Source organism: Rhyacophila brunnea, unplaced genomic scaffold (assembly GCF_057557595.1).
Source record: "Rhyacophila brunnea isolate RB1 unplaced genomic scaffold, BYU_Rbru_1.0 scaffold_13, whole genome shotgun sequence".
Lineage (NCBI taxonomy): Eukaryota > Metazoa > Arthropoda > Insecta > Trichoptera > Rhyacophilidae > Rhyacophila > Rhyacophila brunnea.
The window spans coordinates 24,303,376-24,375,464 of record NW_028232785.1 but is presented as its reverse complement, the minus strand read 5'-3'; the positions used below and the strand labels follow the sequence as shown (position 1 = coordinate 24,375,464).

The window sequence follows — 72,089 nt, the reverse complement described above, 5'->3', positions numbered from 1 at the left end:
TAAATGGTAATACAGAAAGGGGTGTGTACATAATAAAAGTAGTCTATGGTTAAGGATTCCTTAACTCTATAATCTATAGTTACCAGATGGTTTTCGGTGACTTACCAATTTTACTGTAAGTACGAATTGAGCATCGGGCTCTTAGCCAATAACTTACCCAATATGGTGTTTTCTATTCGAAACTTTAATAACTTACTACATCCTTACATATAGTCACCAAGAATATTGCCACATTTTATTGTATCATAGTCTGTTTTGTGCATTTGTTGTCGGATGTTACATATTTGTGTATATAATACGTAGATAGGTACTATTATGCCTTTTTAAGGTTATTTTAATGTAATTTCGTTATTTGTTATCTGAGGGTGCTGAAAAGCGACGGCGTCGAAAAAAAACATTTTAAAGTCAGCTTTTTATTAAGTATTTTAATTACATTGAAATGAATGTAATTCTCGTGGCAGCAGGGCATTTCCTTTATTGAAGCGAATCGAAATGATTCGCGTAGCATCGTTGCACTACTTTCTGTTAAACTATTTGCTGGATGGTTTGCACTCGGGTCGATTTCCTTCATTGAAGCACCTTGTGATATACGACATTTTTCGTTTTGTTGTCAGGCGCGAAAACGAACAAAGCAGCTGGTTTGCCGACTCATGAACATGCTACGGACAATTGACCGTGAGAGAAACATTCATTTTATAGATTCAGGCCACAAACACTCAAGGATTGGCCATGTAATTTGTTGATCGTCATGCCGAATGCAAGACGAATTGGAAATTGAATTCGCTTAAATTCGAATGTCATATCAGTTGGGATCATCGAAATTCTCGGAATGATAACTTCCTCACCTTTGAACATTCCTTTGATTATCGTCGCGTGAATCACATTGCCCATGAGTTTTCTCACCACCAAACGCGTTCCGTTACATAGTTTTGGTTGGTTCAGAATTCAAAGCATGATGACTACCGAGCCAACTTTCAGTTGTAAATTGTGCGGTGGCAAGCCAGGCAGATCCAATGAGTTTAAAAATTTAGTTAGATAGTTGGTTGCAGTGGCGCACCCAGGGGGGGGGGGGCAGGGGGCCCTGGCACCCCCCAAAAATGAAAATTATCAGAATGATTTTAAACATTGACATTAGAAGCCAATAAACTATAACCTTTGGGCTTAGACAAATAAAAACACGGCATAAAAAATGATTTGTAATAATTCTCCAGAACCCTTTTTAGAAAAATTTCTTAGATTTTAATTTTTAACACAAAAATTTCGAAACACTAATGGCAGGTTTTTTTAGAAACCCAATCCCTAATGGAACTGTCAAAAAATTCTCGGTGTCTACCCGCATTCCGGAGTGGTGTAGGTCATGGCTGGGGAGGGCTGACAGGGCTCTAGCCTTGGGGGCCCGGGGTGTGGGGGGCCCGGCGTATCGGGTTGACCAGATAAATGAGATAAACACACAATCATAAATAACCTTTAATAGTAAAAAAGTCGCCTGCGGCGCTATTATACTTCATAACCATGAACATTTTCAATTACCTACTTATATAATTGTGCAATATATTTTTTGATTATAATGTGTCGATACTCGACAGCTCCATTATTAAAGTAGATGTATTGAAAATCGCCAATAATTCACTGCCCGGCGTGTCGGGTTGACCAGATAAGTGAGACAAGCACACATTATAAATTAGCTTTGATAGTAAAAAAAAGTCGCCTGCGGCGCTATTGTACTATTATTATACTTCATGAATATGGACATTTTAAATTATATAATTGTGCATTATTAAAGTAGATGTATTGAAAATCGCCAATAATTCACTGTATAAGTACCCTTAATTTGAACTAAAACACAATTTGGAAAACGTTCATGTAGTGTTTCACACTGTCTTTAATCTTAGCGGTAGGTAGGGGGCCCACCAAATATCTTAGCCCGAGGGCCCGTTTCAGGATATGGGGACCATGGTATAGGCATACCGAGTGCAATAGACAAAAGACAGATAAACGAGAAATTAGGCCGTGAAGAAGAAAAAGAGCCTATGGGACTAATTTACATTCTCGTCCTTGGGCCCCCCCCAACATTAAATCCTGGGTGCGCCACTGGTTGGTTGCTTCGTCTTTGTTTGTTACATAGTCGATAGATTTGAAGGAATGCACTTGACCAACGTTTTGATTTTGAATTGTGAAATTTAAGTGATCCACATCTTTGTTCTTTGCCTCAAGAATGCTCGTTCACTCAACTAATTGTGATTTTTGTGGTTAGCAGTGATGTTCGGGAACACTTTGTTGATGAGTTCGTCCTTAGTTGAGACGAAATTGCAAAAATTCAGCGGAAACGAAATCAATTCGTTTGATTCATCAACAGGAACACGGCCGTTACCGATAGTCAGCAATTGCTTGGAGAAATCTTCGGCAGATGGATCGTTAAGCAATGCAACTCGCATGTTTGTCGTCAGCTGAAGTTTCTTCACATAGCGCCACAGAGTCGATGATTTGAGGCAAGCGTTTATTTCATCGGCAGCGGTCGATCTTGGAATGACTGGTAGTGTTTGTTAGAAATCGCCAGATAGTAGAATCATTGTGCCTCCAAAACTTCTTGAGTCATTGCGCAGATTTTTCATAGTTCGATTGAGTGCTTTCAATGCGCGTTTGTGCGCCATTGTGCATTCATCTCAGGTGATGATTTTACTTGCTACCAAAACTGTGGCCATTGCTGAGTGTTTCGCAATGTTGCATGTTGCATTTAAACGTTTGAAGGTTTAAAGGCAATTTCAACGTTGAATGAGACGTTCGGCATCCTTCTAGCAACGTGACCGCTATCCCAGAAGAAGTAACTGCTACAGCATTTTTGGATCTCGCACAAACAGTAGCCATAATCAATGACATGAGGAATGTCTTCTCAGTTCCACCGGGCGCGTCGAGGAAAAATAAGCCACCATTTCCATCATCAATTGCCTTCATTAACGTATCGTACACTTCTTTCTGTTGTGGGTTCAACAGTGGTACATTCGTTCGAACTGATTGGTTCAATGCATTTCGATCATATTCACGTACACGTTCCAATTTTCAATTGAAAGCGTCGTTCATTCCACGATGTGGCGTTGGCATTCCTAACTTGACTAACAAACTGCCGCACATGAGGTAACACAATATGTCTTCGATCAAAAGCTAAGCCTGGTTATAAATCTCCTCATTCACCTCGAGATCGCGATTCCCTGAAATGACACGAATTCAATGTCAAATTAATGTCTTCTGACATGTTATCCTTGTACTTTTTCCACAGCTCAGGTGGATTCGATGGGAAGCATGTCGAAATAATGATAGCAAATAATGTGCTTATCTGACTTGGAGATGCAGAAACAATTGCTTCAGCGGTTGTCATAGCCCAAATGAGTATCGTTTTCAAGCAAATTGAGCTGTTGACATGAAGCACGAAATGTTGGGCACACTACACCATTGACAGTTAGACATTTCGACTATCATTCTATCTTTTGTTTGTTTGTTTCTTGTTTATTGTTTCTGTCATGTATCAGAGATCGCCATCTGTATGTATACTTTTTTTGTGATTTTCTTACTTTTCGAATGCGCGAGGTTCATCGTTCAAATTCATCGATTTCAGACAAAAGCCGTTCCATACAAAATGTATGGAAAAATGAATTTTCTTCATAAATTATTTTAGCCGTGATTTATCCGATGTTTTAATAGTTATTCTGCTATTCGAAGCGAAGGCAAATCCAACAAATCAACGATCATAAAAACCGGTCCAGCCGTTCTTGAGTTATAAATGGTGAAACTAACCCGATATATATAGATATACTTATATAGATATAACTTGTAATTAATGATAATATTGAATTATTAAATATGATTTTTCTAGGTTTCTACCAAGGGATATTTCACGAGGAATCACGATACAGATGAGAGTCAACAATCTTCAGATGATGGAATCCAAGAAAGAATGATACAGTATTCAGAAGTGACGATAGACGTGAAAAAAATTAAACAAGATGCTCCGAAGGAAATTCGACTTATTTTGACAAGGGTAATCCATTTCTCGAGTAATTTTGTTTGCTGCATGTGTAACGTAGTTTTTGGATGCGAAAGTGCTCTCAATACTCACAAAATTGCTCACATGGAGGTGATTGATGATCAAAATCAAATGATAGTATTTTCTCAACATAGTAATAAGAAAGCGAATAAAGATACAGATACTGGTGAAAAACCTTATAAATGCAATGTATGTTCATATAGATGCTCGCAACTTATTGATCTTAACAAACATAAAATGAGACATACTGGTGAAAAACCTTATAAATGCAATGTATGTTCATATAGATGCTCGCGACTTGATTATCTTAAGAAACATGAAATGACACATACTGATGAAAAACCTTATACATGCAATATGTGTTCATATAGATGCTCACAACTTGGTAATCTCAAAAGACATAAAATGAGACATACTGGTGAAAAACCTTATAAATGCAAGGTATGTTCATATAGATGCTCGCAACTTATTGATCTTAACAAACATAAACTGAGACATACTGGTGAAAAACCTTATAAATGCAATGTATGTTCATATAGATGCTCGCGACTTGATCATCTTAAGAAACATGAAATGACACATACTGGTGAAAAACCTTATACTTGCAGTGTATGTTCATATAGATGCTCACAAGCTAGTTGTCTTAGAGTACATAAAATGACACATACTGGTGAAAAACCGATTACATGCAGTGTATGTTCATATGTTTGCACGACATCTAGTAATCTTAGAGTACATAAAATGACACATACTGGTGAAAAACCCCATAAATGCAATGTGTGTTCATATAGATGCTCGCTTCTTGGTAATCTTAAAACACATAAAATGACACATATTGGTGAAAAACCTTATAAATGCAATAAATGTTCATATATTTGCTCGACATCTAGTATTCTTAAAGAACATAAAATGACACATTGACGTTACCCCAGTCCCGGAATAACCACAAAGGCACTTTATCCTCAACCGGTCCTGCCCTTAGGCCAGATTGAGTACCTTTGCTTGAGCTAGCTCAGCCCTATATGGGAGGAGGTAGTCACCTAAAGTTCTGTTCGACACTATTAAACACACCACAACAATATTATTTAAGTTTAATTGTTCAAAAAAACCGCCACCTAGTAACAGGTTGACGTCTGGATCGTTAATTATTTCGTTAACCTCCAATTTAAATTTATTTTCGTAAATATATACGCAAATGTTAAAGACAGCTGTCTATCTGTCACTTGTCCCTTGTGTCAGATGGTTTTCCGTAGAAAACATCGCGTTTTATTTTTAGAAATAAAAACTTCTTAACAATGCAGTTTTAATTATTTATTTAAATTATTTTCAATAAATAAATTTATTATATTTTAATGTTTGTTAACAATTCAACAATTTATTTTAGCTTTAAATAATTACTTAATTATTTTATAAACCTATTCAACTTTATTATTATATAAAGATAACTAATTATAACTATTTTTATATTTATTTAACGTAAAGTTGCACACTTATATACTAATGAGTCGCCGCCTATAAACTTTAGGAAACCATGTTCCATTTATAAAAAAAATCGCGGGACTGATGACGCTATGCTGTGACGATTCGTTTGTTTACGAATATCGACTGACAGCGCGAATTACTACGTCATCCGTGATGACGTCACGCTTAATAGCACGGCGTAGGTTTTCGAAAGATCGCGGATTATTTTTCGAAACTTCGTGAATTTACTCCGTGCGCCGGCACAACTTAACGCTACTATAGGAAAATCGACGACTGACTTGTATGGAAAAACACGTTCCTTTATATCCTCCAGAAGGGAATTTCCCGAAATTTGACGTCACAGGTGCAAATTTTCCCCACTCTAATTTTATGTTTTCTTTGAATAACTAAAGAATCATTCATAGTTTAGATTAAGAAATTACGTTTACGTGTAAAGGTTCAAATACTTGTCATTGAAATATGGATTTTATTAACTTAAAGAAAGGTCTTACATGACTTTTCGGGGCGTGTTCACACGCGAAAAGTGGACCAATGGGGCAGTTTTTATACCTCATCCATGAGACCAAGAGCCAGACTCTTAAGAAGAGTAAGAGAAATAAGAAAGAACCCGGGTCGCAAAAAACGACTTAAATGGAATAGTAAAGAGCTTGAATCCATTAGAATTTTAATTCAAATTCCATCAAGTTTTGGTTAGGAGACGATTTGAGTGTTTTATACAGATTCGATACAATAGAAAATGCTGCATACACTATTTGGATATTTTTGATAATCACGCTTATTGGTAAATTATAAATAATTGAATTTAATTTTTAGACAATTAAGCAGTTTTAATAATTAGCAAGATTGATTTTCATATAAACAATTTTGTGCATATCATGATGTTTTGTAAATTATAAATAATTATTTAATATAATTATTTTGCTAAATTAGCTTTCTGTTAAAAATTGATTTATTCACATAAATCGCTTGTTTTGCTGTTTCACAATATCAGTGGCGCACCCAGGGGGGGGGGGGGGCAAGGGGCCCTGGCACCCCCCAAAAATGAAAATTATCAGAATGATTTTAAACATTGAAATTGAAAGCCAAACTATACCTTTGGGCTTAGACAAATAAAAAAATGATTTGTAATAATTCTCCAGCACCCTTTATAGAAAAATTTCTTAGATTTTAATTTCTAACACAAAAATTTCGAAACACTAATGTCAGGTTTTTTTAGAAACCCAATCCCTAATGGAACTGTCAAAAAATTCTCGGTGTCCACCCGAATTCCGGAGTGGTGTAGGTCATGGCTGGGGAGGGCTGACAGGGCTCTAGTCTGGGGGCCCGGGCTGTGAGGGCCCCGGCGTGTCGGGTTGACCAGATAAGTGAGATAAACACACACCATAAATTAGTTTTAATAGTAAAAAAAGTCACCGAGTGCAATAGACAAAAGTCCGATAAACGAGAAATTAGGCTGTGAAGAAGAAAAAGAACCTATAGGACTAATTTACATTCTCTTCCTTGGGCCCCCTCCCAATATTAAATCCTGGGTGCGCCACTGCACAATATTATGTTACAAGGTACTTGTAATTATAAATTGACTCGTGCAGATGGTAGGGTAATGACCCCTACAAAGTACCTTCGGTCGAAAGTATTAATAAGAAAATTTATCTATTTGAAACGGTGCGTATTGCAAACGCGAATGATAAAAATCACTGCTCAGATATATTAGTGCAAACGGAATGAGGTAAAATCGAATTCAGCTGTTTATTTTATACCAAAACTTTGCGCGCCGATTCTAATCAGCTGAGAGCGTACGACTAAAATTTATTTAATTACATTTATAAGATACTTTAACTTAGGGATATGACTTTAGATCCAAACTAGATTTCTACGACAAGTATTTATTTTTAAGGTTTAAAAGTTACCTGTTTAGGGTAACTTTTTACAATTTGAAAATGATCTGTCGGACTTAATTGACAGATCTAAGAAATAATTTTATCTGTAAATTAGCAAAATAATTGTGTCCTTGGACTTGCATTGTTTTTTTTCTACATTTCTATTTCCGAAATTTTTTCATTTATCTTTTACAAAAGTAGGTAGGTACTTAAAATTGGTACGCACCTTATTACAATTGAGAACATTAATTTATTATTTAAATTAAACGTGTGCAATCAATACTCACAAAATGTAATCATTAGATTTTAATTACGACGTTATCTAATATCATAATTTATTTATTTAAGATATTTAATATTAGTCGACGGAAAATAGATCGCGCCTAAATTACGTAAATATATATAATTCAAAATTGGATTAATTATAAATGGACATTTGTTTACAATGTTTAGCAAATGATATCACATAAGTCGTTAACAATTTATTATTTATTTTTAACCTTAATTCTATACATTTTATCTTATAAGACCGTTCGGTCTTCCTGAAAGAAAACTCATCCATAGTTCACTCTGAGTGGCTATAAGTCGCTCAGACTGTACTGTGGGACTCATTACATAATTTTTATAGCTTTGTTTAGAGGTAGGCCGCGTAATTTCAAACAAAAATCGACATTTATGGTCGGACCGAAAAGTTGTGACGTCACAAATTTATTGCAAGAAATGCCAGCAGAAGGCGTGCATTTTGTGGCCATGTCAACATACTAGTGTATAACCTTTTAATTATAACGTATGTTCGTATAGACGCTCGCTACCTTATTATCCATTATTTTATATTGATGTTGTGTCGTTTATGAAGACGTACCCTTTATGATGTCTGTCAAATATCATGTTAATAGTATTGGCCAATGGTATTTATGTGACAAATAATTATTATTTTTGGCATAGCGTCTGTGCATATTGACACTAGGGCAGGGATCGCCAGTTTGTCAAGTGAGAATAGCCAAATTATCAAGTAAACAAAATAATAAATGTACGAGAGAGCCGCATATATGTAATATACATATTTTGTATATGGATTTTTAGGGTTTTTGATTAAAAAATAAAACTAAAAAGGGGTCTATGCGTCGCTTTTGATAGCTTTACTACCTATATCTGACAAATAGCTACTTATTTTTAATTGAATACATGATTGTAAATTTTCTTGTATTCTGCTTCTAAGTTTATTTTTTATTTGGTTCATAGATGAAAATACTTAGTCGCATATATAATATGTAGTGTCATGTTATTTTATAACATAACACACTATTTTTACGAAGGCAACACTACGCAAAAGATCGACCGGATCACGCCTGCGCACGGGATAGTTTGTACGGAGTTCGTGATACTATTTCCGGCGCTAAACGAGAGAGCGGGCTTTGTACATGAAGGTGAAGCAGGAGTCGATCTCTCAGTCTTGATCGTTCGAAGGAAGCAGACGTCTTGGCCAGTTCCGAGCCTCGGACCCAGGGGCACAGGGCTTTCGATTTCCTGACGTTTTGGAGACGAGGACGATGGCCATCCGAATGACGTCCCCCCCACGCCAGGAGATCGGAGGAACTCCACGGTCCCCACACGTTTGAAGACGCACTCCTCGATTCCGTCCTGGAAGGAATCGAGGGCAGCGAAGAGGCTGAAGAGCCTTTTGTGTAATTGGTATTTATTGTTCTTTTATGTTACGGTTCACCGAACTAGCTTTTGGCTTTTTGTTCTAATTTGTTTAAATATTATATCGCGTTAGGCGCTCGAATTCATTTGATAAATAATTATACTATTTTATACAATGTCGCCCACAAGTTAAACTTATAAATTAATTATACACCTGTTTAAATTTCTTTACTTGCTTTTCATTTAATTATCCTTATCACTATTGTCTCTATGCATCATCATAGAGTGGCGCTCAATCCGAGATTTTATTATTAATTCAATATTTATTATGTCTTTTATTATTATTTAGGAATACACGAATGAGTGAGTTAACCGGACAGGTAACTGGGGTCTAGAGAGGTAAAAGTCAAACCATCCACGACCCTGCTTATTTCCCCGAGTCTCATGCTATCCCTATCCCTATCCCTATCCTTTATCCAACTCCTATCCCATTCCATGCATTCCTACCCACCTCCTATTCCTCATACCCACATAAAATCATTCTATATGACAGTAGAGCCAAAGATTGTGAGGATACCAAAAGATATTTTTTGACGTGACATATGTTTGAGGCAAAGCTATTCCATGTAGGTATTAAATATTATTGATTCTATTTTAGGCAGTTGTATTATAGCTGTCCACTTGTGCTGAGAAATAAAATTGGATTTCTCTCTTTCGAGTTCTTTCAAGCGGCTGGTCAGATCTGTACATTTGTTACTCCGCAGTGTCTTGCTTTTTAAATCTATTAACTGCGTTATGTTAATGTTATGTTATATTAACCAAAATATGAGTGAAGTAAAGAGTAATAGAGAATATGCCGTACGAGTCTAAGTTTATTCGGCGGCTCTATCTCATACAGTTATAAGGCTGCTTGAGATGAGGTGAAATTGGAGTTTATGTCTGAAGGGCCGCAAACGTCTATGCAAAGAGCCGCTTTGGAAGGGAATCCAATCATGTGAACCCGGACAATTTTTAATACCTATGAATTCCGGGATTAGTAAACTTTTACTGAAACTTTTGGGATTGATTTTTATCAATCACAATCAATCGGTATGTGTACAAAATCATTATGTTAGTGACGTGTATGTACCTGCACAGGTCACAGGTAAAATCGCCGTTTGCTCGCTGATAATAAATAAACATTTTTGCTGCTATACGTAATTGTAACAATATTGGAAGAATAATAAATCCAGTTAGACGCCACTGACATCCTGGAATCCGAGCAGCGTCTAACCGCCATTGCCACGGATTTGCGGGCACGCACTTGTTTCAGTGCCGAATTTTATGAATGAACTATGCTTTAATTTTCTCATTGGATTTTAAAACAAACATATCCACAATTAATGAATAGCAATTGTCAGAATCTCGGAATGTTTGTGGATTTTATTATAAGTATGTATCAAAGAGATTGAATACTGACTGAAGGATTCCAATCTCTTTGGTATGTATGGTATTTTTTGTCAACCCATCAATATTATATTTTTTTATTTTAATCAAACATGTATTTTTCATGGTTTTCTTTTCTTAAATAACCTTTCCCTTACCATGGTAAAAAAATTACGCCCGTTCCCATGCCGTCCACTCAGTGTCCCGATAGAAATTTGGCATTTTAAGGCATTTTAAAATCTAATTGATTGCTTCAAAAGGTAAAGTATGTTTTTAAATACTGTTTAGTCATCGTTTAACATTTTATTCTGTGTATATTACATGCAATTATCTTATAATCGTGTATAATATCGGACATCGATAAAAGTACGTCATATCTAAGCCACGGCGTGTCTCGGTCTGTTTTAAATGGAACAACCAACATACGCTGCCATTTCACGGAGAGTGGGGGTGGCTAATTCATCCGAAGCGAATGAGGGATGTTATTAGGTAGGATAACATCTGTGTGGACTTGCGTTATCACGTTCACCACATAAAATAATAGTTATAATTTTGCAATATCGATTCCCTATATAATTTTAAAACACTGTGATCTTATTGTATCATGTTATTAAGTATTTTTAAAAATCGTATTCACATTAAAATAATATACTTACATAAGAACAATTAATCAAGAAAAATACTCCGATTGATCGTATAGTTTCCACTAAATATATTTTAATATCATGTTTCTTATGCTGAAATAATACACATTAATAAATATAAATCACTACGCTACTTGAACTTATACGCACGTATTAAGTCTATACCTCTAAGACTATAGATATATCTTACCTACTTTTAGATAATTTTCCCAAGTATAACCTTGTATATAAAAAAAATACTTATAATTTTGCAATATCGATTCTCTGATTATAATCTATAATATAAAAATCAATATTTGTTAGTTTGTTTGTTCGTATTTTATGCGCTGCCATACCGTTCATCCGATTGCGATAAGACTTTGTCATCTTATTGCTTGCACTTGCGCGCAGATTATAGACTATATCTTATACATAAAAATGAAAGTCTGTCTGTCTGTCTGATCTATGCGTTCCTATACCATTCATCCGATTGCGATGAAATTTTGGTGAATTGATGTGTGCACTACGGGTGCGAGTCATGGACGCTAAATGTGAAAGCAGCTGAAATGGTGGATTGCTTTGAGAGAAAGATCCTTAGGCGGATATACGGACCCATGAATGATGATGGGGAGTGGAGAATTAGGTACAACACGGAACTATACCGCTTATACCAAGATTCAAAACTCTCCAACTTCATAAAACTCCAGAGGCTAAGCTGGGCAGGCCATGTCCAGCGCATGCCTGAGTCGCGGATACCGAAGAAGATCCTCGAAGGAAACCCAGGAGGGAAAAGGCCAGTGGGAAAGCCACGCACACGATGGGGTTACAAAAGATGCCAACCAGATACTAAAAATCAGGAACTGGAAAAGACGTGCGGAGGACCGTTCCGGCTGGAGGACAGCGGTGGAGGAGGCCAGGGCTCGACTTGAGCTGTAGCACCATCGAAGAAGAAGAAGATGTATGCACACCCGCAAAGGTTTCTGAATTAGAAAAACTATCTTCTACTTCTTCATTATATCTTCTTTTACTCATATGGTTCCTATACCATTCATCGGATTGCGATGAAACCTTCGCCAGTTGTTGTGGCAACACCCGCAAAGGTTTCTGAATTAGTACAACCATCTTCTTCTTCTTCGCCGTCTTCATTCTATATTCTTTTATTCGTATGATTCCTATACCATTCGTCCGATTGCAATGAAACTTTCGTCAGTTGTTGTGCCCACACCTGCGAAGGTTTCTGAATTAGTACAACAATTTTCTTCAACCTTTTCTTCTATTCTATCTTCTTCTATTCGTATGCGTTCTTATACCATTCATCCGTTTGCGATGAAATTTTGATCAGTTGTTGTGCGCATGCCCGCGAAGTTTACTGAATTAGAAAAACCATCTTCTTCGTTATATCTTCTTTTATTCGCATGGTTCCTATACCATTTATCGGATTGCGATGAAACCATCGTCAGTTGTTGTGGTAACACCTGCAAAGGTTTCTGAATTAGTACAACCATTTTCTTCCTCTTCTATTCGTATGCGTTCTTATACCATTCATCCGATTGCAATGAAATTTTGATCAGTTGTTGTGCGCATGCCCGCGAAGGTTTCTGAATTAGAAAAACTAGCTCTTCTTCTTCATTATATCTTCTTTTATTCATATGGTTCCTATACCATTCATCGGATTGCGATGAAACCTTCGTCAGTTGTTGTGCTAACACATGCAAAGGTTTCTGAATTAGTACAACCATCTTCTTCTTCTTCGCCGTCTTCATTCTATATTCTTTTATTCGTATGATTCCTATATCATTCGTCCGATTGCAATAAAACGTTCGTCAATTGTTGTGCCCACACCTACGAAGGTTTTTGAATTAGTACAACAATATTTTTCCTCTTCTTCTATTTGTATGCGTTCCTATTCCATTCATACGATTTCAATAAAAATTTCGTCGGTAATTGTGCCAACACCCGCGAAGGTTTCTAAATTAGTACAATTATCTTCTTCTTCTTCTTCTATTCGTATGCGTTTTTATAACATTCATCAGATTGCGATGAAATTTTTCTCAGTTGTTGTTCGCACACCTGGGATGGTTAGTATTAAATAAAATACAAAGTTTGTTGTTTGTTTGTTCCATCCAATTTTGAATTTTTTACTACATATTAATACTATTAATAACGTTTGCATATTTTGGATTCGATTTTAATTTACTGTTCTTTTGTTTGACCTTTTCTCCTATTAGAATTACTTTCATATTGTCATATTGTAATTACACAGATATTTTATTACTAAAAAGATAATTTCATTATTATTTTTTAAATATCAAGGTAAATGTATCCACTAAGCAACCCTGTGCGAAGCCGGGTATCTCACCTATAATATAATTTGAGAACACTGATCTTATTGTATCATGTAATTAAGTATTCCTAAAAATCGGATTTCAAAACACGTTAAATATTTATATAAGAATAATTAAAAACAAAAATAATCCAATCTTATAGTTTCCACTAAAATTATTTAATGTTATGTTTATTATGCTGAAATAATTACACATTATAAAAATTAAATCACTACGCTATGTGTATCTATACGCACGTAGTAAGTCTATAATATACCCACCTTTCGAGAATTTCATAACAAGAGGTTTTCTAGTCTATGTTAAAATAAATATATTGTATCTCCATAAAAATGTACTTTCATACATATTATATATTGCCAAACTGGTAGGTGCGCAGTGTTGCGAATGGAGGCACGAAAAGTTTTACACAAATAAAGCCACGTCATGATTACAGTTTGCAAATAAAGTTTATAAAACTGCCGCTAGTTATAAACTACATAAAAACAGTCCTTAAAAACGTTGTTTGTAAACCTGTCTGAAGATAATATGTAGACACATTTTTAATACCTCACTTCTATACTATTGTTGAGTGTAACTGGCAAACTCGTGAAAAAATGATATACAAGGATCAAATCATAATATTGAAATTTGAGGCAAATTTGTTTACGAATGATAACTGTTGTTAAACTTGTCTATTTAGTTAAAATTTAAAAAAAAGTGAATAAATCAATGCAAGGACCACTAATGCATTGACTGATTTAAAAAGACAAAGTGAAGGCATACATAAAAAAATGGAGCTTTGGAAATCAAAATAAAAAAAAAAAATCGTCATGTTTCCACTTTTAAATGATTTTGCGCCAGATATATTGAAGCAAACAAAAATCTATTTACTGAGCGCTTTGATAGTTTGCTAAGATTATTTATTTCACAAATTTACTCTAATAGTAAAAAAAAATCATTTGATTTCAAAACTATGATATTTTAAATATGTAGGTAGTTGTACGTTTGATGTGATACCTATATCATGATTGATATATGTAATGATAACTCCCGTGTATGTGTATAATTTAGGAAACACTACATTATAGTACCACATTGCCCTTAACCTCAGATATAGGTAGGTGGGCCCGACAAATATCCTGGCCTAGGGGCTCGCTTTTCGCAAAATCTTTTTTACACATCAATCGCATGAAAAACAAATTAATTTAAAAATGAATAAATATAATATAAGTAGTAAAACCTTGTTTATTATTTATATATTTAAGTTTTATTCATTTTTGTATTAGTGCCTACATTTTTGACTATTTAAAAAGGTGTCTGAATTATTTAATGAAATAGAGGGGGGAGGCGCCAAGTTTCGATTTTTTTAAAAAAGGAGGCGTAATAACATTACGTTTAGAAATCACTGATGTATTTGATAGGAACCGTAATTTAATACTTGTGTATTTTTGTAGATACTAAACATTATACTTACCTACATATAATAAAACAATCATTAGATTTACTTAGGTAGAAGATAACGGTGTGAAAGACCCCTTACTTCAAAAATTGTACTGAATTCCACACCACCGTGGAGGTACAGTTAAATTGCGGGTTTTTTTAAATCTGTGGTTTTTCCATTACGCCTATTTCATTGTACTACGTTTTAACTTAATTTTCTAAGCATAACATATTATACAAACTACAAATGAATATATTTACATAATATTATCTAATTAAAATTTAAATGGTGACTCATAACTTTATATTATAATATAAAACAACCGAAATAATAAAACTACCTACTATTATATTTCTTAGTAAAATACTCACTTTCTGAAATGCAAAATATTAAGAATAACATTACCTACATAATATATACAAAATACATAAACACATTTTATACATGTGATAGAGGTATTTTTTGCAATTTACATTAAATTTAGTCAATACCATTATGTACGGACTATGTCCAAAATGGTATACCAACATAAATGAATTGATTTCACAGACATAGGGTGCAGAGAAATAATATTATATTATATTTATACCTACATCAGATTGAATATGATAACATTTTTATAATAAAATAATATTATTTGGTACCTATGACATTAAAAGCAAAATTAATAATTAGTAGGTAATCTTAAATGTATTAGTCCTACCTAACTAAAATTCACAGATTTCAGGGGCATAATAACATGGAGTTAATGTTATAGTATAATAACTACATGTAAATGCAACAGTTTCAATATAATTAATTATTTAGACATGTACCTACTCACTAATATTATTTTGTATAAAATAAAAAAGATAAAAATAAATATCAGTAAGCAATTATTCATTAGACGTAACCAACTGAAAGAAATCATAGTGTTTCGTACCACGAGAAAGTCGTGTATACTATTGAAAATACTTAAAATACTTTCTGCGACTATTGTATACCTACATACTTCATAAACAAAAGAATATCTAGTTGTATTTGAAATGCATGTCCTGACTAAATATTCTTTTCGGGCATAAGTTATTATTAGTAATTTATAACTACAATATAATTTATTATAGAGGTAGAATATGCAAGTACTCATAGGCACAAAGGCAAACCGACCGCTTGCTGTGCGTTTTTGTGCAGGTCACTCGAGGTAGGTATATTTTCAAATGCACATGTTCCACAAACTGATGTAAACTTTACAGACCTTGTAAATAAGGGTTTGTATTCTTCTAAATCTGGGTAAAAAGGTTTTTATGACCTGCCCGAGATACCGGGAATTTCCGGTAAGTGTTTGGGAATAAACGCCATATGAAGCAAAGTTAACATGATAAAATGAACACTAATAACATTACATTAAGGGTTATTTTAGCATATTATCCTCAGATGCAGTGAACATTTTAATCTTCAAGGTACGTTATATTATGGGATGTTTTATACGAGCGCATCAGTCATATAATTAAATTGAACAAACACATAAATTGTTCTTGCTGTTCTAACAAATAACATTTTATAATAGTGTCTCACTTTGCAAAATTATTATGTGGGTTTCTCTAACGTATATCTTTTTACATAGCCCTATCACTGTCTTATCAAAATATCGATCAGACTTTGGAAATTGATTAATTTTATATAGAAAACATTCAATTAAACTACTTGTGCATTTTTATTTTTACGCATAAGCATTTTATCTACAAATAGCTAAAAGTAGTTTTTTCTGTATATAATAATAAATGGGGTATCCATGATTTAAGGGCCTAAATAAAGTGCGAGTCCTTCATGGCAACGGGAGTGTTAAACAAATGAAAGTGTTTTACATACTTTAACATTATTATTTATATTACCCGAATATTTTCTCCTTTAAACCTATCTATTTCCACGATTGAACGAACACAATATTAATATTAAATGTCTTAAAACAGTATAAATTACGCTAGACATATTTTACCAATTTTATCAATGCTAATGTGTTGCTCACAATCCAAGTAAACCTAGTACTTTCTGGTTCGTTTTGAGTAAACTAAGGTTAAACATAATATTTGGGGATTTCTAATTATGTGAGGGTATGATTGCCTGAATGCATGTACTCCATTAGCATGTAAGTCAGACGATGTACAGTATTCGGGCTTTTTTTCGCGTGGAGTACCCCAAACTGCGGACTATTTAGTCCGCAGGCCAGGTTCGTTGGATTTCAAACATATTTGATAGGTAATTTACTCTCCGAGTTCCCAGATTTTGTCCGTCAATCACAACGTCAATTCGGTTTGACAAAAATACACAATCATATGAACAGAAAAAAAACATGTAGGTAATTGTTCTAAACAGTTTTATTGATTCATTTCTTAATAAACATAAAAGAAAATGGGAGTTTTCACAATTATTTTTTTTATTTGAATTTATCAAATTCTGAAAAGAAAACGTAAAATGTGTGTTGTTTTTACCTTAATATAATTACGTATGCCAGCAAAAAAGGTTATTTAGTATCTGTGAGCATCCAGCGATTCACCCTGTGACATGCGCAGGTACGTACAAGTCACTAACATAATAATTTTGTACACTTAGGTACCGAATGATTGTTTTTAATGATAAAATCAAACCCGAAAGTTTCGGAATAACGTTTCTTAATCCCGGGATTCAAAGGTGTCGAAAATTGTCCGGGATTCCGTGATTAGATTCGCTAGTGTCAATACGCCTAGACGCTATGCCACAAATACTAATTTTGTCACATAAATGCCAATGGCCAATTTTACCAACATGATGTGTGATAGACTGCATTATGTGTTAGTGTTCATAAACCTCAAAACAAAATACATAGGTTGTTTTGATAGCAATTTTTTTAAAATAAATAATATTCCTGTCCAAATCGTGTCAATTTTACAACAAATAAAATTGCTGCTACGGCAATTGTTGCGAAATTATTAATACTAGAATGATTACAAAACGAAGACGTATGCATGTTTGGGTGTGTAAATGGAGAACAAGACGAATGGTTGCTAAGGTAAATTAATTTTAGTAGAAAACCGAGGATAATGATAATAAAGGTAACGATGTATTCAAAATAACATCGCAAAATAACACAATCGCGTGAATCGATTCAATAAGCAATAATATTTCTTACATTGAAATTAAAATTAATTATCTGATTATAAAATTGTTTTATTTAAAGTTAAATTTTCATATGTGATATTCTTTTGTATAGTCCCACAACATAATGGATAATAAGGTAACGAGCTTCTTTATGGAAATACGTTATATATAGAAGGGTACACACCAGTACACAGACTCTATATAAACAAACATTGCATACACAGAGTTTTTCACCTGTATGTGTTATTATATGTTTTTTAAGATCACCAAGTTGCAAGCATCAATATGAACACACATTGCATTCATATGGTTATTCACCAGTATTTGTCATTTTATGTTATTTAAGACTACAAGATGACGAGTATATTTATAAACACACATTGCATTTATAAAGTTTTTTACAACTTTTTGTAGTTTTATGTTGTTTAAAATCGCTTAGTCGCAAACATCTATAAGTAACATACATTGCATTTATAAGGTGAATCACGAGTGTGTCATTTTATGTGCTTTAAGATAGCGGAGACGCGAGCATCTATGGGAGCGTACATTGCATTTATAAGGTGAATCACGAGTGTGTCATTTTATGTGCTTTAAGATAGCGGAGACGCGAGCATCTATGGGAGCGTACATTGCATTTATAAGGTGAATCACGAGTGTGTCATTTTATGTGCTTTAAGATAGCGGAGACGCGAGCATCTATGGGAGCGTACATTGCATTTATAAGGATTCATACCAGTATGCCTTATTTCGTATTTTTTAAGATCACTAAAATGACGAGCATTTATATGAACAATCACTGCATTTTTTAATGATTTTCAGCAATATGTTTCATTTTATGTGCTTTAAGATAACGGAGTCGCGAGCATCCATATGAACATACAATGCATTAATAAGGTTTTTCACCAGTATGTGTCATTTTATGTTGTTTAAGACTACTAGCTCATGAGCATCTATATGAGCACATATAGTATTCATATGGTTTTTCACCGGTATGTGTCATTTTATGTTTTTTCAGACTTCTGGATGTCGAGCATCAAATTATCATATACTGCATTTGTAAGGTTTTTCACTAGTATGTCTCATTTTATGTTGTTTAAGATAACTAGATCTCGAGCATCTAAATGAACATACATTGCATTTGTAGGGTTTTTCACCAGTATGTGTCAGTATATGTTTTTTTAAATTACTAGATATCGAGCATCTATATGAACATACATTGCATTTGTGAGGTTTTTCACCAGTGTGTGTCATTATATGGGTTTTAAGAATACTAGCTGTCGAGCATTTATATACACATACATTGCATTTAAAAAGTTTTCCACCAGTATGTATCGTTCCATGTAATTTAAGATCGCTTCGTCGCAAACATCTATAGGAACATATATTGCATTGATAAGGTTTTTCACCAGTATGTGTCATTTTATGTGTCTTCAGATTAGAAGCTTTTGAGCATCTATATGAACACACATTGCATTTATAAGGTTTTTCACCAGTATGTTTCATTTTATGTGTCTTAAGAGAACCAAGCTCCGAGCATCTATATGAACAAATATTGCATTCATAAGGTTTTTCACCAGTATGTGTCATTTTATGTGTCTTCAGACTACCAGCTTGTGAGCATCTATGTGAACACACATTGCATTTATAAGGTTTTTCAGCAGTATGTGTCATTTTATGTCTCTTAAGATCAGCAAGTTGAGAGCATCTATATGAACAAATATTGCATTTATAAGGTTTTTCACCGGTATGTCTTATTTCATGTTTTTTAAGATTACCAAAGGTCGAGCAACTATATGAACACATACTGCATTGATAAAGTTTTTCAGCAGTATGTGTCTTTTTATGTGCTTTGAGATTACTATTTTGCGAGAATACATTGCTTTGGTTTTGATCAGGAATGACGTCCATGTGAACCATTTTGTGAGTTTTAAGAGCCTTACCGCATCCAAAAACTTCGTTACAAGTGCAGCAAATAAAATAACGTGAGAAATGGATTACACTTCTCAGAATAAGTCGAAGTTCTTTCGGAGCATCTCCTTCTATGATTTCTTGTTTAATGTTGTTTGCAACTCTCGTCCCTTCTGAATACTGTCTCGTTCTATGTTCGATTCCATCATCTGACGATTGCTGCCTCTGATCTGTATCGTGATGCCTCGTGACAAATCCCTTGGTAGACACCTAGAAAAATCATAATAATTCAATATTATCAATTGTTATGAGTTATTATATTATTTTTTTTTCGTCTTTGCTTTTTAGCATTTTCAGACATTAAAAAAAATTATTAGACAGTAAAATGACGTTAATAAATTATAAAAGTACTTATCTAGGTATTATATATTAAACCCTGACGGCTTAAATTTAAAAAAAACCAGGAACATGCGTTGCCTACTGATTCTCTGAATGCTGCTTGTCCAAATTCCAAAGAAAAAGAGGCCACCCATTCCAGTACTATCCGCGCCCACTGTCCCTGTGCGATGTCTCATGGCTGGCGAAACGTTACGAATTCGCCTGGGTATGTCGTAACGCGCCTGGCGAAACGTAACGAATCCGCGCGGTTGGTCAAGCTTAAAGCATGTTCCATGCTAAAATTAATCATGTTACCGAATGATCGAAGAGTGCGTCAAACCAATGCACCTATATGTAATATCCTTAAGCAAATGCATTAAACAGTCTATGATACAATTGTGGTAGTCAATTTTCAATGTTCCGAATGGAAAACTCCATATTGGGTAACGTAATTGACTGATGTGAATAATATAGGTTTACATCCGTGCTTTATTTCGAATATTTCCTAATAAAATAATTTATGATAACCATAATTACGGAGATAAGGCGAAGTAGTTTTTCACCAATTTAGAGAACAATAATTATTTCGTGATTTTCATGTAGTTACTAACTAAAGTTCCGTTTTAGTGTATCGTTGGAGAGAGCACAGTGCCTGCCATGCTGAATGGCGAAACTAGAATTTGGAATATAATTATAAAATATCACCATAATTAATGTGCACATATGTTAATAACATTTCCCTTGCCCACTGATGCAGCACATCGCGCTTTCGCCTATAAATGATTGGTCGTTTAACGACGAAGAGTTAGTTCTTCTTTCTCTCGTATAGTCAAAGACAGATTAGGGTGAGGGTGCAATCACTGATCCACGCTAAAAATTCATGCTGCATGCAAGTGGACTTATTTTTAAATTATTAATAATTTATTACAGAACACATAGGAGACTTCCTATTTTATGGCAGGCGAAATATTGCTAGTGTCATGACTACTACCTGTTGCGATTTGCATGAAATGCCATTTACCTTTCTGTTAGGATTTTACAACTGTTTTTTTTCTCTGCATAAATAGAACATACGAAATGGTTAACTGTCAAACCGAGCTGTCATACCGGGCATATTTTTTTATATTTAATGATCAATATTCAAAGCGGCAAATCATGAATAGAATGACGATCGAGAACCGATTCCAATTTATCAAAATAATGTTTGACATACATTTGTACAAATACATTTGTAGAAGGTGTGTTAATGATTGTGTATTATTTATCAAGTAGCTTATTTATTCAAATCAAACCATTCCCTTTGTGAACACGACAGACGCGTCAGTATGAGCACTCTAAAGAACAATTACAGTTCATATATTTATAGACAACAACGGGAGGGGCGGAAAAAGTAGGACCAGTCGTTTTGAATGTATCAGCTTTCTACTTGAGTCGGCAATGTCTAAACGGATTTGTTAATAAACAAAATTGGCGCATATAGAGTCCAATCTAGGTGAGACCCTAGAGACTCAATTACATCAAAATAAATGCACTGGCTTTTGCGGTTTAAATGCTGGTAGCATCATCAAACCTTATTTATTAAAAAATGAAGCCGGCGCTCGCGTTACGGTCAATGGAGATTGTTAGGCACTGGACAATGATCAATGATATTTGTTGCTGTTGCAAATATCATTGATCATTGTCCATCAAGGTGACATCGATGCGGACTAGATGTGGTATCTACAGGATGAAACTACGTATTTATAACTGCATGCGAAGATGTTATACATAATTAAAATTTCAAGTAATTTATTGTTACTAAGTAGTTGATCAGCAATCTCGTCCGTGTGAATCATTTTGTATCTTTTTAGAGTCTTTCCGCATCCAAAACTGCGTTCCAAATGCTGAAAATCAAAGTACGCTAGAAATGTATTACCATCGGAGTATTTAGTTTTGAGATTTCCTCTTTAATGTCTTGTTCATCTATCGTCACTTCTGAATACTGCATCATTCGACCTTGGATTCCATGAGGCGAGGATTGTTGACTCTTATCTGTATCTAGATGACTTGTGAAAAGTGCCTTAGTAGAAACCTACAAAACCAAAATTATAGAAATTTAATGTTATTAATTCTAATTTATGATTAATACCATTTTTTATTCAAACAAATAACTCGCGAAATTGAAGAACGTAAAATTCTTTTTACTGAACATGCATAATTTCAATACACTAACAGGAATGAAATTGCTTTAGAGAGTATTGTAAGAACCATTAGTAAATATCCTCGCAATTAGATAAGATTCCTATAATTCGCAGGTTCAAATTCTGCTGGGTGTCGTATTTAAAGATTTTTTCTATTGGTTATATATTTCTCAGAAGTGTTTTAAAATTCTGTATGTTTTGTACTAATCCATGCAAGTTAATATCTTAAACAATATCAAGTAAAAAGACCTACTTAGATAATACATACACGTGAAATATATAATGTTACCGTATAATATAGTAGGTAAAAAAATGCACATTTCAATTTACCCTAGAAAGGAAAAAAGGCGTAACCGTCAGTTTTTTAAAATAGGTTTTATTGCATAATAACTTTGTACACGACTAAATACACATTGTGTCCAAACAAATAAAAAAAGAACGAAGTGACGTGGAAAATCTACTTAACTATCATTTCTGCTGGGTTTTTAAATTAACTCAATATTTAATATCAGATTAGGCATATAAAAACTAAATTATTAACTATCATGCATTTCAAGGTTATGTTTATTTCGCATTTTAACTTTGGCCTAAAACCATAACAAACACGTTTTTGTGCCACCTGAAACATTTGATTTTTGTGGGTTACGCCCTTTTTCCTTCCCAAGTCGATATTAGAAAATGCAAAATCAAATGTATAAAACTTTGATCGACTTATGCTACAATACTTGGTACCAATATAATTATGTACAAAAGTATTATAGTTTTTATTGCAAAATCTTAGATTGGATAAAGTAATAGACACGTGAATAGGATTGGTTCACTCTGCAACTGTATAACTTATATTAATATTGATAAAATAATTTAAAATCACCAGAATAATGTAACTCTGGCTGAGCGGCTCATGTATCGGTCTATAATGTCATGGGTCCCAGGTTTAAATCCTGAGTCAAATACACATATAAATTTTCAATTTGTTTGTTGTGTTTTCAATCAGAATTTGGATCTAATACGTTGAGCCAGTGAAATCATCCTATATTATTTGTTTAAAAATGAGGCTGGGACCTAGCGTTCTGATCAAATGAGATCTTAAGATGCCGGACCATGGTCAATGATTTATTGGTGTTGAAAATTTAGACGACATTGATCCGAACGAGATGTGGTTTTAACAGTATGGCACTACGTGTCATAAAACGACTGCAGCCATCGAACTTCTATCAAAATCTAAAATTAATTAATGTTTCATTTACGTGGTTATTTGTTAATTTTAGCGTAATTAGTTGAGGTAGGTACAGGTGGTAAAACACATTGGCTGGAATCCTATAGATTCGATTTTTTTCCAATACGTATGTTTCTGACGTGTTTTCAAATTAAAACGATAAGTATATATAATTATATACTTTTAAATTACCTAATTGACATAAGCGGTGACGTATTTCACAAGAGATGTTGATGTTACTTATATACGTAGGTATGGGCCAATGCTGTCATAATATATTATTATACATTATTGTAATGTGAAATAATGATGTAAATCAGCTATACACACACGTGAACGCTCATAGAAAAAAAGGCAGGGGGGGGGGGTCCATTTCAAAAAAATACCCATAATAACTTATTACGTATTGATTTTTTTAAACTGTAAGTAGCATTCGGCAGTTATAGCTACTTGCCAAGATGTTCTACAAAGGTAATTAAAACTAGATATACCCAATTGGGCATAGATAATGTACCAGAAAGTGTGAAGAGGGAATGGTGGATTGATTAAGAGCAGTACTCGGGGTTAAACCGTCAGTCAGAGGCACCATTTAAAATGCGGATTTTGCAAGTTGCATAGTGCTGTCACATTTTTAACATGGTGTGCAGGCGTAGCATACAAACAGTACGTATGTGACATGCAGTCCACATGGTGTGGTTAATTGCTACCATCGGAGAATGCTGTCATTATATTCCAAATTGAATTAATATATAGTCCTTCTTCACTCATTAAAATTACGTATTTTTTTTTGAAATGGCCCCCCCAATACTATTTTTATGTGTTGCAAGCATGCACCATGGTAAATTTATCATACATCATCAAATGCATAATTTAACAAATGACTGATTATTGGTATGTGAGATAGTTCCCAAGTAATAATCAGTGATGTTCCAATACTGGCTCTACCGTTATTTTTACTAAATCGACTCTAATTATGAGTCAACCAATAAAACCTCCATAGCAGTAATCCACTAACTTATTGTTTTATTAGTCGGTTATTTTTATTATTAGAGTAAAATTAGATAGGTACTCCCAGCGCTATCTTTAGATTAATAAAGCCTGAGAATGTCTTTTTGCACAAGCAACGAGTGGTCCACTGTTTAGCTGTCAAATTCACGCTTGACATATTAATTCGCCCTTTGAACTCTCAGATGAACTCCAAGGTCTCCAAGACACGTTAAAATAATCTGAAAGAAATCTGAAACTACTCTGACAAGTGAACACGATAAACGCGTCAGCATGAGCACTCTATAGAACAAAGACAGGTCATCCATAAACAACAACGGGAGGGGCAGAAAAGTTGGATTAGTATGCGTTATATTGGGATTTGCGAATGTCTCAAAACATTTAGTCACCCACGGATCATTGACGACTGTAAACTGAATAATTTATTAAACCAAAAACGAGGATTTATTATTCTTTGAAAACTATAAATCAATTAGTTACCCACCTGTGAATCATCACTAGTCATCGGTTTAGTCGAGCAAACACCGAATTCATAAAACGGATGACAGCTTTCATCTACGTCAGGTTTGATATCAACCTACAAACAAACCAATAAATAAGTAAGGAGATAGACAATAAGTGTAAAAAACCGTTTTATAATACAACAATAATAGTTAAGCATTATTAAAATAGGTAACCTGAATTGTGTTGTCAGCGTGTGATGATCGACCTTCCGGGCTAAGCGAATGCATATTTGGTATAACATTATAATCCATTACACTGCGCAGTATTTCGCTATCTGACTCAACGTCTAGCGGTTCACTTTTAATGTCCATTTTAATTAACGCTAATACAACAGGAGACACGTGTCACAATTTAGGTTATGAAAGAATGACAATCACTCTTCTAATAGCAGTTTTTACATAACTAATAATTCATACAGCAAATAGCGATCACTATTATATTAAAATACAAGGATTAATACTCATTAAGTAGGTACTGTGTTTTAATTAGACTTTTATTAGACGAAAAAACACATTTGCAGCGTGAATCTATCAAATGGTGGCTTAAACAACGAAATGGCGTTACATTATTTAGAACAGTGTTGCCAACTATTAAGCCGTCATAGACACAATGTTTATGAGTCTGCAATATTAATATATTACATCTATTATTTGAACATAATAAAAACCATTTTAAATTTAATAAATTTAATTGAATCTCTGACTTGTAGACCCAAAAATAATTGGTATGATCAACTCACAAATAAATTCGGAAATGTTCCGTATATTGTCACATAAAGATATCATTCAGACTGGATTTCACGGCCTAACTTAGTGTTTTTACAATTGAGTTATTAGCTAGGACTCAGGGATATCGACCCCGAGTCCTTTTAGGGTCTCAAGTGTGGCCATTTGACTAAATCCAAATTTTCAAATTAAATTCCTTTGTTTTTATTTATTAGGTATAAAAAAACACTTATACTTTTTTATACCTAGGTACATTATAATAATTATTAATACAATCAATGTCGAAACAATAGGTTAGACGTTGGACGAGTTGTTTTGTCGAAAAACTCCACTTTCTTGAAATGTAATTGAGTGTCAAAATACTAGCAACATTGATGGTGATGTGGCTTTAACAGCAGATAATTAATACGTCATTCGGTTTATTGGTTACTAGCTAATTACGAAAAATGGATGTAAAACGCGAACCACATGGAAGTGAATCTGGTGCAGAAGGCCAGTATGTGTATGGTGAGACAATAATTAATCAACCAAACAGCATGGAAGCCAGCCATTACATAAAACAAGATAATGCAGGCGACGGCAAGTGCACATTTGAGGTTAGTTTTTCGTGTACCTAGGAGTTCATTGTATTTTTTAGTCATAATGGCAGTAAAATTCAGAAGCGTTAAAAATCAGAAAATAAATATTTTATATCGATTTTATTAAAAATTTTCAATTACACAAAGCCTACTAACTGTCGAAGGGTGGTACTTACCATAGGGCGGCAAATCAAAGATTTCGAACGAATTTTACAAATATGTCTTGAAATCATGTTGTGCGCATCTATTCTATACACAAGGCTGCTATCAGCGGCTATCGAGGGTAGTTTTCATTAATATTAGTTGTAATTGGTTCAATAAGTGCTATGTTTTAACAGCACCTCTCAGCTGTGCTAAATTTTGGAGCGAGATAGACAGTTTTGATTGTTTAGACGGCTAACTTATTGTGACAATAATTATAATACCTTAATACAAATATATTATAAACTATCCCCGATAGCGGCTAATAGCAGCCTTGTGTATAGAATAGATGCGCTGGAGTAGGAATTACAATTTAAAAATTTGACATGGTCTTTAAAATCAGGCATAATTCTTTGTACCTACTTTAGGTGCATGTTCTATATATCGGATGGCCTTGAATTTAAAGTCAACGATTACTCAAAACGATCGTTGAATCTGGTTGGGTCTGAGAGTCTACTGGTGTAATTAGGCCTTAATAGACAAAACAATATACGTGCGCGTATGATACAGACTAAGGAAACCAATCCCGACTCAAAATTTTGATCCCGCAATGATATAATCGGTCAAAAATATCCAGTATACTTTATACTATTTGAGACATTTAATGTTAATATCATGTACGTTCAATCTTTGAAATACATGGGTTTAATGAATTAATAATATAGAATAGAATTAATGTGAAAGTCAAAGTTTTTTTTTTTTTTTTTAATTTATTTAAGAAAAGATAACATTCGGCGTAGAAGCAAGTGCCTGCCTGCACGTCCGTGGCACTGGCGGTTAGACGCCGTTCGCATGCCAGAACGTCAGTAGCGTCTGGCCGGTTAAACGAACGAATTTATTATTTTTCTGATGTTCTTACGATTGCGTATATCAAAAAATGGTTATTTATTATCCGTAAGCATCCGGCGATTCCCCCTGTGCAGGTATAGGTCTGTTACCAAAAGTTGAAGCTTCCAGAATACTCACAGAGACGCATTGTTTACAAACAATACTGTATTTTAAAAAATACACCAATACACACAATATTTCGTATCTGTGATCGCCACAACTTTCGGTAAAAGACCTATTCATACACGTGACTAACATAATTTTGTACACATACAAATCGATTGTGATTGATAAAAGAATGTTTACTAATACCGGGATTCATAGGTGTCGAAAATTGTCCGAGATCCCGGGATTAGATTCTCTATGATAGACTGACAGTAATGATCATAATCATTAATCCATTAGACCACGATAACCACTTTTGAATGCGACAGGACACACTCATAAGTGAGCACACGTAGTTGTAACTGCAGGTTAGGTGTCCATCCAAAGACTCGAATTGCAGAATGTCTGGATATGGGGTTTGTGCTCGCAAGAATCGATGGGAATCGGTAAGAAGAAGACGGGGTAAAAGCGGAAAGCAATGGTCACCTGCTAAATTTTGTTGACCACACCACCTTATAAAATCAATAATAAATTATTATGGAAAATTTTTCGAAATGGAACCTCCCTTTATAATTTTTTTTTGTGCGCGCCTGCAATAATGTTTTTTCGTTATTTTAAAAGTAAGTCCCTTTTTAATTGTTTGTTTTCAGGACCTTCCTGCTGACCTTGCCGATATAAAATGTGAGACTGATCTTCAACCAATTATTATCAAAGACGAATTTGTTGAAGACGCACTACTTCCAATCAGATATCCTGAGGTTCCTATCGCCGGATGCTCTTATACAGAAAGCAGTTCAGTAAATCAGGTATATTTGTTTCATTTTTAATAATCTCTGAAGTCTCAGCTGGCGTCTATTTAACCGATATTTCGTTTAAGTACGAGTACTTATATATTAATATTAATGATTATAAAAACAAAAAACCCTACTATTCATTATTTGTTGTGTGTACGTATATCATAATAATTTTGTTACATTCTCCCATAAACTTTGAATAGGTGTTAAAAAATGCTTTGATGTTTGGCTGAGCGATAAAGATCTCAAGATTAAGTAAGTAATAATTGATTAGAAGGAGCCTTCGTCTTTGACCATCATAAAGTAGACATTACCAAACAACATGATTAATATCTTCATTGCCGCGCCCAGATTTTTATTTACAATCATTTATTATACCTAAGCTAGTTAGGGATGCTACAGATCGTCACTGTATAGACCAATCGGCGTAACCCTCACTTTTCTCTGAAGTGACATTTTTATGACAATGGACTTATTACATACTCTTATACGAACTGGCCAAGTATAATAAATTCCATAAAAATAATTCAAAACTATTTTTTAAGCCATTTGTGACTTGACAAAAAATATTTCACCCGAATGCTGTAACCCTCTAAACGCAATCCACTGTTGTGTCAACAAAATAAAATTTTCAATTTGTAATAAAATAATGTTATATAAAAATCAATATTTTTTTGTTTGTTTGTTTGTTCGTATTTTATGCGCTGCCATACCGTTCATCCGATTGCGATAAAACTTTGTCAACTTATTGCTTGCACTTCCGCAAAGAGTATAGGCTATATCTTATATATAAAAATGAATGCCTGTCTGTCCCTCCCGTATGCGTTCCTATACCATTCATCCGATTGCGATGAAATTTTGGTAAGTGGTTGTATGCACACCCGCGAAACTTTTTGAATTAGAAAAATCATCATCTTTTTCATTCTATTTTCTTTTATTCGTATGGTTCCTATACCATTCATCCGATTAGGACGAAACTTTCGTCAGTTATTGTACGCACACCCGCAAAGGTTTCTAAATTAGAAAAACCATCTTCTTCTTCTTCTTCTTCATTATATCTTCTTTTATTCGAATGGTTCCTATACCATTCATCCGATTGCGATGAAACCTTCATCAGTTGTTGTGGTAACATCCGCAAAGGTTTCTGAATTAGTACAACCATCTTCTTCTATTCTATATTTTTCTATTCGTATGCGTTCCTATTCCATTCATCCGATTGCAATAAAACTTTCGTCAGTAATTGTGCCTACACCCGCGAAAGTTTCTAAATTAGTACAACCATCTTCTTCTTCTATTCTATATTCTTCTATTTGTATGCGTTCCTATACCATTCATCCGATTGCAATGAAATTTTGATCAAGTGTTGTGCTCACGCCCGCAAAGGTTTCTGAATTGATACAACTATTTTCTGCTTCTTTTTCTTCTATTCTATCTTCTTCTATTCGTATGCCTTCTTATACCATTCATGGCATTCATACGATTGTGATAAAATTTTGACCAGTTGTTGTGCGCACGCCCGCGAAGGTTTCTGAATTAGTACAAACATCTTCTTCTTCTCTTCGTATGTGTTCCTATACCATTCATCTGATTGCAATGAAACTTTGGTGAGTTGTCGCGCGCATGCCCACAAATATTTCTGAATTAGAAAATCATCTCCTTGTATTCGTATGTGTTCCTATACCATTCATCCGATTGCAATGAAATTTTGATCAAGTGTTTTCCTCACGCCCGCAACGGTTTCTAAATTAGTATCATATAAAATACAAAGTTTTTTGTTTGTTTGTTCTATCCAATTTTGATTTTTTTTACTACATATTAATAACAATAATAACTTCTTCATATTTTGGATTCGATTTTAATTTAGTGTTCTTTAGTTTGACCTTTACTCCTATAAGAATTATTTTATAATTGTCATATTGTATTACACAGATATTTAAATAATAAAAAATAATTACCTCTTATTATTTTTTTAAATATCTAAGATAAATATAACCACGATGCGACCCTGTGCGAAGCCGGGTACTTCAGCTAGTAATAAATAAATATTATAACAATAAGTAAATCCAACGCCCACGGTTTTTTCTATTCCTGAATACGGTCGAACTTGGTTTTTACGAGGAAGATGGGACCGACTGAATTTGCTTGATATAGGCATTACTCGTTACTTCGTTATATAACATTTTTCGTGCCACGTTCTATTCAAGCATAGAACATAGAAAGTCTGAAAACCATCGTAAAAATACCCGAAACTACAAAGTAAGTTGTTTATTGTGATGAAGTGATGAGCCGTCGGCGCTGGTAGCTACCTACCTAATGATTTTACAAAGTTTGAATTTTTTACATGCAATTTCAACCATATGCGTGGATACATTTTTAATGTTGTCGGCGAAAACACCAATTAACTTAACGTCGAAAGTGTTGTTTTTAAACGATCGACACATAGTTTTGCCCGAAATACCCGCAGAAGTAGCTCGTTATAAAAGTGAATAAATTTATATATTTATTTTTGTATCCCGTTTGAAGTATTCTATGTTATTGTTGATTAATCTCTGTTAATTAGGAATAAATACTACAACAATTGTATAACTAAAACATACTTTATCTGGCGACCAGCATGGGCCCAAAGTTTTTCTAAGGTATACATGAATAAAAACAATCCTATATTTGTAATTAATTGTTATTTTCAGAACCTTGGATTGGGTCTTACCAATATTAAATCAGAGATTGGCCATGAAGGCGTTGCTATAAAAATCGAATTTGTTGATGACGCAATGGGCCAATGCAATAATGACGTCCCTCAACCTAGTTGCTCAGATCCAAAATACAAACCACGGAATCAAGTACGTTCAATTGTTTATTATATTCTATACGCTATGTTTTATATGTCTACCCCCGGTAAATCCCATTTAAAATAAATGTATAATAATCGAGTGGCTTTTATGGTTAGGATATAATAAGTTATTTATTTTAAGAAACTATTTTTTTAAAGGAAAAAGATACATAATTTGAGAATATAATATTCAATATACGTAATTTGAAAACATCTCATGCATATACACACCAGAAAAAAATCATGTTGTAGAAAAAAATAAGACACCCGACGGGACTTGAACCTGTAGTTTATTGAATTATTTCCGTGACGTCGGTTTGTAATTAAGGAATTATTTGATTCCTACCTTAATTAAATATACTAAAACCGATAGCCAACATTATAACGCATTACGATAATCATTTAATGTAACATCTACTAGTTTAAATCGTCGTCGTAATTTAGTAAGATGGCTGTAGCTTAATTGGAAAAGCATACTGGCGAGAATCCACTGGATATTATTCCACAATTAAAGCGGCTAGGGGTAGTAAGTTGAGTAAATGTGCAAAGAAGTCGATGCACTTGGCACGGTATTAATGTAGTATTAAAAAAATAGTTGTCATGCAATAATCATAATTCTATCTAATAAAAACAATTTATTCTTTGTAGATGTTTGCATATCGATGGTTCACAGAACGCGACAATAAGATTGATGGTCAATTGGATACCATGAGTTCTGATAAAATCAAGAAAGAGGATAATCAACCTGGACAGAAAGATACCCAGGAGACGATAACGCATCCAGATATGATGGTTGATGAAAAGAATATCAAACAGGAGGTGATAAATATACTTAACTCAACGATAATAGTTCGAATCAACGTGAAAAGAGTTATATATTTTCCACGGAATTTTATTTGCAGTGGATGTTACGCAGTATTCGAATCCCCAAATATGCTACGAAGTCACAGTATTTCATGTATGACATCTAAAAAGATTAAAACGCCTGAAGGTAAGGATTCTGGCGAAAAACGATATCACTGCGATATTTGCTTATATAAATGTAAAAATCGCCATGGACTTGAAAGACATAAAATGACACACACCGGTGTAAAACCGCATCAATGCGACGTGTGCTTATTTAAATGCACCCAACTCAGTGACCTAAAAGTACATAAAAGGACACATACTGGTGAAAAACCATATCATTGCGATATTTGCTCTTATAAATGTGCGCATCGCGATGTTCTAAAGACACATAAAATGACGCATACTGGCGAAAAGCCATATCAATGCGATGTATGCTCGTTTAAATGCGCGCATCGAACTATTCTTAAAATACACAAAATGTTACATACTGGTGAAAGACCATATCAATGTGATGTGTGTTTATATAAGTGCACGCAGCCCGGTGACCTCAAAGCACATAAACGGATACATACACGTGAGAAACCATTTAATTGCGATGTTTGCTCATTTAAATGCGCGCATCGCAATGTACTCAAAACTCATAAAATGACGCATACTGGTGAAAAGCCGTATATATGCGATGTGTGCGAATATAAGTGTACGCAGCTCAGTGATCTCAAGGGTCATAAAAGAATACATACTGGGGAAAAACCATATGATTGCGATGTTTGTTCATTTAAATGCTCGCGACTTGGCGATCTTAAAAGGCATAAGATTACTCACACTGGTGAAAAGCCGTATCAATGTATCCTGTGCTCAATGAAATTCGTGTATCGGCATGGTCTTGAAAAACATAAAATGATACATACTGGTGAAAAACCACATCAATGCAACATGTGCTCGTTTAAATGCACGCAACGTAGTGATCTCAAGACGCATAAAAAAACGCATTCTGGTGAAAAACCACATCAATGCGATGCTTGTTCTTATAAATGTTCAAGACCCAGTGATCTCAAAAGACATAAACTTATCCATACCGGTGAAAAACCATTTGAATGCGAAATTTGTTCATTCAAATGCACTCAACTCGGTAATCTTAAAATTCACAAGAAACAACATTGTTGAAAAACATCTTAATAAAAATGTGTACGCCTCGCATGAAATCACAATGTTGTATATTTTCAAATAACAAAATTAAGCCTATGCTTGTCTGGAGGTCGATTTCTGAACGAAGCATACTTATATCAGTTGAAGTACGAGAAATCTCAACCGGCAGTGCGGAGGGCAGATTCAATATAAGTACATATGTTTTGGCGGTAGAATTGCTCGTGACTGTCCGATTGACATAAAATGTAAACGTCAGATTTTTAATTCGTACGTAATATTGTAGAAGGCTGTTTCATCTATTATTTTCTGTCTTTTACATAATACCGTTGAAAGTGTTGTTGTGTGTTTATATCCTCATTTAAGTAGGTATTTATTGTGACTTTTTAATACAGAAACACACAATGTGTGTCATGTTTGTTTGTAAAATATCTACATCGGAAATTCTTGTATTGAATAATAGAGACGTACCACTTCTTTATGGAATAATTAGCTACGTACTTAAACAATTACTCGTTTAATAATGTAACGTTAACGGATAAGTAGTGATTAAATATGATGTCGTAGTATATTCTTGGGTTTTCACCGTGTCTCCTTCCTTCTTTACTCGACGTTTCGGGCTCGTTGCAGAGGCCATTATCAAGAGATATGTTTTATGATAAAATGTAGTGTAGGTATGTGAATGTAAACGTTGCTCTAAGAATGACAAAAGGAATCCGATTATCTAAGAGCAAACGTTGCTCAGAGTAATTTGTCAATCATTACGACCGGGGATACTGGCTCGGATATTAGATTTTGCTGATAGTGCCGCAAGCCATGACGTTTTTAATCGTAATCCATCATACCTATTAATGTTTTCAGGGTTTCTGTGGATTTCAATGGCCTCCTTTACCAATCGTGCGAAATATCCTTTATTCCGACCCAATATCTTGGTCTCAAAGTCAAATTTGTGCCCTGTATCCATCGAGTGCTCGGCAATTGCCGACATCGTGTAATGTTTAAGACGGTATGCTCTCTCGTGTTCACTCACACGCTTCTGTACCGTTCTAGAAGTCTGGCCTATATACTTTCTTGGGCATCCACGACAGCTTATCTGGTATACACCTGCCGAGTACAAAGGTTGTGAGTCCTTTACTGGTCTTAACATATTTCGGACCTTTGTCGATGTTGAGAATATTGTTTCAATATTATGTTTCCGAAGTATCCTGGAAATAGTATCTGTGGTGTTTTTGATGTAAGGTAGATAGGCCCGGCCTTTGAACTGTATCTCTTCCTCCTGACTGACCGGGTTAAGGTTGATTTTGCTTCTGGTGGCTTTTTGGATCATATTGTGAGAATATCCGTTTGCTTGAAGAGCCTTTGATACTTGAGATATCTCGGATTGTAAATACGAAGATTCGCAGATACGCCGAGCTCTTGTCATCAAAGTCGAAATCAGACCCATTTTTTGAGCAGGGTGGTGGTGAGAAGAAGCATTTAAATAACGATTGGTATGAGTTGGTTTCCGATAGACTCTGTGTCCTAGAGAACCATCCAATTTTCTGATAACTTCCACGTCAAGAAATGGTAGAGCTCCGTTTTGTTCAATCTCCATCGTGAATTTAATCATCGAATGTAGATTGTTTAAATGGGCCAAAAACTCATTTAGAGCTTCTATACCATGAGGCCATATTAAGAAGGTATCATCGACATACCGTAACCAGCACGAAGGTTTTAATCTACACGTGTCAAGAGCTGTCTGTTCAAAATTTTCCATGAAAAAATTCGCAACCACGGGAGATAGAGGGGACCCCATAGCGACTCCTTCGGTTTGTTCAAACACTTTGCCCTGAAAGCTAAAGTAGCTTGACGTCAAACAGTGCTTGAAAAGTCCAGTCATTTCTGCGGAGAAAACTTCACCTATTAATTTTAGGGTATCATCTAGGGGGACATTTGTGAATAGTGATTCTACATCAAAGCTTACTAAGAGGTCAGTAGGCTTTACAGTCATATCAGCTAATAATTTGACAAAATGTGTTGAATCCTTAACCCATGATGCGGTGGCGTTGGTATGTGGTTGCAAAAGGGACGCCAGATATTTAGAAAGTCTATACGTGGGAGAGTCGATTGCGCTAACTATCGGTCGAAGTGGGCAGTCAGGCTTGTGAATCTTGGGTAACCCATATATAACCCATATATTGGGAAATCCACAGAAACCCTGAAAACATTAATAGGTATGATGGATTACGATTAAAAACGTCATGGCTTCCGGTACTATCAGCAAAATCTAATATCCGAGCCAGTATCCCCGGTCGTAATGATTGACATATTACTCTGAGCAACGTTTGCTCTTAGATAATCGGATTCCTTTTGACATTCTTAGAGCAACGTTTACATTCACATACCTACACTACATTTTATCATAAAACATATCTCTTGATAATGGCCTCTGCAACGAGCCCGAAACGTCGAGTAAAGAAGGAAGAAGGAGACAAAGTGAAAACCCAAGAATATACTACGATAAAAAACAACCGTGAAAGCCTCAAACATTATAAATATGATGTCATTACTATATTTTAGGTTAATTTACGTCCCCAAAATAGAAGTGATTAACGCGGGAATTTTGATGCCAAGATTTGGTAACCGGACGGATGCTTTTCGGTTATTGAAACCATTGGCAAATATGTTGATATCTATGTTGGAAGATTTAATGCCACCCCCAACTAGATTATCGGCATTAAGCGTCGAAACTAAGGTGGGTGGTGAAGTATTTGCTCAAATATAATTCTTTTCGCGCGGTAAATCCAGCTGTTATTTGCTCATAGACAAAAATATAATGCAAACTCTTACGCAACATGTACACCTTACAATTTCGTTGCATTATTGAACACAGGTCGTAGCGCTATACTTAATTTGAACTTGGGTACTAGGGTTTTCTACTACTTGCGACACTGGCTCTTATCCTCTTTGGCGTCGCCGCTTTTTCTGTAGTAGCCAATTGACATACGACTCCACTCCACATTAGTAATAAAGGTACCTTTAATTGAGTAAGAAAACAGGATAAACATTTTTAAAATTTATTTAATTGCCAATCTTAGTATAAATATTTCTCACAGAAATCAAAACACAAGTGGGGTGATTTTTTAAAATAAATAAACCTCTATAATATAGTCTTATTTTCCTTCATTGGTTCCCCAAGACCAAGGCATATTTTGACAAAAATATTTGCTTTTGTGACTAGTCGAATACCACTGCCAGCTCTAGTACTAAATAACCAGGAGGCAGTAGAGCCTGAAGCAGGGATGGGTAGCCTAACAGCAGTCTAAAAATCAGTTGACAAAGACGCGGCACTCACTGTTATGTACAGGGCTTTTTTGTCATGTAACGCGGTGGAACGGTGTTCCGGCACCTTTTTGCATGGTATTTTTAATGTTTCAAAAACAATTAGGCGAAACAATGTTCACGCTTATATAGTACAAATTAATTTTCCTGTATCATCTCATATGAAATGACTAACCTGAAAAACTATCGCGTAAAATAATCGCTGGTACGGATATACTGGTGAAATTGATGTGATCGAGTAATTGATTACTTATATTATTATTAATGAACTGAGAGACTGGACTCGAGTGGAATGACGGTTGACTATGTCGAGTGACCGGAGTCAATGTGAAACTGGTGCGTCAAGTGACGGACTCGTGGCGATAGTAAGCATTTATGGCTAGTCTTTCCTATTCCATCAAATTCAGTCCAAATATTACAAGAAACATTGTCGCAGTTAACAAATCATAATAAACCCTACTCTTCTAGTTATGATTGAGGAAACGCAGATAATCGTTTCTTCTCCATTGTTTTGTTTTGACATATTAAAGTGTGTCACCCATGTAATGCTGACTGGTATGATTGCTACAACTGTATTATAAACACTGAGTTCCATTATAGTCATCACAAAGCAACAACCATGCTGCGATCCTAAATATCTGCACAAAAACTAATCAGGCAACCATGTCAATGACAATCATTATTATTAATTTGGTTTATTTCAAAATTATAATAAAATCTCCACTGTGATATAAGGACGCCGAGCTTGACCTAATTTAGTGAGACAGATTACTCCGCTGGTGGGTACCTATCTCACAATTAATACATTCAGACAAGTTTTTTGTTTTAGCATATTTTCTTAGCTACCTATGTTAAATACATGTTTGAAATAACATAATACCAATTAATATACAAACTTCATTCTCGGGTTTCTCTCGTTTTACATACCTAAATACGGTGTCCGTGATGTTTGACCGGGGTATGTGAGCATCAAACCAAAGATATCTTTCCCCGTCAGATTCGCCAGTATCCGTTACGAGTTTGATATCCATTTTAGGTAGATAACCTAACTTAATAATTCGGAGATGTGTCAACGGCATTATTTTCTTGCATGAATAGATGGTTTGAGATTATAGTGGGAATTAACCGTTGCTAACAGTGTTGCCATCTACATTATTGTGTACAATATAAGTAAAGGTTTACTACGCTAAAAGAACTATAATATCGGCAATGATTAAGTAAATTTATTATCTCCCTGTTCTTCAAGTTAACCGGATGACAGATTTTTTCCATAATCATTAAACTAGGTAGGCACAGTACAGTACAGTAATATGACGGAGTTACGGGATGCAAGCATGCGAGCAAAATATTTTTTTTGTGTAGTTGCCAGGTTAATAAAATAATAATTTGTACAATTTATATTCGTGGGTTCCAGGTTCGTATCCTGGGTCTGGCAAATAGGTTCACATTATTTTTCAATTTGTGTCTGATTCAGAGTATGGACCTAAGAGGTTCAGCAAGTGGCTAACATCCATTTCACGTATAAACAAATTGTTATTACAAACCTTCAATCTGTGTATGCGTATAATTATATTATTATGACCTAGGATCAGACATGGTCAGAAAATATATATATATTTAAGGGTGTCATAATGTTCCCATTTATTTTGTTAATCTTTGTACATATTGGTAATAACTAACTACTTACCTACCTACTAAATAATGAAAGGAGTTTTACCTACCAATAAAACTCATATTATTCATGTTGACTTTGTCCTCGAGATAGGGTTAGCTCTTTATTCTTCGCGTGATGTGTTATTCTAATTTATATCCCTTTTTCTTGTCGTTGGTCCTTCTTAATTTACTGGCCACACTTTCTACGTATGAATTTTGACAGTACCTTTACCTCATTATCATGGCCCCCATATCCTGAAGCGGGCCCCCAGGCTAGGTCTTTGACGGCCCCCCTATCGCTAAACATAAAGGCAGCGTAATGCTCTAGAGTAGCGTTTTCCAAAAAATGGTGTAGGTACGCGGTAAAATTAATGTGTTTTTTGTATATTTGAATTCATCCATTTATACACAATTAAAAATTGTATCTTACAACCACATAATTTAAAATAATAACAATATTGAAGATAAATAGGCGACTTTTTTTACTATTCAAGAGAATTTGTAATGTGTGTTTAAATCACTTATCTGGACGATTCGCCACGCCGGGCTCTTTCTGAGCTTTATTGGTAGGTAAAATTCCTTTCATTATTCGAATTAGACTTTGAAGTCCTTGAGATATCTGTTTGTTATCACCTGTGTTGGGTATGGCAAATTCATACATGTGACAATGATCCATTGACGGGATATAGTCCATAGTACCGTTCAATGTATAGGCCAGTACAGTGGCGCACCAAGGATTTAATATTGGGGGGGGCCCAAGGAGGAGAATGTAAATTAGTCCATTAATAGGCTCTTTTTCTTCACAGTCTAATTTCTCGTTTATCGGTCTTTTGTCTATTGCACTCGATGTACCTACACCATGGTCCCCACATCAGGCTAGGATATTTGGCGGCCCCCCTACCTACCGCTAAGATTAAAGACAGTGTGAAACAATACATTAACGTTTTTCAAATTGTGTTTTAGTTCAAATTAAGGGTACTTATATAGTGAATTATTGGCGATTTTTAATACATCTACTTTAATAATGGAGCTGTCGAGTATTGACACATAATAATCAAAAAATATATTGCACAATTATATAAGCAATTGAAAATGTTCATGGCCAGGAAGTATAAAAGCACCGCAGGCGACTTTTTTTTACTATTAAAGCTAATTTATGATGTGTGTTTATCTCACTTATCTGGTCAATCTGTTACGCCGGGCCCCCCACAGCCCGGGCCCCCAGACTAGAGCCCTGTCAGCCCTTCCCAGCCATGACTTACACCACTCCGGAATTCGGGTGGACACCGAGAATTTTTTGACAGTTCCATAAGGGATTGGGTTTCTAAAAAAACCTGGCATTAGTGTTTCGAAATTTTTGTGTCAGAAATTAAAATATAAGAACTTTTTCTAAAAAGGGTGCTGGAGAATTATTACAAATCATTTTTTAGCCTTGTTTTTTATTTGTCTAAGCCCAAAGGTATAGTTTATTGGCTTTCAATTTCAATGTTTAAAATCATTCTGATAATTTTCATTTTTGGGGGGTGCCAGGGCCCCTTGGCTCCCCCCCTGGGTGCGCCACTGGGCCAGTAAATTAAAAAGGCCCACCGCCAACAAAAAGGGATATTAATTAGTAGAATACCACCGTCTTCTCGAGAAGAAGCAAGCACTTCAAATTCAAATTCGAATAATATTATTTGTATGGTTTAAATTATTGTTAAATTTTAATTTATAACTGTTACTATGGTAGGTATGTAGTTGCTAATTTTTAATTAATATAAGTAAGTATATAAATAAATGGATGTAATTGATCCAATCGCCTTTCATTTTTTACGTTTCCCATTTCTTAATATGAAAATTAATTTGAATTTGGAGGGTTTTTTAATTTTATGTCCATGGGATAGAACAGTGATTTTTGTGGGCATAATTTTAATCGACTCTTTCGTATATATTTACGTATAAATATAATAATATATTTAAAATAGGCTGGGGTTGGACAGTCTCTTTGACGTAGGTACCTACTATATTATTTTTTTCCGTAAAACTACAATTTTAAATTTAACCTGATCCGTGCCACGGACGAATTAACTCGCCAAAGCACGTTTGTCGCGTAGGCCATGGACGAAAATATTCGCGGGTTTTTGTAAACGTCATAACTTCTGAATAAACAAACATTCTGTGTATATTCTCTAAACAATATTTATCATTTTAGTGTGAAAATATTCACGATAAACTTGATAAACATTATTGTGTTGCTAAGTTTTCAAAAATATTTAGCATTCCGTTCCTATTTCATATATTTTAAAGGATTTATTTTATTCCGAAAATAGCTGGCCTACAATTAGTGTCCACTTAGTAAAAATTGGCTGGCAGTAAGAAGGTTAATTGACTGACTAGGAGGTATTGGCGGTTCACGGTCGATGGGCAATACATATAAAGTTTCGGCTAGGTAGACTATTGTCGTTTTTTAGGGAACTAACCATTAACTAAAACCTATCAAGCACAGAAAAGCTGTAATATACTTTGACCATATTATTTACCTACTTCAATAATAAGTATGATTTAACTCCTACGCTTTTTTTCATTTGCTCAGTTTTTTGAGGAATGTATAGAATCAACCTCGTTTTATGTGTGACCTACAACCAAGTATCCTTGGGTAATAGTCGTCCAATTTCCTGATTGTAGGTATATAGATAAGTACATGCTGGCAATTGGTTTATTTAGATTCTGAATAGCGCAATTATAGTCGTAATAGAAAATGATGTCTTTGCCGCAACTATTTTCGTTTAGGTGCAGCAAAACGCTAGAACTGATCACGTTGGTACCTATGTTAGTCAAAGAACCAGTGATTTGGCATTGATAGTTTGTGTTAATTATTTTGTAAAATTATACACATTTTAACTTTCTTTCGTAAAAAAATTGCCATTTTATCACCACAGGTAACTTGAAGAAGAGCGGATAGATCAAAACATAATTTTGAATCCACAGACATGGTTCAATAGTTTCATTGGATTTTTCTTTACGAGCCATTTTTTGTTTATTTTGTAAATGATTTTGATAGGTACTCATTTTCAAATTACTTTTTCTTATAATTAATTATCAGCTTTCTCAAAATCATAAAATTATTCAGTAATTCTAAATAATATACGAAACATCAAGGAGGTAGAATGTTAATAATAAAAAGTATTTTATTAAAAGAGCGAAAATTATTTAATGTCAACAGTACGTAATGCGATGATCTAGGTAGGTATCTTAAAAACATACAATTCACGTATAAGGTTTTTCACCAGTATGCTAGGTTCATTATATGTTTTACAAAACTACGAAGTCACAGGCTTGTGAATTACCGGAATGTGTCATTTGAAATGATATATATGATATTTACTAGGTATTTACCTACCTACTGACATCAGCAAATCCATCTTAAAGAACGCTGCAAACAATAGTGAAGAAATGCCTGCAAATCGTCTACGAACTCAAGCCTCACCAGCATCCAGCATCAACCATCAATGCAAAACACGATAGAATCGACATTGCCGAAACCATAACTAAATACAGAGATACTTCTTGAATAGACTGACAGAAAGGCCTCACATGAAACCTACCTACTGACAGCCACCCAGATTCGGCTAGCTCAGATGTAGGATCTGGGGGTCATCTTAGGTGAGGAACTTGGAGTAGACATTGAAGTTAAATTCCCTCCACCAAAACCCGCCCCGTACCACCCTCGGTCTTAATCGAGAGTATCCCGTGATACTCTTGGAGTAGACAGTGAAAACACTCAATGATGGTGTTCCACTATAGGTATTTTAACGAAAAAAAACTCACTTTTAGTACAAGTATAACGATATTTATTGTTAATCGCACTAACCTTATTCTACGGTCAAAGTCATACAGGTATGTTATATATTATATGATAAAATTTTTAGAAAAAGTTATAAATTTTATGAAGTTTAAATTTACAATTATAGGAATTAATTTATCTAGTCTTATGAACTTGTAAAGAGTTTCAATAAGGCACAGTTCTGTTCGTTGAATAATTTGTGTTTAACTACTGGTTATAGTCTTAAGTTAATGTATAAACTTGTAAAAAGTATAATAAAACTCGTGTTTATTTATAGGATTATTTATATAAGTAATTATTTATAATAGTCTTTTTGCTGGGAACTCGGTTTTATGATTAAAGTTATAAAATATTTATTTATTTATTTATAAAACTTAAATTTATCAGATCATTAAAATTATAAAAGTAGGTTTATATTTTTATTAAGACTAGATTTAGTAACACTATAACTCTGGAGGTATGAGTGGCTAATTAAATAGTTGGGGTACCGCACATGTGATTAATATGTCGCACCGTGAATGTTAAACCAAGGCATCTGCAAATTTTTCAATTTGAGATTAAATGCAAAACAACTGCAAAAGTCGTGAACTTGATAATGTAAAAGTGAAGTAACTGGAAGAACATGCAATATAATGTAGATATATACCAAATATTATGGTTTTTTTTTCAGAAACTCTATTTCTCTTAACAAAACGATGACTTCAAACCCTAATATATCCAAAATATGTGTTTTGCAGATGCCTTGGTTTTATACTCACGATGCGATGTGTTCGCAGCGGAAGAGCCGATCGAAGTACTTAGGTACACGGTCACTAAAACGGATGATGTCATCGAGGTATGACTAATTATCACTAAATAAAATTGTGCGCGGCTTAATCGCGGGTGTGTAGGTTCTTCGATTTACGAAGATTTTCACGAAAAGTGCGAAGTAGATCTGAAGAGATCATGCACGTGTTTCGGAGAATATCACTTGCACGGAACTGAATTAGATAGAAATCCGGGCTCTTTTTGTGCCGGGAGGGACTTTGGTAGGGCATGACTGAGAAAAGGACAGCCCTCCTGTCTCTCTCTATTTAGAGGAAAACCATGGTTATTCACACAGGTAATCATTTATTGATATGAATGTTGGGTAAATATATGAAGGCTGATGGTTTGCAGGTATACTGAGAATTTCATGTGCCTGCTTCTTATAGCGGGTCTTTGAAGAACTAGGAAAAACGCTAAGAACATACTCGCGGTTTGTACTTGTACAGAGATTTATCTAAAAAGGAATGTACAAGATAGAATTAGCTATTGAACAGACTATTTTAGAGAAAGCTCGGATGATCATGTGCACAAACGTAAGCAAATAATAGTCAAATTGGCGAACTTATGAAAAGTGAAAGAAGTTGGTTGGATGGTTCTACATAATGTTCATCAAATATCTCAAGCACTATATGAGAAAAAAATAGGTATGCACAAGGGCGCACTACATATTCGACAAGATATTTCACTAAAAAAAAATTTTAACCCACACAGTCAGGTTTTGCATACAAACTTGAAGATTAAATAGCGCGCTGAATATAGGTGGTAAACCAAAAAAAAAACATAATCCCCTTAATGTGCGTACACAAATGTGTACTAATTTCGCACAAACGAACGCACTCAAAAAAAAGTTGATAATTTGAACCTGGGTGACCAATGTTAAGCTGGATCACCCAATTTGAAATTGTAATTTTTCGATTATAAGTGCACAAGCGAAAAAAACGCGTGCCCAAATGTGTACTAATTTCGCACAAACGAACGCACCCAAATAATGTTGAAGTTTTAACATTGGGTGATCCGGCTAAATAGGCGCTCCAAAGGCGAGCCAAAAGTCGTAGGATAATAAATCGTCCGATTTATCTATCCTCTGCTATTGACCAACAGACGATCAACGAACGAATAAAAAAACTCGTGCTGTTAATATTGTGTTCGTTCAATCGTGGATATAGATAGGTTTAATGGGGAAAATATTCGGGTATTATAAATAATAATGTTAAAGTATGTAAAACACTTTTATTTGTTTATTTAAGAAAAAAAAACCATCAAAAATACATGTTTGATTAAAATAAAAAAATATCATATTGGTGTGTTGAAAAAAATACCATACATACTTACAATAAAATTCACAAACATTCCGAGATTCTGACAATTGCTATTCATTAATTGTTGATGTGTTTGTTTTAAAATTCAATGAGAAAATTAAAACATAGTTCATTCATAAAATTCGGCACTGAAACAAGTGCGTGCCCGCACATCCGTGGCACTGGCGGTTAGACGCTGCTCGGATTCCAGGACGTCAGTGGCGTCTAACTGGATTTATTATTCTTCCAATATTGTGACAATTACGTATAGCAGCAAAAATGTTTATTTATTATCAGCGAGCAAACGGCGATTCCACCTGTGACCAGTGCAGGTACATAAACGTCACTAACATAATGATTTTGTACATGATGGATTGTGATTGAAAAAAAATCGATCCCGAAAGTTTCAGTAAAATGTTTACTAATCCCGGAATTCATAGGTATCGAAAATTGTCCGGGATCACGTCATTGGATTCCTTTCCAAAGCGGCTCTTTGCATAGACGTTTGCGGCTCTTCAAACATAAACTCCAATTTCACCTCATCTCAAGCAGCCTTATAACTTTATGAGATAGAGCCGCCGAACAAACTTAGACTCGTACGGCATACTCCCTACCACTCTTTACTTCACTCATATTTTGGTTCATTTAAGAAGCAGTTAATAGATTTAAAAAGCAAGACGCTGCGGAGCGACAAATTCACAGATCTGACCAGCCGCTTGAAAGAACTCAAAACAGAGAAATCTAATTTTATTTCTCAGCACAAGTGGACAGCTATAAAACAACTGCGTAAAATAGAATCAATAATATTTAATACATGAAATAGCTTTGCCTCAAACATATGACACGTTAAAAAAAAGCTTTTGGTATTCTCACAATCTTTGGCTCTACATATTATATATGCGACTAAGTATTCTCATCTATGAACCAAAAAAAAATAAACCTAGAAGCAGAATAACGGATGAAAACTTACAATCATGTATTCAATTAAAAATAAGTAGCTATTTGTCAGATATAGTAAAGCTATCAAAAGCGATGCATAGACGCCGTTCTAATTTTATTTTTAATCAAAAACCCTTAAAATCAATATACATATTATAATTACATATATGCGGCTCTCTCGTACATTTATTATCCTGTTTATTATATAACTTGGCTATTCTCACTTGACAAACTGCCGATCCTGCCCTAGTGTCAATATGATCAGACGCTATAACACAAATAAAAATATTTGTCACATAAATACCAGTGGTCAATACTATTAACATGATATTTGACAGACTGCATAAAAGGTAGGTCTTCATAAACGACACAACATAAATATAAAATAATGGATAATAAGTTAGCGAGCATCTATACGAACATACGTTATACTTAGAAGGTTATACACTAGTATGTGTCATTTTATGTTCTTTAAGAATACTAGATTTCGAGCATATATACGAACATTTATTGCATTTAAAAAGTTTTTCACTAGTATGTGTCATTTTATGTCTCTTAAGATTACCAAGAAACGAGCATCTATATGAACACACATTGCATTTATGGGGTTTTTCACCAGTATGTGTCATTTTATGTACTCTAAGCTTACTAGATGTCGCGCATACATATGAACATACACTGCATGTATTAGGTTTTACACCAGTATGTGTCATTTTATGTTGTTTATAATTACTAGATGTCGAGCATCTATATGAACATACACTGCATGTAAAAGGTTTTTCACCAGTATGTGTCATTTTATGTACTCTAAGACAACTAGCCTGTGAGCATCTATATGAACATACACTGCATGTATAAGGTTTTTCACCAGTATGTGTCATTTCATGTTTCTTAAGATCACCAAGTCGCGAGCATCTATATGAACATACATTGCATTTATAAGGTTTTTCACCAGTATGTCTCATTTTATGTTTGTTAAGATCACAAAGTTGCGAGCATCTATATGAACATACATTGCATTTATAAGGTTTTTCACCAGTATGTGCCATTTTATGTCTTTTGAGATTACCAAGTTGTGAGCATCTATATGAACATACATTGCATTTATAAGGTTTTTCATCAGTATGTCTCATTTTATGTTGTTTAAGATTACTAGCTTGTGAGCATCTATATGAACATACATTGCATTTATAAGGTTTTTCACCAGTATCTGTATCTTTATTCTCTTTCTTATTACTTTGTTGAGAAAATACTATGATTTGATTTTGATTTTGATTATTCATCACGTCCATGTGAGCAATTTTGTGAGTTTTTAGAGCACTTTCGCATCCAAAAACTACGTTACAAATGCAGCAAACAAAATTACTCGAGAAATGGATTACCCTTCTCAAAATAAGTCGAAGTTTCTTCGGAGCATCTTGTTCTAAGATTTCTTGTTTAATTTTTTGCACGTCTACCGTCACTTCTGAATACTGTATCATTTCTTCTTGGATTCCAGCATCTGAAGATTGTTGACTCTCATCTGTATCGTAATGCTTCGTGAAAAATTCCTTGGTAGAAACCTAGAAAAATCATAATAATCGATATCAATATTATCAATAATTACGAGTTATAAATATAAAACAAAACAACTTGCATATTATTATAAGTTGTTTGTTTTCGACGCCGTCGCTTTTCAGCACTTTCAGATATTAAATAACGAAGTGACATTAAAATAACGTTAAAAGGGCATGATAGTACATATCTACGTATTAAATACACAAATATATAACATCCGACAACAAATGCACAACACAGACTATAATACAATAATTATTGTGGTAATATTCTTTCTTAGTACCTATATGTAATGATGTAGTAAGTTATTGATGTTCCGAGAAAACACCATATTCGGTAAAATTATTGGCTAAGATAGGTTTACTCTGCTTCTGAGCTTCGCCTATTTCGATTATTTCTTGATAAAATATTTTATGATTTTATGAACCTGTCAATTTGCGTTGAAAGTCATGCGATTTGATAAATAGTTATAAAGTATTTACTATGTGGTTACGTGAATTCGCTGGTTTACTTTGATTTATTCGACCATGTCCGATCCTAATAGGATCATATGGGCCTCCAAAGAGTGGAGCTTTGTATTAACAAATTTTATTTTTACGAGAATTGGATATCAGCTGCTTGCTCAACCTATCAGGTCCATACTCTGACTCATACACAAATTGAAAAACAATATGTGTAGTTTCGAGACCCAGGATTCGAACCTGGGACCCACGACGCTATAGTCCGACGCTTAAGCCACGCGGCCATCGTGAGAGTATACGTTGATTGCCATACATAATTGAAGCTTGTTGTTGTTGTTATTGTTCGCGCTATTTGTGATATACGGCCAGCAGCGCTCGAAAAAGTGGCCCAAAACCGAACGTCCAGAGTGCGCTTTGTCAAGAACAGCCGCGGAGGCCATATGCCACAAATCATTTTGAAATGTTAGGCATTGTCGACTGTCTGACAGTACAAAGATACCTACCTATTGACACGGCCACAAAATACTGGCCTTCAACCGGCATTTTTGTAACGGTATTTTGACGTCACAACTATTTTGGTCTGATCTTTGAAGTCAATTTTTACACCGAAATGTGACCGTCTTCCTCACAAAGAAGCTAAAAGAAACATGTGATGAGTCCCATAGTGCAATCTGATTAGCTTACAGCTACTCAGAGTGAACTGTGGATGATTTTTCAGATTGACCAAATGGTCATTATAAGTAAAATGCGAGCACAAAAGGTCTAGAATATAAGATTAATTAAGTAATTGTGTGTAAACAATTTATACGTTATCATTATTATCTAAATGTTGTAAATCGTAGTAAATTTATAATCATTTCATAATCTTTTGCATTGTATAAAACTATACCGCAAATACGCGGTGCTTTGAAATCGTACGTAGATACGAAGGCGTGAGGGAGAAGCCTCCTCCGCAAATAAGTTCATATGAGTGAGCGAGACATCTCGTTGTATGAAAATATTTTCTTGAACAAATAATGATTTCATAATATACTATTGTAATAAAATTAAATGATCAGATATTGTAAGTAACGGCTACGTGGTTTCCGATGTAAATAATAAAATTATAATTTCAGTACGTAATAGAAGAACACACTTATTTGATACGTACGTACTCGATTGTTAAATAAATAGAATAAATCTAAATATTACTATCCCTAACTAGCTTAGGTATAATAAGTGATCGTAAATAGAAATCCGGACGCGAACATGAAGATATCAATCATGTTGTTTGTTAATGTCTATTTATGATGGTCAAAGACGAAGGCTCCTTGAAAATTTAAGGAGTCAAACTTATCAATTATCACGTACTAAATCTTGAGATCTTTATAGCACAGCCATACATCAAAGCATTTTTTAACACCTATCCAAAGTTTATGAGAGAATGTAACATATATATTATATATGTATGATATACGTATACAAAATAATGAATCGTAGGTTTTTTTGTCATAATATTATAAACTCGTACTTAAGTGAAATATCGGTTAAATAAACATCAGCTGAGACTTAAATATTAAAGAGACATTAAAAACTGAATTAAATATACCTGATTTACTGAACTGCTTTCTGTATAAGAGCATCCGGCGATAGGAACCTCAGGATATCTGATTGGAAGTATTGCGTCTTCAACAAATTCGTCTTTGATAATAATTGGTTGAAGATCAGTCTCACATTTTATAATGGCCAGTTCAGCAGGTAGGCTCTGAAAAGAAACAATTAAAAAGGTACTTTTAAAATTACGAAATAACATTATTGCAGGCGCGCACAAAAAAAAAATTGAGGGAGGTTCCATTTCTAAAAAATTTCCATAATGCTGTTCTTTTTTTGATTCGTTTGATTGTTTTTCCTAAATCAAAGCATAGAATCTACATTTTTAAAAGTCGATTGAAAAATTTGAAACACCTGTTTGTAAACAATGCGTCTCTGTGAGTATTCTGGAAGCTTCAACATTCGGTAACAGACCTATACCTGCACAGGGGGAAACGCCGGATGCTTACGGATAATAAATAACTATTTTTTGTTATCATACGCAATCGTAAGAACATCAGAAAAATAATAAATTCGTTCGTTTAACAAGCCAGACGCTAATGACGTTCTGGCATGCGAACGGCGTCTAACCGCCATTGCCACGGAGGTGCAGGCACTTGTTTCTACGCTGAATGTTATCTTTTATTAAATAAATAAATACAAAACTGTTTGACTTTCATATTATTATCTATAATACAATATTATAAACCCATGTATTTCCAAGATTGAACGTACACGATATTAACATTAAATGTCTCAAATAGTATAAAGTATACTGGAAATTTTTGACTGATTATATCAATGCTATATTTATAAATAAAAAATTATATTAACTATCGAAAAAATCAAAATCCCGGGATCAAAATTTTGTGTCGGGATTGGTTTCCCTAGTTTGTGTCATAAGCGCACTTATATCGTTTTGTCTATTAAGGCCTAATTACACCAGTAGACTCGCAGACCCAACCAGATTCAACGATCGTCTTGAGTAATCGTTGATTTTAAATCGTAGAACTTTAAATTCAAGGCCATCCGATATATTATAGAACAGGCACATAAAGTAGGTAGAAAGAAATATGCCTGATTTAAAAAACCATGTCAAATTTTCAAATTGTAATTCTTACTCCAGCGCATCTATTCTATACACAAGACGGTTATTAGCCGCTATCGGCAGTTATCGGAGGTAGTTTATCATATGTACGTATTAAGGTATTATAATTTATGAAACCATCAGTATAATTTATATCGACATTATTAAAGTGAAATATTTACGATAAAAAATTATATTGATAATCTCTGTGATCCCAAATTTGACAACAATTATCTATCTCTTAATTTAACTCTTAAATTATTCTCTTGAATTTTCTATATCTTATAGATAAGAAGATTATCTACAACGTTTAAGGTATGTCCAGGATCATGCTTTGAAAATAGAACAAAAGCTCCATTTTGACTTACGCTGAGCATTTCCCCCCTTAAAACATAGCACTTATTGTAATAAATATAATACGTCAACAAAAAAAATAGAAAACTACCCTCGATAGCAGCCTTGTGTATAGAATAGATGCGCACAACATGATTTCGAGACCACGATACCATGAAGGTTTTCGATAATATTTGTAAAATTCGTTCAAAATCTTCGATTTGCCACCCTATGGTAAGTACCACCCTTCGGCAGTTAGTAGGCTTTGTGTAATTGAATAATTTTAATAAAATCGCAAAAAAATATTTATTTTCGGATTTTTACGCTTCTGAATTTAACTGCCAAGGTGTTTCGCGCCCGTCACACCTCCGATTGGAGCGTCTCTGCATGATTATGACTAAAAAAATACAATGGACTCCTAGGTACACGAAAAACTAACCTCAAATGTGAGAGTGCCGCCGCCTGCATTATTTTGTTTTACGTAATGGCTGGCTTCCATGCTGTTTGGTTGCTTAATTATTGTAACATCATACACACACTGGCCTTCTGCACCAGATTCACTTCCATGTGGTTCGCGTTTTACATCCATTTTTCGTAATTAGCTAGTAACCAATAAACAGAATGTCGTGTTATCCGCGGCATCCATGCGGCATCTGTCCCATCACCATCATTTTTGTCACTTAATTACATTTCAAGAAAATGGAGTTTTTTTACAAAACACTATATTATAGGACGTAATATTATGTCAAAGAGACTGTCCAACCCATTGTTTCGACTTTGATTGTATTAATAATATTATAATGTAGGTACTCGTACCTAATAAATAAAAAATATGTAAACACAAAGGATTTATTTTGTAAAATTTGTATTTAGTCAAAAGGCCGCACTTGAGACCCTAAAAGGACGCCGGTTCGTTTACCCTGATGCCGGCGCTCCATTGCCACGCAAGTCAGACAATTTACAGTCTTCGGATTTTTTTTTAGCGTGGAGCACCCCAGATCTGCGCTCCTTGATCTCGTTGGATTTCAAACATGTTTGATGCCAGCGCTCCATTGGCGAGCCAAAAGTCCGAGGACAATAAGTCTTCAGATTTTTCTACATTCTGCTACTGGCTAACAGACGTTCAACGAAACGAGGTATATTATTAATTTGACGAGTAAAACCGTCGACTTTGACAGCATAGATAATATACGTAAATTTGACAGTTAAATCGTGATGGCGTTAAATGATACCGATGTTTTGTGTTTTTTGGGTTATTGGGTGGCAGATAATCTAATAACGAAGCAAAGGGTACACAAATACTGGGTGAAACAATGGTTAAGGAAACGAACGACATTATCCCACACAAATTTAATATGAGAATTGCGTTTGCAACCGAGCGATTTCCGCAATTATTTGCGAATGTCGGAGGATGTATACACAGAACTGTATAATTTGGTCTCCCCATTTATTAAAAAAAATACTATTATGAGGGAAGCTATTTCTCTTCATGATAGATTATGTGCAACCCTGCGATTTTTGACTGCCGGCGGAACGTTCACTGACTTGCATTATAGAACTGCGATTGGAAGACAAACTCTGGGCAAGATAATTCCCGAAACTTGCCAAGTCATCATTGACGTTTTGAAAGGAGAATATTTCAAGGTGTGTATTATATTATACGTCATCTAATAAAGTTGGGCAAATTTACAAATATATAATTAACAAGTAGACGTCGGTTGGTCTTATAAAGTGAACGTTTAGTGGATTGTTTTACCTATATAAATCATAGACGACAACATCATAAGAATGGCAGACAAGATGCATTTGAGATAGGTATATATATAGTCACAAATAAGGCCATCGTTGACATGCTAAATATTCAATAGACCGTTAGAATTCTGTACCTAGCCAGGACTCTCCATATAGGCTGTAAGCAAGCTACTTAATTATTCCTGTTGAATGTATTGTAATACTAGTCATATTCTTCGAAAAGCAAGCATGGAATTTGATTTCTAAATAAGGCCACATAATAATATAGGTTTGCTAACATAGCTCAAATACTTACCATTTGTTGTATCGCTTAAGCTAAGGTTTATAGGCATAAAAACAAACAAAAAAACAAATATTTTTACAAGATATTTATTCATACAAAAAACATTAATTTATTATACCGGCTTTTGTACATTTTTGCTTAATATACGATAAACTGGTTGAGTATGAACAGTAGTTGCTGGCATTATTTTGTCACTTTGTCCCATAAAGGCAACTTCATGCATCAGCTTCTCGGCCAGCAATCTTTGTCCCTGTGACATCGATCGTAGTTTCATGGCCATCATTTTGCCAAAAACATCAAATTCATCTTCAGTCTTGCTTAGTTTGTCGGTGATTAATTCTAACACTTTGTTGGCGCTATCATTCGATTTTTTTCGTTTGAACGATGGGGGTTCTGGTGCTCTATTAAGATTCGACCTTGGAGTAGTCGACAACGTTGATGTTGAAGGCGAATATTCTATCTGTAAATAAAATATTGATTATTTTTTGTTGCAGTTCCCTGATACGCACGAAGAAATGGAGACGATTGCAAAAGAATTTAATAGTAAATGGCAATTTCCAAATTGCCTGGGCGCAGTTGATGGGAAACACATTGCAATGTGCCACCTGCAGGCGCCGGCTCCCACTTTTATAATTACAAACATTTCCACAGCATTGTTTTGATGGCGATTGCAAATGCTAATTATGAATTTATTTATGTTGATGTTGGAACAAATGGACGTATTTCTGATGGAGGCGTACTGAGAAAATCTATTTTTTTCAAACGTTTAGACGAAGGCAGATTAAAAATACCTGCACAAAAAAAACCTACTGCTAATTCTGATGCACTGCCATTGGCGATGAAGCCTTTGCATTACGTAACGATTTCTTAAAGCCGTATTCACAAAGGCAATTAAATCACAGTAAAATAATATATAATTATCGGACATGCAGAGCCAGGCGAATTATAGAAAATGTTTTTGGCATTTTAGCTGCTAGATTCCGCATTTTTCAAGCTCCAATAAACATAAAAATTGAAAATATCAATACAGTTGTATTAGCTTACTGTGTGCTGCACAACTTTCTTCGTCGCAAATCAACACATTCTTATACTCCTTCTCATGACCTTGATAGGGGAAATCCTGAGACAGGTTTAATAGAGCTCGGACTGAGGTTACAGGACACCTTAGCGCCTTTGGAAGCAACGACTAATCGGAACTCGACTGCCAATGCTAAGAAAGCGCGAGGAGATTTTGAAAAATATTTTAATACTACCGGGGCTGTCACATGGCAAGAAAGTATGATAAGCAATAGATAAATTAAACCAATGTAACAGTTTAGTTAAAATGTTTTACCTCAATACAATCTTCGTTGTTTAACGAGTTGGAGTAACTCTCATCAGGAGACATGTTTTCCAAATCGTCCGCCATGCTGGATATTGAGCTCGATTCTGTAAAACAAAATGTAAATTGTTAAAATACAACATAATACTCAAACTTGTTTTTTATTATCTCTCCCCTAAGTACCCATTCCTTCATACGGTTAATATTGATATGATTATTTATATTGGTATAATTGGTGTAATCCAGTATATCAGGTATTTTCAAAATGTGTTTTACGCTGTATTCCTCATAACCAAACTGTACCATTAATTTTGATTGATGATTGACGATTTATTGATTGTCTCTGAAGGAACCTAACTCGAGCGATTTTTGATTTCATGATCATTTCTTTTCTTCTTCTTTCGACCATGTCCGATCATAATATGGACCTCCACGGAGTGGAGGTTTGTATTGACAGATTTTGTTTTTACGAGAAATGGATGTCAGCCACTTGCTCAACATATTAGGTCCATACTCTGACTCATACACAAATTGAAATTCAATGTGTACTTGTCAGACCCAGGATTTGAACCTGGGACCCGACCACGACTCAATAAGCCAACGCTTAAGCCGCGCTTCCACCGCCATGATCGTACCTATATATTATTATTTCTTACCTACCTCAGCAAAGAATAAGTAATTTTATTGTGACTAGAAATGATTCATAGCTGTATGTTTTAATTGCTTAATAGTTGCTAATCTAATGCGATGTCACTTTCAGAGCTACGACAATGTCATAGTCTGCACGTGTATAATAAATAGCTTTAAAGCATTCCCTCGTACCTATATATTATTATTATTTATTACCTACCTCAGCAAAGAATAAGTAATTTTATTGTGACTAGAAATGATTCATAGCTGTATGTTTTAATTGCTTAATAGTAGCTAATCTAATGCGATGTCACTTTCAGAGCTACGACAATTTCATAATCTGCACGTGAATAATAAATAGCTTTAAAGCATTCCCACGTACCTTCCATTTGGTCGTTCAAGAACTCCAAATTTTTATAGTACCACAGTTTGGGTAGATATACTGCGTCTGTGCCGGCTCCGCTTCGATATGATGTCCTTACTTTATTTCTCTCCTTTCTGTAACCCGACCTCAATGTCTGTATTTTCTTTTTGACATCGTTGACCGTTGCCTGCGGCTCCACCTTGATTAATATTTCCAAAAGTTCCGCATACGCCAAGGACTTGGCATCACGATTCTTGTCGTCTTCCACAACGACGGGTTGTCTTTAAAACAACTAATAAAATCTTCCAAGAAACTTTTCGAATGCACTCGTAGATCTACCATTGTTGTTTTCGATGTCCGAACACTTTGAATGACAGTAAAATAATGATGGCGCTCATAGACTAATATATGGCGCTGTCGTCCGTCGGCATAGATATAAATAATGTGACGGTAAAGCGTGGTGAACGTACGAATTTCAGCGGCTCGGCGAGTAAAATATCAAACATGTTTGAAATCCAACGAGTCTGGTCTGCGGATTAAAAAGTCCGCAGACCTGGGGTGCTCCACGCGAAAAAAAAGTCCGAAGACTGTAAATCGTCTGACTTGCGTGCCAATGGAGCGCCGGCATATTTACTTTCAGAGTTGCCAGACTTCGTCCGTCGATTACTATGCAATTTGGATTTGATATTAATACGTGATCATTCGGACCAAAAAAAATCAGTAATTATTTTAAACATTTTCATTGATTAATTTGTTAATTTACATATTAGAAAAGATTTACCAATTAATTTGTATTTGTATTTATGAAATTCATAAAAGAAAACGTAAACTTTCTGTTGTTTTCTGTGCTATATTACTTTATGCAAGTCTACAATATTATAAACAACACAAAATTATAGGATTGTCGGAAGACATTGCGATAATCGTAACTTTTGACAGCTCGACTTTTTTATTCGTTCGTTGATCAGTTTCAGAACATTTACAAATCGGACGATTTATTGTCCTCGGACTTTTGGCTCGCCAATGGAGCGCTGGCGTCTTAGCCAATAACTCAATACTATAAACAAAACAACACCTGATTTATTCTGTGAAATCCAGTTGAAATGATATTTTTATGTGACAATATACGGAACATTTCTGAATTTACTTGTGTGTTGATCATAGCATATGAAAGTTATTATTGCAAGACAATGATATGCCACAGAAACATAGTTTGGAGATTTATATGAGCTATTTAATGTTCTTGTTCGTTCACTATTGTAACAGGAAAAATTACTATCCTCATTGAAATGTTCGATATAATCTCACATCTAATTATTCTGTTTGGGGCAGAAGGCGTGGATGCTGACCGATATCAATTTTGACTGTCATGGCATACATATCATTTATTATTGTCATAACCATTTTTTATAGCAAAATTTGAATATTTGTCAGAACTATGTACACATTGATCATAATTATTAAGACTTCTGTGTATTAAAAAAAAGTGAATTTAAAAAGTAAAACGTGAGTGCATGCCTGAGAATTGGTTTTATTCAAAATCAACAAATTCATAATTATATGTCTTGCGATAACCCCTTTTATTTTCAGGTCTACAAGCCAGAGACCCAATTAAATTCAATTAAATTTTAAATGATTTTTTTTATGTTCAAGTAATAACATGATGTATATTAATAATATTAAACACTCATAAACATTGTGTCTATGACGGTTTAAGTGTTGGCAACACTGTTCTATATAATTTGTAACGTGTACTTTATGACGCCATTTTGTTGCTTAAGCCACCATTTGATAGACTCGCGCTGCAAATGATGTTTTTTGTCGAATAAAATTCTAATTAAAACACAGTAATGAGTGTAAATCTTTGTATTTTAATATAATATTGATCGCTATTTGCTGTATGAATTATTAGTTATGTAAAAACTGCTATTATAAGAGTGATTGCCAATCTTTCAAAACCTAAATTGTGACACGCGTCTCCTGTTGTATTAGCGTTAATTAAAATGGACATTAAAAGTGAACCGCTAGACGTTGAGTCAGATAGCGAAATACTGCGCAGTGTTATGGATTATAATGTTATACCAAATATGCATTCGCTTAGCCCGGAAGGTCGATCATCACACGCTGACAACACAATTCAGGTTATTTTAATAATGCCTTATTATTAATGTTGTAATATAAAACGTTTTTTTACTTCTTCTCTATCTTCGAAACGTTATATTGGAACTGTATACTGACTTATTGTTTTTGTTTGTAGGTTGATATCAAACCAGACGTAGATGAAAGCTGTCATCCGTTTGATGAATTCGGTGTTTCCTCGACCGGGCCGACGATTAGTGATGATTCACAGGTGGGTACCTAATTGATTAATTGTTTTCAAGGACTAATGAATCCTCGAATACATTTTTGTTTAATAAATTCTTCAGTTTACAGTCGTCAATGATCCGTGGGTGACAAAATGTTTTGAGACATTGGCAAATCCCAATATAACGCATACTAATTCAATAAGGAGTTCATTTATTGCTCAGTATCCATCAAATACCACTCTGGTAAATAACAGACTAACCCGCGATATGCATATAACGCAATGACATATTAAATGGACAACTCATTTCATATCGGCGAGCACGAGAAATAGAGCATGAAACTCATTCACAGATGTATAGGTAGACGTCACGTGATCATGTGATGTTGTATTTCCATTATACGATATCGATACCCTAGTTCTATAAGGAAACAACTCAAAATTTTTCATTTTTGAGTTAATAATGCCATGTGATACAGTATCGTGGTAGCTACATAATTCAATTAATTTTTTTTTTAAATCCCAACAATTAGTAAAAGCAAATAATTCCATATGGAATTTCTTTGTATTCTACATGTTCATAGTTCTATAAGGAAACATTTTACTAGGTTCCTTATTGAACTAAAAAAATTGAACCACATTGAGCTTGTCATAGTTCTATAAGGAAACAAGTCAAAAAGATCAAACCAGTGACAGTCTATTCATTAACACAATTATTATTCAGAAACTATGAGGCTATTATTTTTTATATAACTAATTCATTGAAGTCCTAAATAATTAAAATTAACATTATTCTATCGAATGAGAAGTAAATTAATGATTTAAAACAGAAATTCCTTGAAATTTTGAGAATTTCTACACTCATTACATGGTAACAATTTACTTACTTACTTTAATAGAATATTCTGATAAACTAAGTGCTCTATCCTCAGCACACCAAGTAGAAAGTAGAAGTAGCCTTAAAAAGTACTGATGGCTTAGATACCTACCGATACCGATAAATATCCCTTGCAGACAAGCTTCATTTTTGATAATATTTGATAGGTGCATGCCATGGCTCCCACATAATGAAGCGGGCCCCCAGGCTAGGATATTTGTCGGGCTCCCCTACCTATCACTAAGGTTAAAGGCATTATGACGCTTTATAGTAGCGCTTTCCAAATGGTGTTTACAGTCAAATTATAGATATTTAGTGTATTTATAGTCCTTAAATCCACTTGAATTATAGACTATCGACACACAATTAAAAATTAGATAGCATTACCACATACTTTAAAATATTAACATTACAGAAATAAAATAGCTCCACAGGCGACTTTTTTACTGTTAGAGCAAATTTGTGATGTATGTTCATCTTACTTATCTGGTCGACTCGCCACGCCGGGCCCCCAGGCTAGAGCCCTGTCAGCCCTCCCCCTTGTGAGGGCAATGGTACATATATGTACATGCAAGTATCAATACTTTTTCTTTCGATACGATGGCCAGTGCCACTAAGCATAAGTGACCAACAGATTTTTAATGAGCCATTTTTGTGGAAAATGTGAGAAAATATATCAGCTATTAAATTTCCTTGAGTTTCAAGTTTCAAGTAGGTATGTGTGTGAACATTTTTATTGAAAAATAACCCAAATGTGAATTCATGATGTATTATGACATTACTATTATGTAAGAGGAACCTTCTTTTTGGTATGTGAATAAAAATAAATAAAAAACTGGCATTCGGGACATGATAATGTTTATTTTAACAATGTTTAGTAAACAATAAAAGTGACATAAGAATTATAAAAATATTTTTGTCGATAATAATTGTTATTTTCTTCTTCTCGGTGAGAATAACTGTAATATAAATAACATAATACTGAAACATATTCAGGTTCAATTTACATTTGACAATTTAAACTTTGTTCTCGCTAGACTATCATAGATGTATAAGATAAATAACAAACCAGAAAGGACAAGAAAATTAAGTATTTACAAAAGCATAAAATGATATAGAATCGTTAAAGACATAACTCAACAAGAAAATGTAGTATACACAGAAGCATAAAATTATATAGATATAGAATCGTTACAGACATAACTCAATAGAAAAATGTATTATTTACAGTAGTATAGAATGATATAGAATCATTAAAGACATAAATCGACAAGGAAATGTAGTATTTACAGAAGCATAAAATGATATAGAATCGATATAGATATAGAATCGTTACAGACATAACTTAACAAAAAAATGTATTATTTACAGAAGCATACAATGATATAGAATCATTAAAGACATAAATCGACAAGAAAATGTAGTATTTACAGAAGCATAAAATGATATAGAATCATTAAAGACATACATCAACAAGAAAATATAGTATTTACAGAAGCATAAAATGATATAGAATTGTTAAAAACATAACAAAAATATGTATTATTTACAGGAGCATAAAATGATATAGAATCATTAATGACATAAATCAATAAGAAAATGTAGTATTTACAGAAGCATAAAATGATATAGAATCGATATAGATATAGAATCGTTACAGACATAACTCAATAAAAAAATGTATTATTTACAGAAGCATAAAATGATATAGAATCATTAAAGACATAAATCGACAAGAAAATGTAGTATTTACAGAAGCATAAAATGATATAAAACCATTATTTAGAGGTTTTTTAAATAATTATCTGCAGTATGTGTCGATGTCAGATTAGATTCTATATACAAAGACCTAACTAAATATAAAGAAAAAAAAATCTAAGAGATGCAGGCTATTATTAAACATTATTATAATGTTTTATTGATTAAAAGTAAATGCATCACATAATAAAAAATATTTAGGTTTAATTTTCATTCCAGGTCAAGTTTACTTAACCAAATAATGAAATTAATGTACAAGATGAACAATAAATCATAAAATATAATATATAAGATTTAGATGCAATTAAATAAAGATAAAATAACACAACACCTCCATATTAGTGATTTTCAGAGCAAAATATAAAAATATACAAGAGGAATGATACAACAAAAGATTAATACAAAAACAAATAGGAAAATATCAATAACCGTCAAAGATTTTTAAGTGTAACTATTGAAGTGTATCAATCTGCCTGTAGATTTTTATAAAAATCCCAATGGACCCTAGGAATGACATTACTATCGCATAATGCAATTAAGTCCTTTTTTGCGGCTGATATTTTTGGGCACGATGTATATGCCTTGTTAAGGACTGGTACATGGGGGGTTCCTCTCATCAGTCGACGAACATCAATGCTCTTAAAGCTTTCATCGCCATAACTAGTTTTGTAATGGATCATTTATGGCGTGGTCTTTTGTAATTTTACCATTTTTACATCATTCCAAATAACTTTTTCATTATCAATATTTATAGAAAAGTTTTTGCCAGTATCCATGCATATTTTTTTTATATCGACGAATTCGTCATTTGCCATTTCCTTGACAGTGTACGTCGGCCCATGTTTTTTGCAGATTGCATAATAGCAGTCCACTGACAAGGAACGGCAATGACATTATCCTTCGTCTTGAGGACACGTGTTTTTTCACGTTCAATACATGCATGAACACTGTCGTTTTCATTTTGACCATGCCCAACTATAAAATATCTATGAATTATTTCTTCAATATTTAATGTCTCTAAACAATGCAAGTATACACACATTAAATATTTATTTTTGTTTTGCGCTACGCAATTGTCGCTGTATAACATCACTGTCTTTTTACTATGACAATATTTTTTTAAATATAGATATATACAGCTCCCAATGTCGATGGCTCCTCTATTCGCTATCCCTTCATGCCATGTGAAGCAGTAGCCAGTTTTTTTAATCAAATTAAAAACGGTGAAATTATACAGCGACAGCTTGCGTTTATAATACAGCTCCGATGCATTACCTGTGGGCGTTCAAAAAACTGCCTGCAAATCAAAACAGCTCACTTATGTGTCTACAGATGTTGCAGCCAAGGCTGTATCCCGCTCTTTCTCGAGCCGACACAACCTTTTTTCAGCATCATGCTGTTTCAATATTTCAGATTTGGCAGCCTGCTCATCTTGTGAAAGAGTTTTGAACGATGTGCACAGTGTGCAGGCATCTTTCTTTGGCTTAAAGAAAGAAATATTAATGAATATATATAACGTGAATAATTTGTGATAAATATTAAATTTTGCTGCTGGCTTATTTTCCAAAGTGCAGATGTCTACGTAAAGTCTGTGCATCATGGAAATATTTAAAGAACCATCAATATATTCTTTTTTTGTGCGCTTTCTGCAATAGTGCGACTCAACCCGCGCAAATGAATTTATGTGCTCTATTATGTCATCTTTCATTGATTGGGGTACTTGATTTTTTAATGAATGTTTTCCCTTTTTTTCGGGTTTTAGAAAACCTTCCGGTGTTTGTTTTCTTACAGTAGTGAAAATAAATTTTTCACTTATATCCAGTGTAGAAGTGAAAAATTTCCTGCACACTCGTATAGATTCCTGTCCCACTTGGAAACTATACGAGTGATTTTCTGCACGACTCGAACCGTGCACTGGATATCGATATTAGGGTGTTGTTTTAGACATTTGTCGTAAAACAAATTCACGGCGTCCAGTGACATCACCGATGTTCCAAAAACTCTCAAAAATGCAAGTTCTTTGATCTTCTGAGATCTTCTCAGTGCATTTGTATCTACATGATACGCATGGTTATTTTACTATTTTGGCACTGCCGACCTCCCCAGAAGCTCTAACGTATTGCTTTCCGGCATTGTAATCTTTCTTATATATATTTTTTGCCCAGCTTTCTTCATTCCGCAGGCGCTTACGTACAAATTTCTTATTTCTATCATTTTCAATAATTTCCTCTATTATTACGTCGCTGCAAATTGCCTGCTCTTCAAAAGTCGACAGTAGCACTAGAAGAATATTGATATTATTAGTTTATTAAATAAAACAATATAAATATCAAGTAATAGCCAATACAATTCAGTATGGAGGCAATGTCAATGGCTATGGTATCTATCTCACGGTTATTAGTTAGATAAATAATGTTAAACATTTTATGATTAGCATAGCTATAGCAAAAGAGCAACCCCGTTGCACAATTAACATGAATAGCATAACTCACCAATAAAATTATCATGGTAAACCTCCGTATTTAATCCGTATCTTCACGTTCCTTCACGTATCCATGTTCAATTCTATACCGGGAATCATCAACATTTCGTCCGTCACTTCAATTTGATCTTCCATTAATGGTGATTCTGTAAAATTAATAAACAATTTAGTGATTAATCATGCCATAGAAAGAACAGCTAAGAAATAAATTAATAACACAAGGATTTCGATAAATAACTTACCAGGACGTGAATAGCTTGACGTAGTTTCCGCTGCAATAACATTATCATCGTCATTAAACGCCGTACCGTTATCGATCAGTGCGGGTAAAATCTGTTCGTCACAAGCAATTACGGGTGAATCTGAAACATGATTCAACCATAGTATCATTTAATACCGAATATATAAGCCAAAACTGTATTACATTACAATACGGATAGTTTACAATGGGATGCTACTTACAAAGACAAAGAGGTACATGACAGCTGGAGCTTATTTCTTCAACTGTGTTGGAAACATCATGACAGCTGGAGCATATTTCTTCAACTGTGTTGGAAACATCAAGGCAGCTTGTATCATCATTACTCACGATAGCATCCAACTTCTCAGGTATCAATAACACGTCTTCTGGAACAGTCAATATAGATGTTGCTGTACAAACACATACCACATACTATAAACGGGATAAAGATAATAGGGGGGCTATTTAAGTAGGTAAAATTGTCCTTATAATAATAACCAAGACATCAATCACCTTAATAGTATCATTGACAAAGCTTACTGGGTAGTATAATGTTTAATAATTACGAAATTACAGAAGTCATACAACGAAAACAATGTCAAATTTACATTTTGAGGTTAATATTTTTAGGTTTCACACCACTAGTAATATCAATTTAACTCACGAGATCCATCGGAATTATTCATCCCACGGGATTTATTTAATGCCATTTCCATGATGAGGTTTGCTCTCCCACTCATTTTCGGTATTTTATGTTATTTTAACAACGAAATAGCAGACGACGAACGCGGTAAATGGCGGTAAAACGTCTAGTGAGTTGCCGCGTGTGAAATGTTTCCATAGACAAGCAGCATTCAAACAAGTTTGTGCAGGCAAACATATTTCTATAAGGAACCATTTGACTTGTTTCCTTATAGAACTTTGAATGTAGAGTATTTATTTGTCGTCACTGGAAACAAGTCGAATAGACGTTAGTTTATATTTAATATTAATTTATTCTTGCATCAATTATTAATAATAACATGAAAAAATTAAATAATAATAAATTACATTGTTATATCTATCACTATTCAATAATGCTTTCACCAAAAAAATCTTCGGAAATAAAGGAACCATTTGATGTAAAACTTCAAATGCGATTTACTCAGAACAAGGATTTTTGAGTTGTTTCCTTATAGAACTAGGGTATCGATATCACGTTTTGAGAGTTTAGAGTAATATAGCCTTTATTGTAATGGCGTATTAATGTCATCGCATTAGAAATAGCATCTCGTGTTACTTACGTCTCTCGGAGATTCAGCGAAACGCTTCCAGTCGCGAACTGGGAATTTTGCCCTTAATTAATAACTTTATATATTTTTGTAACTCGTTATTTGTATTATTATTCTTTTTGTTGTGTGTATAATAAATACATGCCTTTTATCAATTAATAACACAGTTTCGAAGTATGAATACAAAAGTAAGTAGGTACCTATGATAATAATATAAGAAAACGGAGATATATAAATATAACAAAAAAAGTAGTCAAACACAATTAAATTTTCATTGAACGCTAAATTTTAATGATAACAATGGTATTGTTAATTTAATTATTATGACATAAACAATGAAAACAAATAATATCAAGAAACAAGTTATAAAAAATACACGATAATCAGACCAAACGTTGCTTAGGAGCGCCACATTATGAAGGACGGCAAATTATGGAAGAAATACGAATATTACGTAGTTTTGAGAAAAGTTGTTTGTCTATCAAAATATTCTTTGCTACGGCGATAACGAACCATACAGTGTACAAATAATAATCAACGAATAAGTAATTAGATCGAATTCCAATAATGGTGTTTTCGTTTGTATATCAATATACTAAAACAACAATAAAATTATATAATGATTCAATCAGCATTTACTTGGCAGAACTCCATTTTACAAAATGAATAAGTACCTAGGTACCTAGGTAGGGTAGGTAAGAATACCGATATTAAAATATGAATTTCGCCATCTGGCAGACCCGACACAAACTGAGTGTCATTTTATTTTCCAGATGATTCGTCCATATTAATGTCACTGATATAACGTCAAATTACCTTCAAGCCAAGTACTACCAATTTGCATGCATGGACGCAAATGTAATCCGTTGTTTAGCAACGTCACTAGTGTGACGTCATATGCGTCATGGCGTCCATATAATAGCCAACTTATAAAATTTGACTCCCCGATCATTATTTTTTTTTAAGTGTAAATATGTGTAAAGTGTGCAAACGGTACCATATACATTGAATTAAATAAATAATTATAATGAACATAAAAAAAATTATCTGTTATATTATCACATTTATTTTATAATTATAATCACGAAAGGATAAAGTATTCCCAGCAAACATTTCCATAATATGGCAACACTTTTTGCCGAAACACATCTTGACGTTTCGTGTTCATAATACCATAAGTGCGCGGCACGGAAGCAGTGCGGGCGACTCAAACGTAATATAGCATGCCTTCGAGATGTCCGCGAGGATGCGCGTCTTGTTTTGGCGCGGGCAAGATCATACATGCGGTGGGCTCTTCACATACTAAGCGCATGACGACTGAAGGCCGGTCCGGACCGCGCGAGTGATTTAGTGAATTAGTAACTGAAAAGTGTCCGAACACAGTTCATTAGTGAGTGACGCGTCAAAATGAACAGAGCGTCGGGAGCGACGGATATTTCAAAACGGACACCATTCGCGCGACACGAGAGTGCTGCGGTCGGTCGTTACTTCAAAAATAATTCAAATGACACTATGCAAAAACGGCGTTGTTAAATTAAATCGATTTATGCTCCAAATTCCTATTGATGAATACTAATTTACATAGGATACCTACCTATTATATTTTTGTGGTTACATAAATTTTTGTATGCTTACCTATGTTTTTTTGTAGTTTGTTTAGGTAATAAATAGGTACTTTATGCACAATATAAAAACCACACCAGACATATATCGAGCCGCAAAAGAAATGTCTTGCACATTCCAAAATGTAGAAATATTTTTTTAACAATCCCCTTATCTAATACATCAGGTGAAAGATCGTTTTCATTTTTAAAGCGTGTAAAAAAATATTTGAGAAGTACCTACTACGGGAGAAGAAAGATTTAATAGTATGGCCATTTTGTATTTAGAGCAAGAAATTTTAAACCGAATGGTCACTGCCAAAATAATTGACGAATTTGCAAGAAATAAAGCAAGACGAAAATTTATTTAAAACATGTTTTTTTTTAATTTTATTTCTACTACCTCTGTTATATTTTATGTTAATAAATTAATGAGACTTTTTTTTAACTTGAATTTGGGGGCCCCGAAATTTTTACCGCTCAGAACATCCGCTTGACTTGATCCGCCCCTGATTTTATGCTCCATTTTCCTTACTGACTATAAAATATAAACAGAATGATAAATGAATAATTATAAATTATAATAATTATAAATTATAATTATTCTAATGAACACTAGGATAATGTGTACCTACCTACCTACGTCTTTACCTACTTAAAATAACAACAAGTTTTCTGTGAAATATTTCCATTGTTTATCAAAGTTTTAATCAACAAATTATCCACACTACCTACCGACATGACATAATATCCTTCACACTGAGTGTACAATGTACCTAAACGGAATAATAAATTAATATAATAATTATTTATATAATATATATAATAATTATAAGATAATGTGTACCTCTTTACCTATCCTCAATAACAACAAACTTTCTGTGAAATATTGCCATTTATCTACGGATCTATCAACACACGTTCGCGACTTTTTGTCGCATTGAAGTATAATAATATAAGTTATATTTTTTCGAGTAATAATCTTTGTTTCAACCCTGTGCCATTCCTACGGCAGTCGACAACTAATGCACTCGCCTGTTCAGACTTGTTTTGTGGCTTGTTTAGTATATAGTGAAAGGTGGTGGGGATCGCTACTCGCCCGAAATAATAGAATAAAATGGATCGGATTGACTAACCATTTTACTAAACTACTCGACTAAATTTGTCTGTTCAGACACGGTTTTTTACCAAATCACTCGCTACTTTACTAAATCACTGGCACAGTCCGAACAAGCCATAATGAACGGGCGCCAACGCGGGAAACCAGCGAGTAGCGGGTGTCTTAAACCATCATGAGCTTGCCGCGCGCGTCTGGTGCATTCATGGTATTATCTTCGCAAAGCATAGATAGTGCGAAGTGATGTAAAGTATACGTTTTATAAATTTGCACTTTTTTCTGTTTGTTTTCTTTTAATATATATATATATATATATATAGGTAATAGAAACAAATTATTTTTAGAATATAATATTATTACTTACATCATTTCTTTCCTAGAGCCGGAGTGCAAAGTTACGAAGCTTATACTCTACAGCTACACTACAGGCACGAGTACCATTTCGCCAGTAACGACTGCATTTCAGATACATACTATTTGAATGATACGCCTGCACACGATGCTTAAAATGCGACAGCAGTATGCAACTCGCTACGAAGCTCGCAAAGTCAACATTTTATACGGTTCCTCTGACTGCCGTTTTACCCCGAGTACATTTTCTATGCCCAGGCACTCCGTTAACTCCGTAGTTTCAACTATGTATAACATCTTGGCTAGTAAGTATAACTATTGGCAGGATGTTCGTCTACGGATCACATACCGTGCTGGGGTCGAAATGGAGCGAAATATTTATCCCGTGCTCCGGTTCGTTAAATTTTACATTTTGAGTGCTAATACAGTGACGTCCTATCGAGGAGGCAGGGTATGCGTCACTTAGGGGTGGCATTTTTTTTTAAAGAGAATATATCAACACGAGCTAGCGGCTACTACCTACTTACTTTCAATTTAACAATATCAATACCTTATTAGTTTTCTAATGGATCTCCCCGTATTATTTGTCTATAAGCGTTTACGTGTGTGTATAGCTGGCTTACATCTTGATTTCACATTATAATGAAGTATAATTATATTTATAACAGCCTTAACTAAATCGTACTGAAGTAACACCAAATTCCATATGAAATTAAGGCAAAGTTTACTTTAATCGGGTAATTAATAAGTATATATAGGTATCATTTTAATTTGAAAACACGTCAAAAACATACTTATTGAAAAAAGTTGAATTCGATTTGCCACCTATACCTGCCTTACCTAATTACATTGAAATCAACAAATAGTCACACAAATAAAACGTTCCTCATATTTAGATTTCAATAAGTTGATGCTTGCGGTCGTTGTATGGCACGTAGTGCTATACTGTTGAAACCACATCTCCTTCGGATCAATGTCGTCCAAATTTTCAATACCAAAAAATTATTGACCATGATTCGGTGTCTAACGATCTCCATTGACCGTGACGCTTGCTTCAGCCTCATTTTTGAAGAAATATGATCCGATGCTTTTGCTTAACTTATTAGATCCAAACGCTGGCCACAAACAAATTGAAGTTGCCAGACCCAGTATTCGAACTTGGGTCCCGCGACATTATAGACCGACTCGTACGCCGCTCAGCCATCGTTACATTATTCTGGTGATGGTTAATTATTTAATCAAGAAATATTAATATTAATAATACGGTTGCAGAGTGAACCTACCCTATTCGAAGGCCAATTATCTTGCATTTAAAAAATTTGCGGCGTCTTACTGCGGGCGTGTAGATCTCTTCACATAATTGTTGCTGTCCGTATGAATAGCTTCATTATTTTGTTTTATATACACTAGAATCATTTTTATTTTCATAATTTCCCTGTGCTCTTCTCTCCCCGGTACTTTGCATTAGAAAGTAACTTTAAACTCAGTCAGAGCTCACTTTGAGCGTAGCAACCTTAGTCCTGGGTATCTTCTCCTAGGGCATTCCCGGCCTAAAACTTAACTAGATGCTTCACATCGCCAATTTAGGGTCACTTGATACGCTCGATTAAGACCGGGTGTGGTGCGTGGCGGGCTTTGGTTTGGAGGGATTAACTTTAATATTCACGTGTTGAGTAATTCATGAAATCTGATGCTTTGCCTTCGAAACTATAACACCTTTGTATATAGATAGGCACTAAATATTGTACTTACCATAATTCCATCATAGTTTGTTTAGTGCATTTGATTTTGCATGTTATAATAATATATAAGTGCATATTTTTTACCTACTAGATCATACGGTAACCTTAGTTATTTGATGTGTGTGTTACATCTAAGTAGTTAGTATTATCATTTCTCATCGTCATGTTTACTTTCACTTCTTTACTTAATATTGCCTAAAACTGTTGAAAAAAATAACTTACATGGAATAGTAAGACATAATTTAGAATTTATATAATTGACTTCGATAATTTTGGCTTTCTAGGTTTCTACCAAGGGATTTTTCACAATGCATCACGATACAAATAGGAGTGAACAATCCTCGCCTGATGATATCCAAGATCAAATGATGCAGTACTCAGAAGTGACGATAGACGAACATAACATTAAAGAGGAAGTCTTAAAATCAAAAACTCCGAAGGAACTTCCACTTATTCCGACAAGGGTAATACATTTCTCACCTAATTTGATTTGCAGCATTTGTAACGCAGCTTTGGGTGCGGAAAGGCTTTAAAGTCACAAAATGATTCGCATGTATGGGGAATGGGACGATTTGGCACCGCGAACTGGCCTCCGCCGATTGGCCTCCGGTGATTGGCCGCCGGTACAATCGGACACCGGCCCAATTGGACGCCGACCCAATTCGACGCCGACCCAATTGGCCTCCGGGAGGATTGGACGCCGCACAGTTGAATTAAATGCGCAAAGGAATAGACGTACGTAACGATTTGTTGGAGTAAATAAGCAAGTCAGTTTAATATGCTTCTATCTTCTCAGTAGTTGTACCTTATACATTTCGCGCTTGACACATTTTTAATATAGATTGAGAATAATTATTACGCCTTATGATGTTTATTAAAAGAAAATAATTCTTCCCTCGTTAAAACTTAAAGATGTGCATAATCAATTAATTTATTGTCTATACATGGGTACTTATTTATATTTACAACAAATATTAAAAATAATGTTAGATGTTAGAATGAAAATAACATTATATTTCAGCGTTTTATCGACATAATATTGTAATAAAGCTTAAACATATTGTATATTATTATGCATAAATGCGTATTTTAAAATAGTATGAAATTACAAACAAAATATTAAGTAAGTTATCCGCTAAGTATAAATGTTTCAGTAGTTTGATTGATAAACTACTTAGGTACTGGGTGCCGGACGAAATCCCGAAGGCCGAAATCCCGAATGCTGAAATCCCGAATGGCCGAAATCCCGAAAAATAAAAAAATACAAACATCAATAATTGCGCAATTTTTGTAAGAGAGACAAATCCCATTTTTGCGGAAAATGGGTTTTTCCGATTGCGCAATTTTGTTCAGGAGAGACCATTTTGTAGAACGAATGGATTTTGTGTCTCTTGCAAAAATTGCGCAATTCACGATTGCGCAATTATTGGTGTTTGTGTTTTACATTTTTTTATATTTCCACAAAAAATGGGTTTTGTGTCTCTTGCGAAAATTGCGCAATTATGTATGTTTGTATTTTTTTTATTTTTCGGGATTCCGGCCATTCGGGATTTCAGCGTTCGAGATTTCGGTATTCGGGATTTCGGCTTTCGGGATTTCAGCATTCGGGATTTCGGCCTTCGGGATTTCAGCCTTCGGGATTTCGTCCGGCACCCAGTACCTAAGTGGTTTATCAATCAAACTACTGAAACATTTATACTTAGCAGATTACTTACTTAATATTTTGTTTGTAATTTCATACTATCTTAAAATACGCATTTATGCATAATAATATACAATATGTTTAAGCTTTATTGTAATATTATGTCGATAAAACGCTGAAATATAATGTTATTTTCATTCTAACATCTAAGATTATTTTTAATATTTGTTGTAAATATAAATAAGTACCCATGTATAGACAATAAATTAAATGATTATGCACATCTTTAAGTTTTAGCGACGGAAGAATTATTTTCTTTTAATAAACATCATACGGCATAATAATTATTCTCAATCTATATTAAAAATGTGTCAAGCGCGAAATGTATACGGTACAACTACTGAGAAGATAGAAGCATATTAAACAAATCGTAACGTACGTCTATTCCTTTGCGCATTTAATTCAACTGTGCGGCGTCCAATCCTCCCGGATGCCAATTGGGTCGGCGTCGAATTGGGTCGGCGTCCAATTGGGCCGGCGTCCGATTGTACCGGCGGCCAATTACCGGAGGCCAATCGGCGGAGGCCAGTTCGCGGTGCCAAATCGTCCTAGACCCGCATGTATGTGATTGCTGATCACCAACATAGAAAATCTGAATTCCTTGAAATTTTATTTATGTATAACATCCTCGCAAACAGTAATCCTTAGTGTATTTGAGTTTTAAAACTAACGTAGTTTGGTAAGCACTTAGCGTGTACTGTTAGACAGTCTACAGTGCCTAACATTTCAAAATGATTTGTGGCATATGGCCACCGCGGCTGTTCTTGATGACGCGCATTCTGGACACCATTTTTTCGAGCACTGCTGGCCGTATATTCCAAATAGCACGAACAGCATTGGCTTTCGAAGCGTCAATTATGTATGACGATCAACGTATACCAACGACCTTACCTAGCTACATAGTAAATATTCCATGTTTGTCAAATCGCACGACTTTGGAGGCAAATTGACAGGTTTATTATCATGAAATAAACTTATTGCCAAATTTTGATTACAACATGTCGATGGTTACGGTCGTTGTATAACACATAGATTCATCCTGTAGATACTACATCTTGCCCGGATCAACGCCATCAATATTTGAAACAGCAGCAAATATCATTGATCATTCATTGTCCAGTGCCTAATGGTCTCCATTGACCGTAACGATCTCATTTTTTAATAAATTAGGTTCGATGATTCCACCAGCATGTAACAAGCCAGTGCGTTTATTTTTATGTGACGGAGTCTGTAGGGCCTCACCTAGATTGGATTCCATACGCGCCAATTTTGTTTTTTAACTAATATGTTTAGCGCAAAATGAGCGTCATCGCTTAAGTCAAAGATTATTTTGATAGTTTGGAATCGCCGTTCGATCATCAGTCTATTCATGGTTTTCCCGTCTAAATACTGATCATAAATGTCGAAAAGTATGCGCAGTATCACAGCTCGGTTTGACAGTAAACCCTTTCGTAATATCTATCTAAGCAAAAAAAACAGTAGTGAAATCCTAACAGAAAGGTATGTAGGAATAGGCAGGAGTGCTTTTGGACGCCTAAATAATGTCTTCAAAAGTGACGTTCCACTGTGCCTAAAGCGCAAAGTTTTCAACTAGTATGTGCTTCCCGTAATCACATATGCTTGTGAAACATGGACCATAAGTAAAAGAGAGATCCAGAAACTAAGAGTTGCACAACGTGATACGGAGAGGTGCATGCTGGCCATAACGCGAAAGGACAAAAAGAGGAATGAGTGGATAAGGGAACATACAAGGGTTAGCGATGTGATAGAGTTCATTAAAAGCCTCAAAAGGAGATAAGCTGGACACATAGCTCGAAGAAGAGACTATCGTTGGACAAATTTAGTCATCCAGTGGTATGAAAGAGGTACAAAACGTCCACAAGGTAGACGCAGAGGCCGCTGAATCGATGAAATGATAAAGTTCTGCGGAAGTACGTGGCATAGCAACACACAAGACTGAGAGAAGTGGAAGCAGCTTAAAGAGATTTTCATCTTGCAGTGGATATATTCAGGCTGATGATGATGATATTATGACAACTGGATATAATGACAATCAACACAAGTAATACCAGTTCGCTCAGCGCGAAATGAATTGTAAATTAAGTTAATAAATAGATATATAATAATATAGCTAAAAACAAAAAAAGAATCTTCAAAGCTAGTGGACCGATGAAATAAATAAAACAAATATTTAAAATGAAACAATTCGAGTTGGCTCTCGCCATGATGGC

The 72,089-nt window shown here is 34.4% G+C and overlaps 3 protein-coding genes and 2 long non-coding RNA genes across 5 annotated transcripts in view; 2 read left to right on the top strand and 3 right to left on the bottom strand.

Annotated features, from left to right (window-relative positions):
- The window catches only part of LOC147077009 (uncharacterized), a 15,822-nt gene extending 10,484 nt beyond the window's left edge, over positions 1-5,338 (top strand). The window contains exon 3 of the long non-coding RNA XR_015069406.1: positions 3,869-5,338. This is a non-coding gene — a long non-coding RNA (uncharacterized LOC147077009). The remainder of the gene's footprint in view (positions 1-3,868) is intronic.
- Positions 5,339-21,308: 15,970 nt separating this feature from the next.
- LOC147077008 (uncharacterized) lies at positions 21,309-25,722 on the bottom strand. Its single transcript, XM_085940663.1, has 3 exons — positions 25,334-25,722; positions 25,141-25,233; positions 21,309-22,326 (listed from the first exon to the last, which is right to left on the bottom strand). The coding sequence occupies exons 1-3, from the start codon at positions 25,469-25,471 to the stop codon at positions 22,156-22,158; spliced, it is 402 nt and encodes a 133-aa protein (XP_085796789.1). The 5' UTR covers positions 25,472-25,722; the 3' UTR covers positions 21,309-22,155.
- A 547-nt stretch (positions 25,723-26,269) lies between these two features.
- Positions 26,270-32,192, top strand: LOC147077007 (uncharacterized). Its single transcript, XM_085940961.1, has 5 exons — positions 26,270-26,481; positions 28,248-28,403; positions 31,079-31,231; positions 31,870-32,040; positions 32,124-32,192. The coding sequence occupies exons 1-5, from the start codon at positions 26,332-26,334 to the stop codon at positions 32,190-32,192; spliced, it is 699 nt and encodes a 232-aa protein (XP_085797087.1). The 5' UTR covers positions 26,270-26,331.
- An 11,844-nt stretch (positions 32,193-44,036) lies between these two features.
- LOC147077006 (uncharacterized) lies at positions 44,037-50,730 on the bottom strand. Its single transcript, XR_015069758.1, has 3 exons — positions 50,501-50,730; positions 48,661-48,816; positions 44,037-46,616 (listed from the first exon to the last, which is right to left on the bottom strand). It is a non-coding gene; the product is annotated as an uncharacterized LOC147077006 (long non-coding RNA).
- A 1,478-nt stretch (positions 50,731-52,208) lies between these two features.
- LOC147077005 (uncharacterized) lies at positions 52,209-53,611 on the bottom strand. Its single transcript, XM_085940960.1, has 2 exons — positions 53,430-53,611; positions 52,209-52,556 (listed from the first exon to the last, which is right to left on the bottom strand). Exons 1-2 carry the CDS (start codon positions 53,502-53,504, stop codon positions 52,209-52,211), a joined length of 423 nt encoding a protein of 140 aa, XP_085797086.1. The 5' UTR covers positions 53,505-53,611.
- Positions 53,612-72,089: the final 18,478 nt, after the last annotated feature.

Coding starts and splice junctions, on each gene's coding strand:
- LOC147077008 (XM_085940663.1), bottom strand. CDS start 25,471: ATGGACATTAAAAGTGAACCGCTAGACGTTGAGTCAGATAGCGAAATA. Junction 25,234..25,333: donor ACGCTGACAACACAATTCAG/GTTACCTATTTT, acceptor GTTTGTTTGTAG/GTTGATATCAAACCTGACGT. Junction 22,327..25,140: donor TGACTAGTGATGATTCACAG/GTGGGTAACTAA, acceptor TTGGTTTTGTAG/GTTTCTACTAAGGCACTTTT.
- LOC147077007 (XM_085940961.1), top strand. CDS start 26,332: ATGGATGTAAAACGCGAACCACATGGAAGTGAATCTGGTGCAGAAGGC. Junction 26,482..28,247: donor ACGGCAAGTGCACATTTGAG/GTTAGTTTTTCG, acceptor GTTTGTTTTCAG/GACCTTCCTGCTGACCTTGC. Junction 28,404..31,078: donor AAAGCAGTTCAGTAAATCAG/GTATATTTGTTT, acceptor TGTTATTTTCAG/AACCTTGGATTGGGTCTTAC.
- LOC147077005 (XM_085940960.1), bottom strand. CDS start 53,504: ATGGCGGACGATTTGGAAAACATGTCTCCTGATGAGAGTTACTCCAAC. Junction 52,557..53,429: donor ACAACGAAGATTGTATTGAG/GTAAAACATTTT, acceptor TTTTATTTACAG/ATAGAATATTCGCCTTCAAC.